Here is a 72,089-nt window from a genome sequence, read left to right as displayed (position 1 = left end):
GAGACGAGGATACACAAGTGGGAAAGAAACCAAGTGTTTGAATCTAGAAGTAGGGAAGTCTTTCCTAGATAGACTGAGCTTCCTACAGAGACCAGGATGAGCTTTCTTCATTCAAAGCCCATGCCTCTCTCATGAGGGGTCACCAGGGCCGGGGGAGTCATTCATGGGGGAGCTGCAAGTGCCTTGCTTCTAAGAGTCATTTTGACTGTGACCCTCAGGAGGGCCTGAGGGTGTAGAGCTGCTTAGGTTGTACCTGAAGTGAGGATTCTGCAAGGGATGACCACTGCCAGAGAGCCAGAGATAGAGTAGACTCTTGGCTTGAAATTGGGAGAGAAAACACTTGAATTTTTTAAAAAATTGCTTCTTACTTCATTTTCCTTCTGAGCGGGTCCCCAAGCATCCAAACAATGCCTCTCCAGGCAGCCTGGTACAGCTGTCATAAAATGCAGCTGAAATCCGTATCTATGGAAACAGGCTGGCTCCTTCTTCCTTGTGCTTCTCTCACTCCCTGCTGCTGTGGTGGCCGGCTGGGTCCAGACTCCAGGTTCTGCACTCAGATGTGCACATTGGGATACTTCAACCGTATTTTGACTGTTCTCCATTGGAGACCTCTCATTAGAGTCAGGAGAGGTCCTGTGGGGAGGGTGAGGGCAAAGCCTCAGATAGTCCAGAGAGCACAGAATGATTGCTTGTCTGCCAAGACTTCGGGGAAGGCAGGCAAGAAGCTTGGTGGGGATGGCCCCGATCTGGGCTCTGGGGCTCCATTCTCTTATCTTGCTCTTGAGCACAAGGCCCAGAACTTTACCTAGTCAACAAAATTCATTCCTGTCTCCTCTACCCACTCTAAACCTGGCTATGGGTCTTTGGTCTTTTCTTTCATTTGTATGATTCGTTATTCATTAGGCATATATATGTGATGGCATTGGTTTGACAGGTTCATTTATTTATTTACTTACTTATTTAGATTTAAAATGAATGAAAATCAATGGGTGTCAAGTTGGCAGAGTGCATCAAAATGGAAAAAAAGAGCTCTTTTCCTCTTTAGCCCTGTTGACTTACTACATGGTGAATATTTTTTTCCTCTTTGCAGGGGCAACAAAATACATTGTTGCCAGGTCCAGTTTATCTGTGTGGAAAGTGGAAGGGTAGAGGGTGTAGGGTTATGCCATTTAAGGGTTATTATGCCTCTCCATTTGTACAAAACACAAGTCATTTTAACAGCTAGAGGTTCTAAGGAAATCATTTCTACTTCATCAGCATGCCCGTCTCCTGCCTTGGTAGCTCAGGAATGCTTCCAGAACACGACAGAGATGGGCTTGTACCACCAGGGGGTGATGCAGTGTCTCTTTTGCTCCACATACAGTTGGAGGACCCTTTGGGGACCTATAGGGCAGAGGTCTGCCATGGTCAAGTCTGCAGCGCAGAGTGGAGTGAACTCGGGGCATGTACCATGATAGGTGGTCACAGTCTCAGTGGGAAGCACTGAAAGGACAGGAGACGGAAGAGTGGGGGGAAGCCCTGGGCTTTATTTTGGGGGTCTGCTTCCAGTGTCATCTCCCTCACCCTCTTTAATGATTGTAATACTAATGGAACTGGGTACCCCAAAAGATACCCTCCACTGTCTTCTCAGAACCCCCTCTCACCACTGAAATATTTTCTGTCTCTTACAACTTCTCAAATCTCAAGTCAACAATCCTGACAGTCTCAAGCTTCTCGGCTATATCCCCCTTTTCTTCCCAATACCTGTGCCCATTTCTCTTGGTCCTGGAAATTTTATATATTTCTGCTTGTACCATAGACAGTGTACAATCAGGAAAGGGTAGGAATAAATTGTATTGTTTCATGTGGCGGCAAAGCAAAGAGTAGGCTTCAAATGATGAACTCTGATCCCTGCAATTACAGGAACAAAGGACAGAAACTTTTTGGAGTCCTTTGGGTTAGGGTAATGGAGAATCTTTTGTATGAGCTGTGGTTCAAGTTGTGTGAATTTAACTCATCAACCTGTGAAGCAGAGACAGATGTGACTACAGGAGACCTCCGTTGCTAAGGACACGGCTGGTAGAGCTCCAGTGGCCTGAGAGGTGGCTGGGAGGAGGCCTCCTCTGCTGTTAGCTTCGTACCTCTAGGCTTGCCCTCCAGAATTGTCATTGCTGATCAGAATCTACTAGTATAGCCTACATCAACAGAAACACCAAGCAACTCCTCAGGAATTCATTCTCCTCTTGGCCTATGTGGAAGCTAGGAGAGTAGACTCCAGAGGAATTTCTCTCCTTGTTAGATCCAGCAAGCACATTTTCATGTCCTTTGAATGCATATAAGTCTCTGTAGTTTGAGCCTGTGATTGGCTTCCCAATTTGGGTTAGGATTTTATTTGTTTTCTGGCTCTATAATCAGGCTCTGAAATATTGGCAAATTAGCTTTTATAAGTCTTAGTTTTATTATTTGTAGATAAAGATGTCTGTTATGGGGATTTAATGAGATAATCTATGTTAAGTACTTGGTCCAGTGGCTGGTACACAAATGATTGCTGTCATTATCTTAAAATGCAGTACAGTCGAAAGGCTAAGCCAGCTAGCTAAAATCTGGACTTTACAATTTATAAACTGTAAGATTTCAGGAAAACCATTTGAACACCTCAGTTTCCTCACATATAAAATGTAGCTTATGGGTAGGGGATACAGCTTAGTGGTAGAGCATGTGCTTAGCACGGCAAGGCCCTGGGTTTAATCCTCAGTGGCACATTAAAATCAATAAATAAGTGAACAAATTTTAAAAACACAGTTAACATTATCACCTACCTCATATGTCATGTGATACGTGTTAGTACTGTACTGATAGCTAATTTATGTATCGTCCTGCAAAGAGTTTCTGGCACATGGTAAGTACTCAAGGAAGATCTGCCATCATCACTGACTGTGAGCTGTGGCCTGGATTATCCAAAAGTGATCTGCAGTTGACTCTAGAATGCTATGATACATGATTCAGTAGCAAAGTTACTTTCTTATTTGGCTTAGTTTGCACTAAGTTGAATCTGCATTTGTTGCTCGGTACAGCTAGTTAATACTAGGTTTAGGGACTCAGAACCTGGTCAAGGGAGAGCTGTTTGAGGTGCAAGATAGGTTGCAGAATCCTTAAAGCAGATTATGTTAAAGTACTTCATGCTATTTCAGCAGTGGTCCTGTAGAGTTTGTATTTTGGTACATATCAATTTACCAAGAAAGATTTTATTGTCACACTAATGTTTCAGGTGGAAAAATAGGCAAAAGAGACAATGTGCCCTGCCCTGAAAATGCAAAGGCACGATCTATACTCTACCCAAAAACCAACTGTATTTAAAATAAAACTTAATCAAAGCATCTTTGGCGTTGCCTGATGGGACAGGGCACAGACAGTGTATCGATGTGTCATTTGACAGTGCTGGAAGCCTTGGGTACAGCTGCAGTGAGTGTGTGGGAAGGCCAGGAATAGAGCGCATCTCAGGGCTTTTGCCACATGTCCCTGTTTATTTCTGGAGTCTCTAACAAGAAAATTTCAAAGGGGCAAAAAATAAAAAGTCATAGGTAGCAGTCAGGAAAGAACAAGCTACGTAAAGCTGATACATGTTTCTATAATTTTTCCAATATATATATATATTATGAATTCTAGGTTCTGGGCTACTTTGATATGCCAGTCTCTAATCATATCACTATCTTCTAGGAGAAGAATTTTGAAGAATGAAAAAGTTCAGAATGAGAGAGTTGTGCCAACAATCTGTCTAAAGAAGTGAGAAGAATTAATCTGAAGAAACAGCCTACTGTGGTTGGCAACTGTTTAAGTGAATCTGATGGCATGGGGTTGAGAAGGAAATGGCTGCTGACTTCCTAAATGGGATGATGATTTATTTCTGTGAGAGTTACGGGTACCTGTAGTCCTTTTCTGATTATGTGTGAAGCAGTAGCCTGGTGTACTCAAAAGGACATTGACTTTGACTCTGGAAAATGTCATGATATTTGCTTTGGCAGTAGATTAGCTCTCCAATTAAGCTTGTTAGTCTATTAAGAGTATTCTAGGATGGAAAAACAAGGTGCTTCCAGGATAAAGAGGAACTAGGGGAATTTGCAACCACCAATTCAACTCTACAGAGATTACTGCAGGATATTCTAAAAATGAAAAATACCAAGATTCCAGAAACAGTGGCAGAGAGGCCACAATGAATGCAGCAGAAAGCGAAATGAAGAGGACAAACTGACAACTAATGACAGAAAAAGAGCTCAACAGAAATGAGGCAAAGAAGGTTGGATGGTAGGAACAGCCATTTTGGAGAAAACAAGACATCATAATAGGTAGTGCTGATTTAATATCCTCTTGTTTTGAAGTTCCATCAAGCTTTTGTTCTTCTGTCTCCATCGGTTTTAATGTGTTGTATCTTATTGGATTTTCTTATATGTGATAATATAAACAAAAACTTTTATAGACAAGGAGATTATACAGAAACCATTGTTCATTTTCTGTTAGTTGATTATAAATACCCTGTAATACTGTCATTCTCTTGAACAGTTTTACATTGTCTTGATATGTTTGATGCTACAGTATACGAAGTTATACCCAAAGATTTTAAGGGAAGAGACACTATGGTAACTACTTTTATGTCAAGATTATCTTGTGGTGAAACACTATTTTGCTTAAATGGTTATGTTTTGACCTGTGCTGTTTTGCTGTTATGCCCTCTTTTTTTATCTCAATCTCCTTTTTATTATCTACTTTTTCATTTTTATCCTTTTAATTAAGGGAAAAATAAATAAAAAATAGGATATATTATAGTAACCCACTTTGATTTCCTATTAACTTGATTTGAAACTCTGTGTTGCTCTCACCATCTTGTTTTGACTGATTTTCCACTATTCTGTTATGCTTGATAGTACCAAGTTTGAAAATATAGGCAACAACTGTAAAGACAATAAGATTCATTGTGATGCCCATTCTGGTTGACTATTATCTTCTTTTGAAGTCCTTTAATGTCTCCAATGTTTTGGTTTTATTGGTCTTATTCTTTACTGTTTTGTTCAATTTTATTATAACTGATGGTATAGGCAATTCTTTTTAAGATAACAAGAGGCATTATGGTAACCATTGTTGATCACCTTGTATTTTGTTTTTACATTATGTATTATGTCCATCCTTTTGATTTGACTGACTCTGTCCTGGTATATCACATTTGGTTTTACTTTCTTCAAAAAAAAAAGTAATAAGAACTGTAGGAGCAATAAAACCCAAAATGTGTAATTGTCATTGTACAAAAGAAAGGAAAAGTTCTCTAAAAGATATAACTGCATATATATTTAAGTGTATAAGATAGATAACCACATTACTGAGTTTTGTTGGATCATTGAACAAAACTGTTTTCAGTCTCACTGTTTGAAAGTCCCCTCTATATGCTTTAATTTTGTAACTTCAACAACTATTTCTAAGATGACAATATATAATTAACTAGTGATTTCCTACTGTTTATTTTTTCTGAAATTTTGTATAACTTGTACTCTTTTTCAGTTTTTTTCTTTTTTCTTCTTAAATAAAATTAAAAAAAAGTATTCTAGGAGAGAGTAATGGGTAGGTGAGTGTTACATATTCTTTTCATTTAACAAATATTTATCGAGTGCCTACTCTCTGTGCCAGGTACCGGGATAGGAGCTGAAAATACAAAGCTGAACAGTTAGAGAAGGTCCTTGTTCCCTTGGAGGTGGATATTGAAGAACTAATGTAACAGTCATCATTTAGTTAATTGTACCATCATGAAGGAGGCACACAGAATGTGCATATAATGAAAAAGCTGCCTTTCTTGGGATGTTAAAAGTAGTAATAAATGAAAACTGTAAAGTGCAAACCACACATTCTTAATCCTTCTTCTAGAATTGTGGTCAGTCTCTGAGTTGACATGATTGCTTCTGTGTAAAGCCTGGGACACTGTTTCTGCCTGAACTTCTCTTTCTCTTTATATTTTTAAAAAATTATTTTGAACTTTTATTAATATTACCTTTTATTGACCAATAATTATAAATATCATGGGAAACAATGTTTTGATGTGTGTAAACAATGTAGCATAATGAAACCAAGCTAATTAACATATTCATTACCTCATATATCTGTTGCTTTTTCTAGTGATACATTTAAAACCTACTCTCTTAGTTATTTTAAAATATGTAATACCTTATCATTATAGACAACCAAGTGTACAGCTGAGATCAAAACCTATCCCTTCTGTCGGTCTGAAATTTTGTAACCTTTTTTTTTTTTTTTTTTTTTTTTTTTACAATAGCCAGGATATGGAAACAACCTAAGTGTTCATCAGCAAATGAATGGGTAAAATTGGGAAGTAAGCTGAGTTTGGGGCTGAGTGCCTCTAGTCACTCAGCTACATGGGAGACTGAAGCAGGAGGCTTACTACAACTTAGGAAGTTAAGACCAGTTTGGGCAACATAGTAAGATGTGGTCTCAAGAGGGAAGAAAGGGAGAGAGGAGAGAGAGAGAATAAGAAAAAAAGAAAGAAAAATGGGCTATATACAATGAAATATTATTTAGTATTATAAAGGGAGAAATTCTGTCAATTTGTGTCAATATGGGTCAATCTGGAAAACATTATAGTAAATGAAATAATCCAAGTACAGAAAGACAAATACTATGTGAACTCACTTATAATGCAGAGTCTAATAAATTGAGCTCACAGAAGTAGGGAATAGAACGATGATACCAGAGGCTGGACGGTGGAAGTGGGGAGGGAGGGAATCCCCATTTCCGAACTTCCTCTCTTGAAGATGGCCAGCTTCCCTCTCCAAATTCTACGTGGAGGGCGGGTGACAGTAGGTTGAGAAACGGCTCGGTCAGTTACGGGAGCAGAGAGAACAGTTCAGCTCTGTCAGTTCATCAGCTATTTGGGTCGGTGATCTGACTGTAAAGAAAGGGAACACAACCTGTTGGTAGAAATTATAAGCAGGAAGTTGTGCTTTTATCCACCCTGCATGCTATCTGGGATTGACACAATGTATTCCTCATTAAACAGCTATAGATTAAGAGTTAAACATATGTAGTTGTTAATATCAATTTCCTAATGAAAGTTGAGGAGTCTCTTTTCTATAGTTAGCACTTATTAAATGTACATTATATGGCTGGCAACTTTACATATATCCTTTCATCTAATCACCATGTAAGCCCTGTAAAGTAGCTCTTTTATTCATCTACACACACACACACGTATTATATCTATTTTCCCCATCCTGGTATTGAGAATTGAACCCAGAGCCTTGCTCATTCTAGGCAAGTGCTGTACCTATCATTGAGTTACAACCCCAGTCCTGGAGTTAAACATATTAACTTACTTATCCAAAGTCATTGTGTAAAGAAATGGCACGTTCCAAATTGTTGAGTTCAGTTCAGGGTATATTTTCTGCTCTGGTAATTTAAACTTTGAAACATTGAAACTGGGAGAATGTTTGGATAGAAAATGTTATTCTATTCATTTATCCCTAGCTAGAGGATAAAAGAAAGAAAAAGGAAGAAATGGCCCAATAAGGATTTACATCCACATCTACTTGTATCAAAAAGCCTGCATTGGTTCTGTTAGGTGGCTCCATCCTTTGGAAAGTACACAGATAGAGACAATGGGTCAGCCTAGAACTCATGACCTGGTAACATTATTTGCTTTCTTTGAATAAGGGAATAAGGAGAAGAAACATGAGTCTACCACTGTGCTGTGAACTGAGGATTAGTGAAGGCAGACATTGCATTATTTTAAGCTCAATGTCCTTTACTGGACCAGCCCTGAAATGAAAGGATAGGAAAAAAGATGTCTGCTCTGAAATGGGGGTGGAAGATATTGTACTTCACTTGTCCATTAAAGTTAAAAGTATAATTAGTCAGAGGAATACTTGGATAAAAGAAGCAGAGACAAACAATGTAAATATGAAAGAACATGAAAAGGACCAGGACCCAGAGGATGACAAAGATAAGGGACACATAGCTCATTGCCAAACTGGGGTTATTTCTATTTAGAGAAACACTAAAGTCTTTCTCTAACCCTTCTCCCTTAGTCTTGATAATGTGAAATTCTTGGGGCCATTCGTACTAACTCTGTCCCTTTTATGGCTCTCTGTATAATTAGATCCAACCTTTTAAGAAAAGGGTTCTGGCAGCTATGTCTCATGGTTTATGCATGACCCAGTTCCTTTCATGTTTCCTGCTATAAATTTATGCTTGTAAATTGCATTTTTGAAACCCTATTGTTACCATTCCTTGGGATAGGAAATTTCCTTTTAATGAGACTAGTTAGCTGATGTTTTGTGGAGTGCTTAAAGTATACTGGAAGAAGGGCCGGAGGAAGGACTGTGAAAGGGCACTGAGAATGTTAATGAAAGTAATAGTGTGTGGCAGTTTTTGGTCTCCAATTTTCCTTCATCTTATACCATCCATAATAGATTGTTTTAGGATCTATTTAGGATCAAAATCAGTAGAACAAATGGATAGATGGATGGATGGGTGGGTGGGTGGATAAATAGATCGATTGGTAGATAGGATATTTGCTATGGGAATTGGCTCACGTGATTGCAGCGACTAAGAGATCCAACTACATGCCATTTGCAAGCTGGAGAACCAGGAAAGCTGGTAATACACTTTAGTTCCAGCCTAAAGGCACGGTGCTGATGGTGTGGCTCAGCCTCAGGCTGAAGGCCCGAGGATAGGACTGAGATGGAGTAGGGGTAGAATATTGATGTAAACCCTAGTACGTGTAAATCTGAAAACTAGGGGGTCCAATGCCTGAGAGCTGGAGATGGTGATCTCTGCTTAAGAAGAGAAAATATTTACTCTTCTACTTTTTTTGAGTTGTTGTTCTACTTGGACCATGAGTGGATTGAATGATATCTACCTACAAGGGGAAAGGGCACATCTTGTTTACTTTATCGATTAGAGTGCGAATCTCTTCCCAAAGCACAATCACAGGCACATGTGAAAGTAATGTTTTATGAGTTATCCAGTTATCCTGTAGCTCAATCAACTTGACACAATTAACTGTCATAAAACTCACAGGTGATTTCTTACTGTTATGTTTTTTTATTGTAGTTCTGTATTATGTGTAACCTTACACTGCTTTGTTTTGTTTTGTGTTTTTCTCTTTTTCCTCTTAAATTAAAAAAAAAAAAACTCAACCTTGAACAGGCTTCTCCACTGAGTCCTTTCAGCTGCCTTATAAAATATTATACTTACAAGTATATGATTTGGGCTGTTGCCATTTCTTCTATTTTTGGAAATACAAAACCTTTGGCCCCGAGGGAACTTTTCCTTCTCCTGTGAGTTTTAAATTTAATGGTTTTCATAATGTCCTTAAACTAACTGGTCTTCGTTTCCACTGGCCTACTCAAATGGAATTCATGTTTAACCTGCTTATGAATTAATTAACTTAGTTTAACAATATACCTCATTTGTCTCTAACTTTAACTGAAGGACAACTAACATAAAAAAGCACAATAATGATAATGCTGATTATAATTAATGAAGGGAAATCATGCTTCATTAAAAATAGTGGTAATGCATGTATAGTATTTGTTTCATTACACTTATTTGTTGGTCCCACAAAGATATAAAATCAATTATTCTCGAAAACTTGTTCAAAATCTGAAAGTACTTACAATAAATATAATAATTCCAGTCTCTTGAAAAGACATGAAAAAGAAAAAGTTACTGATCCCCCTATTTAGTTTGCATGCTTGTGTTCTGCCCTCCTTCTATTATGAAATTCATTAAATTGGGTGCTAATTATTGATAAATTTGGTGTCACCAGTAAAGTGTACATTTCTTGAGAACATTAGTTAAAATGAATATTAATAAAATTTTGCTGATCTTTGATTAAGTAGTAAACACACATTCAATATTAAAAACTGAGAGGTCACATTAATTCAAGTAAGGAGATAACTGAAGCCAGCCAGGACAGGGGCTTCTACATAAATTCATCGTCACCTGACTGAGTTTTGGCAACTTCTGATGGCAGTTATCTGTTCTGGCTTAAATATTTGTGGGGAAGCTTCTGTTTTCTTTTGCTCACAATCTTGTTGGGATTTGTAGGGCAAGAAAAGTGATTCCAGAACATGTTCATTAGCAGTATCCATTTGTTGACCCAACTCAAATAGGTTCAGAAAAATAGTGAAGATTCTGTGATTTACTGTCCTTACTTTCAGAGCCTTTTGGTTTCCCTAGTATTCTTTATTCTGCCTTATCCTTATTTCCACATTCTCTCTCTTTTCTCAAATAATAAGAAATTTAGTCTGCTACATTTGAGAATGGGGGAAGTGGAGGATGGGATGTAATCTCCAAGCGTCTTATGAGAGTTTTATTGTATTTGGTATTCAAAAAGTGTTTGTTGAGTGGATTAATAAAAATAATTTGTCTCACTCAACATCACCAAAAAATAACTTCAGCTTCTTTTTTTTTTTGTCTTTTTTGTTTTTATCAGTACTGGGGATCGAACTCATGACTGCCTACTTGCAAGGCAGGCACTTCTGCCACTGAGCTAAATCCCCAGCTAACTTCAGCTTCTTAGATAGTAAAGCTAGATAATGCAATGTGTAAATAAACCCACAGAAGGATCAACATTTGGTACCACTAAGTCTTGGGTTGGGGGAGGATAGGCCAATGTCATAAGAGCTGTAACAAGTCTAGATTTTAAAAATCAAAAGAGCTGCAGTGATATTTACATACCAGGTTGGCCTGAAGTTCATAGTCAAATATTCTAGCATAAAGGAAGGTTTGAATTCGGGTGAAACTAAAGGAGCTGTGATTGTAACTCAGAACTGGATAATTCGTACTGAAGATCATGATCTAGTCTATAACTGAGTTCAATGGAAGATGGGTTTCCTCTTTGAAGGCTAAGTCTTTCTAGTCAAGTTTACTCTGAAGTGTAACTTGCCTTAGTTTCAAACTGAAATCCTAGGGTGTTACCAGTGTTCCTCTTCCTTGGTGACTCTGCCTCCAATTCTTGCTTCCCCAGTATTTGAGACTGCAAACATTTTTGCATAAATTTCCATACTCACAGATATCACTTAAGAATCAATAAATGTTTCTAGGAGAAGAATGTAGCTGAATGTTATGCTCACCTCTCTCTTATCAAAGATCTTTGTCCTCAAGTCCTTGCTGCTTTGGTTCTCTCAGAAGTCTCAAGTTAATATTTTCTTTTCAAATATTTTATCCAGATAGTTAAGCTATTTTTGAAGGAGACTTGGTTCGCCATAGCCAAAAGTCTCAATCATGTCAATTCCAAACAGGAATTTCTCAGATATTTCTCATGTAGTCAGTCTGCAATGAGCTTAGCTTCCAATGTTCATACTGTATAAAGAATAATAAATCAGAGTAACAACAATAAGAACTTCCAGTTCCCAAGGAAAAGCAAAAAAAAAAAAAAAAAAAAAGAGGTTGAAATCCTACAACTTCCCATTCTACACTTTCTTCTTAGGAAGTCTATAATCCATTAGGGTTAATCTTTGCTTCGTTTATCCTTGTCAATACACAACTTTACGGTCTTGCACACAGTTTGTACCTGTGTTGAACGACTGAATCTTTCCATTTCTTTCTAGTACTGGATGACATGCCATTATCCAGTGTAATAATTGCAGGTTTGTAGACCTGTGCTTTCACCACCATATGAACACAGGGGAAATCATTCTCTGAGTTTCATTTTCCTTAGGTACAAAGTGAATAGTTTGGACTAGATGTTCTTTTAGAGTTCTTTGAATTTAAATTATAAATACTTATAACTATAATCACTTTAGTCATATTTTAACAAATAATTAAAAATATATATTAGTATGTTTATAGTAAATAATGTTTAAATTTCTTGTGTGGAGTTGGTACAGGTACATAAAACACAATCACTCCTTTTTTCATCCCCTTTCCCTTCCCTCTATCTCTTGATCTCCTTCATTATGAAAGAGAACTATCTCCCTACTTTTTATGATCTATATTTTATTTTTCCCTTTATTTATAGCTTGGGTTTCTCATGTAAGAGAAACTATGCAATATTTAAGCTTAACTTTACTGTCTCAAAGTTTATTTTCCTACAAATGACTGAAGTTATCTTCCTTTACGGCATAGTAGTGCTCCATTGGGTGTAAATACCACATTTTCATTATTTTCTCATCCCCATAGGGAGCTAGGCTGCTTCCAAGATTTAGCTATTATGAATTATGTTAGATAAATAAACAAGAGTGTGTGTTTCTCACTGTAATACGATGTCTTGAACTCTTTCAGAATGATACCTAGAAGGGGACTAGCTAGATGAAAGTTCTAGTTCGTATATTTTTGAGGAATCCCCATATAGATTTCCACTGTTGTTGTAGTAATTTACATTCCCTTAGACGCTGTGGAAGGGTTCCTTCCCCCACCATGACCTTTACTAGCATTTGCTGTTATTTGAGTTCTTAATGACAACCATTCTTTCTGGAGTAAGATGGAATCTCTGTATTGCATTTGCATATCTCTGTAGTATCTAGAGATGTTAAATATTTTTTCATGTATCTATTGGGTATTTGTACATCTTCTTAGAGATATCTATTTACTTCAGTTTTCCACCTTTTATTAAGCCTTTTATTTTGGAGGAGTAAAATGTTTTTGAGTTCTTTATATATTCTAAGTATTAGTCCTCTGTCTGAGGAATAGTTGGCAAAACTTTTTCCCATTCTGCAGGCTATCTCTTCAATCTGTAGGTTGTTCCCATTGTTGTGCAAGTGCCTTTTAAAAAGTCTTAAAGCAGGAGCAATGATGGCAGATACATAACAACTGGCTGCAGAGGCTCCCTGAGATAGTTGATTTAGAATTCAAGATAATACAGAGTGGGGAGCCCCAAACAGAGAGAGATGAATTCTCTCATCCCAAGAAGAAATTAAGGCAACTTGCCGACCATCCAAGGTCCCGCCACAACTTGCTGAAGTCCCACGGCAACTTGCCGAGGTCCCACCATGACTTGCTGAGCTGTCTGAGGTCCCGCCGCTTTGACTCACTGGAGGCGCAATTACATTGAGTTCGGGGTCGGTGAGCCAAACAGAGAGCTGAGTTGGCAAATTGCTTACATTGACCTGTGGTGAGTGACAGGAGTGGAGCCATTCCATAAATAGGGGGGCTCCAACAGATGACATTCTGGGACTGGGCAGGACTGATAAGTACAAGGGGCAGCAGTAACTTCATTTAATCGTTCCCTTCCCAAACGGGATTGGTGGAGTGAGCTAGACCTGGGTCACTACCTGGCTGAGACCCAATAGGTTATCTGAAATCAAGTCTCTACAGTGGTGGCACACACTAACTACACTAACCCAGTGAAGCCTCAGAAGTTTGACTGATCTGGAGGGGAAGTGGCGCAAAGTAATACAGTGCAGGCCACAGCAGCTTGACTGATATGGAGGGGAGGGGCCAGCATATGCTGTCCCTGTCTGCATCACACTAGCACATGGCAGTGTGAAGGGTCATCTAGCCAGCATGCTTCAGAAGAATTGTAACCAATAAAGAAAGAAACCAGGGCCTCCTGGAAGAAGCAAAAAAGATGGGAAGAGGAAGCAACAACAAAATGTCCCCAGGTCCAAACCCTGAGAACATTGACCCAGGACAGGTAAATACAAAGGAGAATAAGGACAGCAAACATGCAATATCAGACACAGTGCCAGTGGACATAAAGAGATATATTTGGGACCTCATAGATGAGTTTAAAAGTGAAATATTTAGCCAAATAAAGCAAGATATAAGAAGATTAATAAAAGAGATACTAAGCACCCCTCAAGCAGACACAGACGGAAGAAGGGAGGAACTCAAACAAAGGAGAGAACCATTTGATGAAGAATATAAAAAAAAAATAGAATACATGAAGCAGATTCAAAGAGATCGTCAGGAAATTAAAAATTCTATGGAAAGATGGTAAATAAGCTTGAAAGAAACTAAGGATAGATTATCCAAACTGGAGGACAATTTTGCAACGTGGGAGTATGAAAGGGAAAACTTTTTAAAAATAACAAGGAAACAGGCAGTAACAATACAAAGGCTAGAAGACGACAAAAGGATCTATAACTTGAGAATAAAGAATGTGAATGAAGAAGCTGGGGTACAAACAAAGGAACTACAAAGGTTATTCACAGAAATAATCAAGGAAGACTTCCCACATATAGGAAAAGGAAATGATATTATGATATATGAGGCATACAGAACTCCAGCCACCTACAACCGAACCAGAACTACACCCAGGCATATAATAATGAAGATCCCAGAAATTCAATATAAGAACAGAATTTTAAAAGCTGTTAGAGACAAGAATCAGATCACCTATAAAGGAAGGCCCATCAGAATAACAGCAGACTTCACGACACAAACCATTAAGTCAAGAAGAGCCTGGAGTGAAATATTCTAAGCCCTGAAATAAAATAACCTCCATCCCAGATTGATATAGTTTGCTAAACTGCCTCTAGAAATTAATGGAGAAACAAGATGCTTCCAAGACAAAGAGGAACATGGGAAATTCACAACCACCAATCCAACTCTACAGAGAATACTGCAGGGTATTCTAGAGAGAGAGAAAGGTACTAGAATTTCAAGGACAGTGGCAGAGAGGCCTCAATGAATGGAGCAGAAAATGAGAATGAAGAAGATAAGCAGACAACTGATGGCAAAAAAAAGAGCATAACAGAAATGAAGCAGAGAAGATTTTATTCAAAACTGATATGATTGATAGTATCAGGTCTGAGAGTATAGGCAACTACACTGAAGATGACAAGACTCTAAATACACATTCTGATTTGATAACTGCCGGTTTTTGAAGTTTTATACTATATACAAAGTTGTGTTTTTATTAAGACTTTTATGTACTGATATATTCAATTATACTATGTCTGATGATATAGCCAATTCTATTGGAGATAACAAGAGACAACATAGGAATCATGGTAGAAGTCTTTATACAAGAGTTTTATATGTTTATTTTGTTTCATGGGTTTATAGGAATACATTTTGTTTTGCCTTGGTTTGTTTTGTTTCTCCCTCTAATATAGAAAGGATAGAAATACATGTTAAGACTCATGTATGTGTATAATCTATAAACAGTTTGTGAGAACTGATCTTATGACACATGATGAAATGAACAGATACTTTGAAGAAAAGAGACACTAAAACACCCAGTGCTGATCCTGGAGGGTTATAATGTGAAACCCAGCAATACTACTATTCTTTGTTCAGAGTGATATTAGACTGCTTGGGTTTGTTCAATCTCAACATAATTGAAGATATGGATAACGGCATGCTTGTTTAAGTGTATAGGATTGATAACCATATTTCTAATTTCTATTTTTAATAATTCTATTTTTGTTGGATAGTTGAACAAAACTGGTTGCAGTCTCACTGTTTGAATCCCCACTTTATATGCTCCACTTTCTTATCTTGAATAACTATTTGTAAGAGGACAATCTGTAATCACCAACTAGTGATTTCTTACTATTTATTTTTTTCTTTGAAAGTATATATTGTTTCTACCCATTTTCTGTTTTTTTAGTCTTTCTTTAAATACAATTTTAAAAAAAATGACGCCACAGTACCCAGTGCTGATCCCAGAGTGTCATGATGTGAAATCCAGCAATACTATTATTCTTTGTTCAGAATGATTTTAACCTGCTTTAGTTTGTCTAATCTAAACATAAATGAAGATATGGATAACTGCATGTATATTTAAGTGTATAAGATTGACGACCATGTTACTAAGTTTTCGTTGGACAGTTGAACAGAACTGTTTGCAGTCTCGCTGTTTGAATTCCCAACCTTACATGTTCCATTTTTGTATCTTGAACAACTATTTGTAAAACAACAATATTTAAACACCAACTAGTGATTTCTTAGTTTATTTTTTCTCTGAATGTATGTATTATTTCTATTTTCTCTTTTGTTTAGTCTTTCTTTAAATAAAATGTAAAAAAATCTTTTAGCAGATTAAGTTTTTCTCTTTTAACATTTAAGTCATTTTGATTTTAGTTTACTACCTGATGAGAGATATGGGTACAGATTCAATATTCTGCTTGTGAATAGCCAGTTTTTCCAGCACCAGTTATTAAAGAAATAGTCTTTCCTCCAGTGTATGTTTTTGGCTCCTTTATCAAAAGTGAAAAAGTTGAATGTGCATAGGGTTTCTTCCTCCATCTTTTATTCTGCCTCATCAATCCTCATGTCTGTTTTCGTGCCAGTGTATGCTATTTTTAATCACTATAGCTTTGCAATATAACTTTTAAGTCTGGGATTGTAATGCCTTGTGCTTTGTTCTTGTTGCTCAGTATGTATTTTCTATTCCAGGTATTTTTTTGGTTTCTTATGAATTTTAGGATAGTTTTCACCAGTTCTATGAAGAATGCTGTTGGTATTTGAGATTGTGTTAAATATCAATTTTGGAATTATGGCCATTTTGATTGTATTAGTTCTCCCTCTTAAGGAACAAGGGGTAGGAATATAATGGCAATTCTGTTTATAGGGAATCTAGCAAATACAAAATTACAGTAATCAGGTTGCAAAGAATGGGGGAATGGGTATTGACTGTAATGATGCTAGAAGGAAATTTTAAGGCTGACAGAAATGTTCCATTTCTTGGTTACATGGTGGTTACATGACTGTACACTTTTATGAAAACTTGCTTCATTGTAGGCTTTTAGTGGGTGAAATTTATCATATGCAAATCATACTTCAATATAAGCGATTTACAAACACATTACTCTGAGGGTAGGTGTTTATTATTCCTACTATACAGATGGAAAAATTAAGGTCAGAGAGCTATTACCATGCCTACATTCATACAGCAAGTGAGTAGTAAGGCCAGAATTTGAATTTATATATGCCATTGATGCCAAAAGTCATATTCTTCCTATGATTGTGCATGTACATATTATTTTCATTTCTTCAACTAGCATGAAAGCTCCTTATTTTTTAGTTTGAAGGGACTAAAACAAAACAATAAGACAGAACAAAACAAAACAGTGGGAATGATGCTGAATTTCAAGGATGAAACAGAAGGAAATCCCCCATAGTTGCTATGCTGCATATTGTTATACTCTAAGCAGATGCTCGGACTACCAGCCTCAGGCCTGCGAAGTTAATCAGTCAATGAAAGCATCAAATTGTTTTTGTACCTTAGTTGCTATCATCCAAGCTTGTGTTCCTTGGAATCAGCTGGTTGCCTGTCAGGGGTGGAGGGGGCAGGCTCTTTTTGTCTCCCAGCCCACAGCTGGCTGGCACTGGCTTGTGGGAAGGGCAGGCTGATTTTCTGGTTCTTTTCTTGGCCCACATGGAAGCTCTTTAAAGGCAAAGACTTTATTTTATACTTCTTTTCTAGTTCCTCAAATGGCTTGCAGAATGCTCAGCAACGAAATTAGGCTGTTTGTATAAATGAGCTTGCCTGTAAGTTGTAAGATACTGATCCCTCCTGTCCTGTGGGCATCTGGAGTTCCTATTTTAGTTGTCATTGCTGACACTGGTTTCATTTGCTGTACAAATATTTCCATTTCATGAAAAAAGATGAGGAAGCACTAAAAGACAGGAAGTGTTACTAGAATTAGAACGTGAGAGAGGGCAACACTGGTTGAGATGTTCTTGGTTATGGACCTATGAGGAAGACCATTAATCAGAGAGGACTGGAGAAATATGTGGAAGAAGAAAAGAAGGGTGAGTTATGCTGAGACTGGGCTTGGCATGAGCTTGGTGAAAATGAGCTAGGCAGCTAGGTTTGAGCTGGGTTTATGTAGATGAACTCAAGAGAGAAATGGTTACTTTTCTCGTGAGGATGTGGCTCTGTGCTAGGAGCTGGAATTCACCCTGTAGTATAAAACACCCTGGTCAGATTTTGCAAAACAATTGTGTGTGTGTGTGTGTGTGTGTGTGTGTGTGTGTGTGTGTAAGACTAACGTCCTGTTCCCAGATTTGGGGCTGGGGGTTGTGCTGAATGCTGGGAAGGGCCAGCCCCTAAGCCTGGAGCCTCTAGTAAAACATGACTTTCCTTTTCACACAGTGCTTGTTCCCAGCTTCTGGCTGTCTCCCCTGGGGAGGACATCTGTGGGGACAGTTCCTGTTTCCCTGCCATTGCAGGCTCTTGCCTTCCTGCGTGTGATATTATTGTTTCTCTGGGCACACTTCAGAGATGCCAGTGAAAAACGGAAATATCTTGTGCTTAAGAAATTTTCTTTTGAGGCAAAAAAGAAAAGGCTATTGAACTTGAAAACTTGGACCTGAAGTCCTCTTTTCCTGGTATGGGAGTGGGGGCACTGCACAGGGTCTATCAATCAGCCCGATAAGTCATACATTCAACGTGGGAAAAAGTTAACTCCTGATCATCAGCTAAGCTCTGACAGTGGTAAATTCCTTCTTTCTCCAAAACTGCTACATTTAAACAGCATTTCCTTTGGGAATCTTCAAATATGGAAATAGAGAACTTCAGTCTCTCATTCTTTTCCCTCATCTCTTTCTACATTCTCACTCCCTTTAATGTTATTTCATTCATGCACTCATTTATTCATTTGTCTCATCAAATATTTCTTGAGTACATACTTGTGGTATAATAACAAATACATCTTGATTCTTAGCATGGAGCTCCTAAAATCCTTGGGACTTTCAGAAAAAACATCTTCTATGATTTAAAATGAACCCCTCTCAATCACACCTGACAATATGCTATGGAGGTGACTTGGGGTGGAGCCCCTATAAAATCCCAGGATGGGGCTGTTTACCTAAAAGATCAAATGACTAGTGTTATAGGAAGCTTGCTCCTGATGCAGCTATGAGATGGCCTTTCACTTCCTTGGTCCTCAACTCTTTGTACTTTTGATGAAAGAAGTCGATCAAGACATATGGGTGGCTATGAAAAGTATCAGTAGTATTCATTGTAAAATAGATATATAAAGAGTTATATCTTTAAGCGACAGGGCCATGAAGGCATCTCCCTGGAGTGCAAATATGGATACCTTTTATTTTGGACAACTTTTTATGCACATGAAAGTTACTCTTAGGGAACTAGAATAATTATGGTGGGTATCAACTAACATTTTACTTAGAAGTTACTTTGGAACAGTAAAATGTCTTTCTGTCCTTTTTAGATGGTCAATATTTCCTCAAGGGCTTTAATCATGTAAAAAATTTACAAAGGATCAGTTCTTAATTCAGACTAGGCCCCACCCAAGGCAGGAGGAACTTTAAAGAACATTTCTTTTCCTGATATTCTTGAGCTGTTGGATATGATAGCCAGGAACGCTGTAAGTCTTGTTGTGGAACTAAATGACCAAGTATCAGGACTATGCACAGTATATAATCTTATAATACCATTGTGCTCTATTGGATCATTTTAGTTGAGAGCTAACACATTATTATAAATAATTATATATCGATGTATTTGTTTCTTTACTCAATTGGCCATGTGTGTTAATCTTGCCACCAGGTGTCCCTCAGGTTTGCTAATGTCTAAATTTTATCTGCCTAATGATTAGTGGTACATTCATTTCAACACCAATTTCTAGGAAGTTGCTGGTGGGGAGGGTGCCTTTCTGGGTGCTAAGACTTAAGCTCCATAAAACTCTTGAATAACAAGATCAAGGGAGTTTCTGGTTGCTAGAAATATCTGAAGTGCTGGGAGGATATGCCTAGAGATGGCATGTGGAATTTATTTCTCAACATATGGGGTCTTATGCTACTTTAAATAGATAATGTCAGAATTGAAGTCATTATAGGATACCTAGCTAATGCTTGGAGAGTTGAAGAATTACTGGATGTGGAAAAAATCTGCACATTTTTGTTAGAAGTGTTATGTGAGAATGTGGAGAAACTGTACATTTTCTCAGACTATTATGTCCACGTATTATGCCAAATACTAAAAAATGTAGAAGTGTTTAAAATAGACCTCTCATCTCCAATTTCACAGACTTATAGCCCAATGGGAAAGATCCTTCACTATGTTCATATATGGTTAGATTATACAGGTTGCTTATTCCTTATCTGAAATGCGTGGCACCAGAAGTGCTGTAGATTTACTATATTCAATATAGACATGATCAACCTGCACTAGCAAGGAAATACATAAAATAAACAAAAAGAGAAGTGGTAGTATAAAAAAGCATATCTCAAGATCCTTTGAGGCCTGAGTTTGTATCTAATTCATTTTTAATTCTCTTATAAGACATACTATAATGTATGACACAAAACAGAGGCACTATAACTTTTTTTGGGTAGATAATGATGAAATGAATGAGATACTTAAAAATTATCTCATAATTAAAAAGAGAAAACAGGCCATGACATTACACAAGCATAAATATGATTTCCAACTCTTTGGGCCTCAATTGCCTCATATGATAAGGTAAGATAATAAGACCTATTGCATGGAAGTGGGGGCAGGAAGCAGGGGAGGGGCTGGACTAGAATGGAGGGCTCATTTAGGGGACTAGGTCCAGGAGTTTAGACTAATTCTTTTTATTTTTTTAGAGCAGAATATATTTATTGAGAGAAAGAAAGCTTCTGCCTGAGAGAGAGAGAGAGAGAGAGAGAGAGAGAGAGAGAGAGAGAGAGAGAGGTCCCGAGGTTTGCCTGGACTTAATTCTTGAGAATTTTAGTCTTATTTACACATGGGGCTGTCAGATGATAATTGATGCTGAAGAATAATCAATCTGGAACAATGTGTAATGTGGGTAGAGTGGGCAGAGCGAAAATCAGGGAAATTTTAGATTACATAATCCAAGAGGCATAAAAGCCTAGATTCAGAAGACAGCAGGGATGAAACAGGGAATTAAAATGTGTTATATACACATACCAACTCCACACGGGAATGTAAACATTATGTACTGAAAATATGTACTAATAAATTTTAAAAGAGCATTAATGTGACTTTAGGAGGAAGAATTAGCAGGTCCAACTTTAGAGATATTTATCTAGGAGCACAGAGTCAGGAAGAAAAAATAAATCACTTCCTCCCAAGGAATGGAGTTAATCAGACTCTTTAGAGGCCTCTTCTCAAATCTCTACCATAGCTGAGTCTTGTTCTGATACTCTTTCATCTATTCAGATTGTGGATTTTTTGTATTTTAGTATGTTGTGTAAAGTTTGCTGTTATTAAAAGCTGCACATGATGTGTCCAGATAAAAGAAAATCAGTTACCATGGCTGTTAGTGTGAGGTTTTATGTTTTTCTAGTCAACAGTCAGGATATGTTTAGTATTTGCTGTAGCCGTAGTATCAAAGTATAAAATTTCTTCTGCTGTCCTTACTTTGGTCTGCCCTGTTGTCTTTGGGTTTACTACAGGACTCTTTTAAAGGATTCACGATGGCAAAGTAGAGATGGGTATTGAACTGTGGATTCTCTGGAACCTGGAGTTGAGCCATCTGAAAGGTAACAGTTTAGGGAACAGAAGGGAAAAAATGGTGAATCTCCAGGATTTAGGAGAGAGCTGATAGGAAAACCAGAAACTGGAAGGCTCACCCCAATTCCCAGAGAAGGTTACCTGCCTTCGCTGATGCAGAGTAATCTAGAAGAGGGACAGTGACTCCAAGAAGAAAGGAAACCAAGTCAGTAGCACTTGGCTAAAAAGTCCGAGAGAAGCCCCCAACTATAGTTAACTATAAAAACAGTATGGTGTTTTACTCTGAAAGTGACTCTTCCCACAAGGCAGACTGGAGTTGGAGAAGAAATCCAGTTCAGAAACTGCAATATCTGGATTATTTAATCAGAAATCATCTTGGGGAGAAGTTAATTGTTTGGGACTGAGCCACAGAGCAGCTGCAGAATGTCTGGCGTCATCCTGCCATAGGACTGGATGGGAGATGGGCATGGAAGACAATTGCAGAGTTGCAGTAAGCTGGACATAGACCCCATGAGAAGTTTAAGCTCAGCCAAGAAGGACATGGAGCCCTGCCATCCACAGTGAGAAGCCAGGCACAGTACGTGGGCCTTTTACAGGTGGCTGGATCTGAAAGTGCTCGCATTAAGACCAATGATCTGCTTAAACCTCCCACACTGCCTTCACAGAGGTCAACAGTCTGTTTGCTTTCCTCATCTACCAGTGTGACCAAGGACATACCTCAGCTAGCAGCAGCATGAGGTTTATAGCCAGAGTGGTCTCTGGGGTGGCAGGGAGGGTACTACAAAAATCAAAGTCCATTGAACTAGGCAGAGACTTGGGGTGGAGAAAGTGGGAGCTGCTAGGGTTACTACAGCCTCGGGTTGAATACCACTGATCACTCATGCTGAGGGGGAAAGGCAAGGTAAGATCTAGTATTCACACACAAAAACAAAATAGGTCAAAATAGGTGTGGAAACAAGATAGGTCACATCTGAGAAGACTTAATCAGAAACTCACAGTGATTATGTATCCATCCTCTATGTGTGTTGGATTCCAAACTGCACACCCTATAAAGTAAAAGACTCATTAAAAAAACATAGAAGAGCCTACTGGCTGGGGAGAAACAGAAAGGAGGCCCCCATGAGTCAGCTGGCAGGCTGGCTGGGAGAGAAAACTGCCCCTGACTGCTGTGAGCAAGGCTGATTTGGAGGAACAGAGGCTGAGAAGATAACAACTAAAGAAACAACCTAATGCTTGTATTGCTTGATCGACTTTGTAAGCCTGAAGTCAGTCATCTGAGCAACTATTTAGAAGATAACAATAGTGAGTACTGTGTATTTCCTACTATCTTATCACTTTTTTGGTTTGTTTTATTTCCTTTGAAATAAAAATAATAGTGAAAAATCCCATAGAGGAATGTTTTTAGACTTCTTTTTTTCTTTCTTCATTAGTTCTTAGGGGTTTGGATTTTCTCTTCTTTTCTTTTCTGTTTCTTTTGTAAATTTTTCTTTATTTTGCTGTCTATATTTTCCTTTTCCTTTTTTTTTTTGAGATAGGGTTTCATTATACAGTTCAAGCTGGCCTTGAACTCACTTTGTAGCTCATGTTAGCCTTGAACTCACAGTGATTCTCACACCAGTCCATTTTATGGGTCCATGCTGGGAAGGCCCAAAGGTCAGTGGTGGAAGCTAGAAAGTCTATGCCAGCAGGGTGAAGGAGCTGTGCTGATAGGTTGAGGGTTCTATGCTGTCATGTCTTTCCAACCTATCTGCCGATGCTGGTCGAGTTGCCCCTATTTTTTCTGGTTCCCTGTCACATAGAGCATTGTTTTCTCATATTTTAGTTTCAGTCCATAAACCCTCTTTCAGGTTAATTATATTTCCTATAGAGAGCATCTTGATGGACCCTACCTTCTGATCTACTCTTCCTGTGTATCAAGGCCATGTATATTAGAGATTATATCCAACTATCTCTGCCTCATTTCTGCTATGCTATTTTTCTTCCATTAGTAGTCTACTTTTCTCCTTCATTCCACTGTCTGCTCCATTCATTGAGGCCTTGCTGCCACTGTTTCTGAAATCCTAGTATTTTTTTTCTCTTTCTCTAGAATGTCCTTCAGTGTTTTTTGTAGGGTTGGATTGGTGGTCATGATCTTCCACAGCTCCTTTTTGTCATGGAAGCATCTTGTTTCTCCATTAATTTCGAGAGACAGTTTTGTAGGTACATCAATCTGGGTTGGAGGTTATTTTCTTTCAGGGCTTGGAGTACTTCACTGCAAGCTCTTCTTGATTTGATGCTTTGTGTCAAGAAGTCTGCTGTGATTTTGATGGTTTTCCCTTTATAGGTGATCTGTTTCTTTTCTCTGATGGCTTTTAATATTCTGTTCTTGTGATGAATTTCTGGGATCTTGGTTATTAAATGTCTGGGTATAGCTCTATTTTGGTTGATGGCTGGAGTTCTCTATGCCTAATACATCTGAATATCATTTCCTTTTCCTATATTTGGGAAGTTTCCTTAATTATTTCTGTGAATAGCCATTATATTTTCTTTGTATGTATCCCTGCTTCTTCATTCACATTTTTTATTCTTAAGTTATAGATTCTCTTGTCATCTTCTAGCCTTTGTATTGTTACTGCCTGTTTGCTTGTTACTTGTAAGAAATCTTTCTTTTTGAGATCAGACATTGCAAACCTGTCTTTAGGTTTTGTTAAGCTATCTCTAGTTTCTGTCAGGCAGTTTTTCCAGCTTTTGATGGAGTTTTTAATTTCCTGGTAATCTCTTTGAATCTGTTTAAGGTATTCTAGATTTTCTTCATATTCTTCATTGAACATTTCCCTCCTTTTTCTGTGTTCCTTCATTCTTCCATCTGTGTCTTCTTGAGTGGGGCTTGGGATTTCTTTTATTAATCTTCTTATAGCTTGCCTTACTTGAATTAATATCTCAGTTTTGAGCTTGTCTATGAGGTCAGGAAGATATCTCTTTATGTCTGCTGATGCCATGTCTGATATTGCATATTTGCTGCCCTCAATCTCTTTTGCATTTACCTCTCCTGGATCAATATTCACAAGGTTGGGGCTGGGGGCTTTTTCTTATTTCTTTCTGTTGTCATGTTTTTGATTTCTTCCATACAGGTGTATAGTGGATATCCCATCCCCTTTCCTTGTTGGCTATGGTTCTTCTGAAGCATGCTGGCTAGGGATTTCTGACCTCTCCAGTTTGCTGTTGGTGATTGAGGTGCAGGCAGGGGTGGTGTATGCTGGCCCTTCCCCTCCCCTCCGAGCCAGTCAACCAGCAGGGCCTTCACCATGTTAGTGTGTGCCTCTTGTATGGAATCGGTTTGGGACAACTCACTGAGTCCTGACCAGGGGTGAGACCCAGGGCAAGCAGATCCCACCAATCTGCTCTGGGCAGGGAGCAACCAACTGAAGTCACTGTGGTTCCTAGTTCAGGCTCATTCTGCCTGATCCAACATGTCCTCCAGTTGGTTGCCCCTTTCCCGTGGGAGGGTCTCATTCTGAGCACTGACTGAAGTTTAGTGCAGGTCTCCACATTGGCTCCTTTCTCCACTGGGCTTGCCGACCCCTGACTTTAGCAAGACAGCAGCTCCAGCAGTGAGCACCCCTCGACCTCGAGCTGGGTGGCTCCAGTGAGAGCAGTGTGGCCACAAATCTGAGCTGCTCCAATAGTGGTCCTGAGACAGCATATTTGACCATCTCTTTTCCCTTTGGTTTCTTCATGGGTTGAGAGGATCCATCTCCCTCTGTCTGATCCTCTCCAGGGTGTTTTTTTCTGGCATCTGAGTTGTTTCTCTCAGGGAAGCTCTGTATTTTGCTGCTTACTGATCTGCCATCTTTAGCTCCTATTTTAATTTTTTTGGTATTGGAGATTGAATTTGTGACCTCTCACTTGCCAGGCAGGTGTTTGTGCCTCTGGGCTAAACACCTGGATCATCCCTATTACTTTTAATGCATGATTGTTCTGGTTAATGTTTCAAGTGCTATGTTGAACAGGAGTAGTAATAGTGGACATTCTTGTCTTGTTCCTGATTTTAGAGGGAAAGCTTGCAGTTGTATCCCTATTTAATACAATGTTGGCTGGGGTGTGGGTATTCATCTTAATGGCTTTTATCAGACTGAGATAAGAACCTTCAGTATCTATTTTCTTCATGGTTATTAATCATGAATAAATGTTGGATTTTATTAAAGGCTCTTCTGCATCTATTAATACCATCATGTGATTTTTGTCCTTGCTTCTGTTTATGTCATATACTACTTCTATTGATTTGTGTATGGTGAGCCATTTGTGCATATCTCTGAGATGCAATCTGCTTGGTCACGATGTATCATCTTTTTGATGATTTGTTGCATTATTTTCAGCAACTTGTTGAGAATTTTTACGTATGTGATCACTCAAGAGACTGGCCTGTAGTTCTCTTTTTTGGCTGGGTCCTTGTCTGGTTTTGGAATCAGGATAAAGCTGGCTTCCAGGAATGACTTTGGGAATATTCCTTTCTTTTCAACTTCATTAAATGTTTGAGGAGTACTGGAGTTAGATCTTTCCTGAAGTTCTTGTAGAATTCAGCAGTGAATTCATTGGGGCCTAGAGTTTTCTTAGTTGGTAGGAATTCATTAATTGGGATTGTTTCTGCATAGTCCACATTCTTTTCTGGAAGCATGAAGGGATTTTTTTAAGTTTTCACAGTGAAAATCTAGTGATGATTTCAGGAGATAAAACTCATAAAACTGTTGAGGACCTCGTAATGCTCCCTCCCCATGCTTTTATCTTTTCCAGAAGTGTTTAGTCTACACTAAATGTCTGTAACTCATTTGTTACTGTTTGTTCCTACAGGCACTGGCTCTATTTGTGGTCTTTTGCTAGAGTAAACTATGGTTTTTTTCTATTTGCTTCTTTAGTTGTTAGGGTAGCAGTTTTTCCTGTGACATCTGTTCTCTACTGCACCTATGAAGAGCTGAAATTTTCATTTTTTTCCAACCTTTTTCTTGTTGTCAAGATGAGAGTGATGACTTCCAAGCTCTTTGCATGTCAAACAAGAAACCAGAAGTCCCAGGGTCCTTTTTAATTTGGCATAAATTTACTTTTGACTGGTTGATCTGGAAACCAGAAGAAAAGAATTGCCTTATTTTTTAGGTGAGGAAAGAATGTATCTTTCCTTTTTAACCATGATTACTCATTGTATATTTATTTATTTAAACAATACTTGAAGGCCTTAATGTGCATTGATTGTACTATGTTGAAATTCGGGGAAGTTATAAAGAACAATAAGATATGATTTCTGAGATTAGATTGTGAGAAATTCTTCTAGCCCCATTCTTTCCAGCTTAAGTTGTCTTCTACAGTGTAAGTTTGTTTTTTCTGCATTTGAGCTAGTGACAATGTAGCATAGAAACTATACATTTTTAGAACTAGAGATCTTGGTCCAAACATTGGCTCTGCTTCTTGTCAGGCATATATCTTGTGCAGGTTTCTTAAACTCTCTGAGGTTGATGATAGCCTATGTCAATGGACTTTTGTGAGGATTAATATATAATCACATAGCATATACGAAATAGTCAATAAATGGCAGCTATTTTAATTATTTTCTTTGATAATATCAGAAGTTTGTTGATGGAATACTAGGAAGACTAAAACAATCTCTTTTTAAAAATTTTTGATATATATAACATAAAATTTACATATTTTCATGTGTAGTTCAGTATTAAATATGTTCAATTGTGCAAACTGTTTCCATAAAATTTCATCTTATTAAACAGAAACTCTATATCCACTGAATAATTTTTCTTTTCACCTAAGTCTCTGGCAATCACCATTCTATTGTATGTTTCTATGAGATAACATCTTTTTTCATAACATGGATATGAATTTTCCCTGGAGTGAGTCATGAAGGCTTACATCATTCTTTAGGCAAGTCTTTGGTATATTTATGCAAGAAAATATATACACATTTTCCAGGGCCCAACTGAAACTGGGCAAAGTGCTTCCATCAAGATTGTATGTTCCCTGGCATCACTGTCAACAAGCCACTCATTTCCCGAGTTGTGCTTCTGTGATTTCAATATGAAAGTGTGGGACCGTGAACCTCAAACTGCAGCTTCATCTTTTTGTGCTGTGTGTTAAGGTTGTTGCTAGTTTACAATCCTGGCCTTATTAGGTGCACATTGTACCATCCAAACTTCTGAATGCAACTTCAGTCTTGAGTATCAAATTTATCTGCATGTTTTACTGGTACTTTAACTCAACAGGTCAGGCTCTTTGCACTCCAAGTCTGCCTTTCATTCCATGATCTTCATCCCTATAAATGTATTTGCATATTTCCAGCTCCATAGTCCTTATTTGTCAGAACTATATTTTGATTTTCTTCCTATCCTTTACCTCCACTTTCTATCTATAGCCAAAGGCGAGATGGGTCTAATTCATAGCTTTTCTGTTTTTGTTATCGTCTGCAATGTCACTATTGCTCACTTTTCTTTGCTTCTTCTCAGGGAATCATGGGCTCCTATCTAATCATGTTTGCCTAATTTCTTGACTTGCTGCAGGATGGTGGTCCCTGGCTTTAGAGAAGAACCCTAGAAAATAGCCTATTTGGACCATTTGGAGAAGTGTGGCTGTACAACAAGGTCCTCACTGTAGGTTCAGACTCTGAGGCCCATGGAAAATCAAGGAAGTGAAGCCCCTTAAACAGTAGTTTGATATTTGAAAAATCCACCACTATTGTATCATTGCTCACACCTTTAATATCTCACAGTTCCTTATCAGATATAACCAAGAGAGAACAGCCATAGATCAGATACATCAGTCTGGCAATGAATATTTTTTGAAACTTGTCCTAATCCTTTCCAAGTGTATTAATTACTTTCTGCTGCACAACAAATCATAAAAACTTCAAGTCTTTTTTTTTATTTAAAGGAAAAATCAGTATAAGGGTACAAGTAATACAGAATTACAAAAAAAAGGTTAGAAATCACTAGTTAATAGATTACATATTGTTATCTTAGAAATAGTTCTTCAAGTTACAGGATTAAAGCATACAAAGTGGACATTCAAACAGTGAGACTGCAAACAGTTGTGTTCAGTGGTCCAACAAAACTCAGTAATATGGTCATCTATCTTACACACCTAAACACACTTGCAGTTGTATCCTTTAGAGCACTTTTTTCCCTCTCTTTTTTTTCAGCAAAATTTACACATTTTGGGTTTTATTACTCCCATAGTTCTTATTACTTTTTTGGAAGAGAATAAAACCAAATATGACAAAACAAAGCAGTCACTCAAAACAAAGGCTAGACTTAGCACATGATGTAAAAACAGAATACAAGGTTATCAACAATGGTTACCATAATGCCTTTTGCTTCCTTAAAAAAGAATTGCCTATATGATTAGGTATAATAAAATTGAACAAAACAGTACAGAACAAGACAAATAAAACCTAAACATTGGAAACATTACAGGACTTCAAAAGAAGATAATAGTTAAACCAGAATGGGCATCATAGTGAATCTTATTGCCTTCAAAGTAGTTGCCTATATGCTCAAACTTGATACTATCAAACAGAATGGAACAGAGTCTAATCAGTCAAAACAAGATAGTGGGAGTAATACAGAGCTTCAAATCAAGTTAATAGGAAATCAAAAAAGTTACTATAATATATCCTGCTAATTTTTTGATTGTTTCCCTTAATTAAAAAATAATAAAATAAATAAATAAATATTTTTATGAATAAGGGGGAGATTGAGATAAAAGAGGACATAACAACGTAACAATACAGGTCAAAGCATGACAATTTCAGCAACATAGTGTTTCACTACAAGATAACCCGACTTAATAGTAGTTACTGTAGTGTATCTTTCCTTGAAATATTTGAATATAACTTCGTATACTATAGCATCAAACATATCAAGACAGTGTGAAACCAAGTGGATGAAAGCATTACAGGGTATTTAGAACCAGCTAAGGAAAAACGAACTATGGTTTTTATATTATCTGTTTGTCTATAAAAATTTTTGTTTATACTATCACATATAATAAAATCCAGTAAGATACAACATGATATAACTAATGGAGACAGAAGAGCAACAGTTTGGTGGGACTTCAAAACAAGATGATATTAGATCAGCACTAGCTATTATGATGTCTTGTTTTCTTCAAAATAGCTGTTCATTTCATCACAGGCAATAATATCAAGCAGCCCAGAATAAAGCCATTCAAATTAATGACTGAAAACTTTATAAGGCTTCAAAGCCACATAATGGGGAATCATGATTACCACATACTTTTATATATTTGAATCATTTCTTACACTAGGGAAACTTTTCAGTATTCATACATGTGAGTTTGATTTATTTCACTTATGAGGATGGTCTCAAGCTGTGTCCATTTATTTATAAATATCTCCAGGTGATCTTTCTTTATAGCTGAGTAGTACTCCATTGTATAAAAATACCACAACTTTTTAATCCATTCCTCAGTTGATGGACACTTGGGTTGTTTCCAAGATTTGGAGATTACAAATTGTGCTGCTATAAATATAGGTGCGCATATCTCACTGTGGTATGATGTTTTCAGTTCTTCTGGGAATATGCCCAGAAGTGGAATAGCTGGAACAAATGGGACTTCCAACCCCAGCTTTTTGAGAAATCTCCAGACTGACCTTCACAATGGTTGTACCAATCTACAATCCCACCAACAGTGCGGGAGAGTTCCTTTTTCCCCACAGCCTCTCCAGCATTTGTTGTTGTTGGTTTTCTTGATCCTGGCCATTCTTTCAGGAGTGAGATGGAATCTCAGTGTGGTTTTAATTTGCATTTCTTTAATGACTAATGATGATGAACATTGTTTCATGTATGATTTGCCATTTGTATTTCTTCATCTGAGAAGTGTGTATTCATCTCAGATGCCCATTTTTGGATTAGATATTTGAATTTTGGGGGTCTGATTTTTAAAAAATTCTTTATATGTTTTAGACAGAAGTCCTTTGTCTGAGGGAGAGTTCACTAAGATTTTTTTCCCAGTTTGTGGGGTTCCTTTTCAGTATGCTGGAGATTTCTTTTGACATGCAGAAACTTTTTCATAAGAGGTAGTCCCAGTTATTGATTCTGGGAAGTATTTCCCATGTGGTTTGAGTCCTGTTCATGAATTCTCTACCTACCCCTATGTCTTCAAGGTTTCTACCCAATTTGTCTTCCAATAGATTTAGTGTTTCTGTTTTAATATTCAGATCTTTGACCCATTTAGATTTTAATTTAGTACATGGTGATAGGCATGGATCTAGTTTCAGTTTTCGGCAAATAGAGAGCCAGTTTTTCCAACACCATTTATTAAAGAGACTGTCGTTCTTCCAGTGAACCAGTTTGGCTCCTTTATCAAAGATAAGGTGGTTGAGTGTGTTTGTATCTTCTAATCTATTCCATTGATCTTTGGCTTTGTTTTGATTCCAGTACCATGTTGATTTTACTACGGTTGCTTTGTAGTATAACTTCAAGTCAGGGATTGTGATGTCTCCTTCCTTGTCTTTGTTGCTTAGAATGGTCTTTGCTATTCTAGGTCTCTTCTTGCTCCAGATGAACTTTAAGAGTGATTTATCTAGATCTGTGGGGTATGTTGATGGTATTGTTATTTGGATTGCATTGAATCTGTATAAGAGTTTTGAGAGAATGGCCATTTTCACAATGTTTGTTCTTCCTATCCATGAGCAAGGGATGTCTTTCCATTTTGTGAGATCATCTTCAATTTCCTTTTTCTTTGTATTATAATTTTCCCTGTATAGGTCTTTCACTTCTTTCATAAGACTAATTCCTAAATATTTCGGTTTTTTGGTTGCTAGTATGAAGGGTGTGGCTTCTCTTATTTCTCTCTCTGTGATTTTGTTGTTAGTGTATAGGAATGCTATTGATTGTTGAGTATTGATTTTGTGTCCAGCTACATTACTGAATTTATTTATTATATCTAAGAGTCTTTCAATGGAGTTTAGGGGGTCTTCTATGTAGAGTATCATGCCATCTGCAAACAATGATAATTAAACTTCTTCTTTTCCTATCTTTACCCCTTTTATTTCTCTCTGTTGTCTAATTGCTCTGGCTAGTATTTCCAGTACTATATTAAAAAGGAGTGGTGATAAAGGACATCTTGTCTTGTGCCTGATTTTAAAGTAAAGGTCTTCAATTTTTGGCCACTTAGTATGATACTGGCTGTTGGTTTGTCATAGATGGCCTTTATTATATTGAGGTAAAGACCATCTCTTCCAATTTTCTGTAAAGTTCTTATCATGAATGAATGTTGGACTTATCAAAAGCTTTTTCTGCACCTATAGAAATGATCACGTGATTCTTACTTTTGGCTTTATTGATATGGTGGATTACATTTATTGATTTGCGTATGTTGAACCATTCCTGCATGCCTGGGATGAATCCCACTTGGTCATGGTGTATAATCTTCTTGATGATTTGCTGCATCCTATTTGCCAATATTTTATTGAGGATTTTTGCATCTGTGTTCATTAGGGAGATTGGTCTATATTTCTCTTTTTTAGTTGGGTACTTCTCAGGTTTTGGTACTAGAGTAATATTTGCTTCCAGGAATGACTTAAGAAGAATTATATCCCTTTCAATTTCACTGAAGAGTTTGAGGCATGTCGGTATTAGGTCTTCTTTGTATTTCTTGTAGAATTCTGCAGTGAATCCATCTGGGCCTGGGCTCTTCTTTGTAGGTAAGGACTTAATTGCATTTTCAATTTCATTAATAGAAATTGGATTATTCAGCAGTTTTACATCCTTTTGACCTAGTACTTCATATGTTTCTAGGAACCTGTCTATTTCTTCTGTGTTATCAAACCTATGAGAGTAGAGGTTTTCGAAATAGGTGTTGATGATCTTCTGTATTTCTATAGAGTCTGTAGTGATTTCACTTTTTTCATTTGTTATTTCTTATTCATTCATTGCGTGAATTTGAGCTTTTTCTTCCGCTTTTAAAATAAGGTTGGCTAGGGGCTTATCAATTAAGTTTTTCTTTTAAAGAACCAACTCTTTGGTTCATTGATTCTTTGGATTGCTTTCTTAGTCTGTATTGCATTGATTTGTGCTGAGATTTTTATAATTTCCTCTCTTCTTTTGGCTTTGGGCTTGACTTGTTCTTCTTTTTCTAGTTGTTTGAGGTGTATCATCAGGTTATTTGTTTGTATTCATTCTGTTTTCCTGATGTGGGAACTCAGTGCAATAAATTTTCCTCTGAGGGTGACTTTCATTGCATCCCACAGATTCCGGTAAGTTGTATCTGTATTTTTATTTTTTTGTAGGTATTATTTAATTTCTCCTTTAATTTCCCCTGTGATCCACTGATTACTCAAGAGTGTGTTATTCAGTTTCCATGTGTTTGTGGGATTTTTGCAGTATCTTTTATCATTAATTTCTAATTTCAAAGCACTATGATCTGATAACATGCAAGGGGTAATTTCAACTCTTTTGCATTTATTTTAATATGTTCTGTGAGCTAATATATGGTCTGTTTTAGAGAACGACCCATGTACTGCTGAGAAGAATGTGTATTCTGATGTTGTTGGATGGAACACTCTGTAAATGTCTATCAAGTCCATTTATTCACATGTGCTATTCAGTTCTGTTATTTTTTTGCAGATTTTGTGTCTGGTTGATCTGTTCCTTGGTGTCAATGGTGTGTTAAGGTCTTATGTTACAATTGTCCTACTGATAATTTGATTTTTCATTTCTGTTAATACTTGTTTTATATAACTAGGTGCTCTGGAATTTGGTGCATATATATTTAAGATAGTTATTTCTTCCTCTTGAAGCTTTCCCCTAAGGAGTATGTAGTGACCTTCTTTGTCTCTTCTGATCATTATTGGTTTAAAGTTCACATTGTCTGCAAACAGAATGGGTTCTCCTGCTTTTTTTTTTTTTGGTTCCTGTTGCATGAAGTATTGTTTTCCATCCTTTGACATTCAGTCTGTGAGTATCCTTCTGGGTTAGATGGGTTTCTTGTAGACAGCATATGGTTGGATTTTGTTTCTTGATCCATTCTGCCAGTCTTTTTTTTAAATTGGTACATTGAGACCATTTACATTAATGGTTCTAACTGTTATATGTTGGTTTACTTTTGACATATTATCTTTCTGCTGTTGCATCTTTATCTTTCTGTTTTGTTTAATTATCTGCTTTGCTTAGTGGTTTTTTCCTAAGTGTATCTAAACTGTCTTTCAATATTTTTTGCAGGATTGGCTTGGTGATCATGTAGTTCTTCAGCTGTTCTTTGTCATGGAAGTATCTTATTTCACCATCGATTTTGAAGGATAATTTTTCAGGGTACATCAGTCTAGGATGGAAATCATTTTCCTTTAGAATCTGGAATACTTCTCTCCATGCTCTTCTTGACTTTATCATTTGTGCTGAGAAGTCTTCTGTGATTCTGATAGGTTTTCCTTTATAAGTGATCTGTCTTTTCTTTCTGAGAGCTTTTAATAATCTATCTTTGTGTTGGATTTCTTGGATGGTGATTATTATATGTCTGGGTGTAGTTTCATTTTGGTTATGACTATTTGGAGTTCTATATGCTTCACTGAACCTGCTGTCGGTTTCCGATTTCATGCTTGGGAAATTTTCAGCTATTACTTCTCTAAATATCCTCTTGACTTCCTTTATGTCATCCCCTTCTTTTTCATTAATCCCTATCAATCTTATGTTGCTTTTCTTTGCGTCATCTTGCAGTTGTTGAATTATTTCCTGATTCCTTGTTATTTTTAAAAGATCTTTCCTTTCCTGTTCACTAGCTGCAATCTCGTCTTCAAGATCTGAAATTCTATCTTCACTTTCATTGAGGCGGTTTTTACAGCTTTCAGTGAAATTTTTGATTTCATGTATATCTCTGTGCATCTGCTTTATGTGTTTTGTTTGTTTCTTATATTGCTCATCTAGGGATTCTACCTTTTTTTTGGTTCCTCCAATTTTTAAACTATGTTTTCTTTAGATATGTTCAGCATTTCTGTCATTTCTTTTATCATTTCTTCTTTTATATGGGAGATTATTTCTAGTTTGAATTCCTTTAAGTCTTCCTAGAGTTGCTTGTTTATTTCAGTAGCTATTATGTCCGATATTTGAGGTGTATGGCATATATTTTCTTCTATATACATTGGTCCTAGGGTTTCTTGGGATGGGCTGGAGGTTTGAAATTGTAATTTGGTCTTTCATTTTGTCATTTTCCTATATTTCTGTGTTTCAAGTGTTATTCAAAAACTTCCTCAGGGTCTGTTGGAAATCCACTTCCATGCCTGCAGCTCCTGGGACTCTGGCACCCAGTTCCCCCAGACCACCAGGCCTCTGGGCCGGTGGACTTGCCTGCTTTTTTAGAACTCCAATATACCAAACAAGCTGGGCTCTGGGGAAAGTGGGCATCTGCCTGTTTGCTTAGAATTCCACAGTTCTCCAAGCACAGCCAGAATGTGGAGGTGGATGCAGGCATCCCAGACCAGCCTGGCTGTTCCAGTGCACCTGGAAAGCTTGAGGGTCCTAAACGAGCTGGGCTTGGGGGAAAGTGCACAGGGCACTTACCCAAGGATGCTGGGCCTCTGGAACCGGTGGCACTAGCCTGCTTGCTCAGAACTCCACAGCTCTCCAAGCACAGCAGGAATGGGGAGGCAGATGCCAGCACCTCAGACCTGCCTAGCTCTTCCAGTGCACCCAGAAGGCTTGAGGGTCCCAAACAAGCTGGGCTCGGGGGAAAGTGCGCAGGGCACTTACCCCAGGACACCAGGCCTCTGGAACTGGTAGTGTTCGCCTGCTTGCTTAGAATTCCACAATCCTCCAAACACACGGGGAGGCGGATACAGGTGCCCCAGACCTGCCTAGCTGTTCCCTGCACCCAGATGGTGCGAGGGTCCCAAACAAGCTGGGCTCTGGGGCAAGTGGGCACCTGCCTGCTTGCTTAGAACTCCACAGTTCTCCAAGCACAGCCGGAACGGGGAGGTAGATGCAGATTCCTCAGACCCGCCTAGCTCTTCCAGTGCACCCAGAAGGCTCGAGGGTCCCAAACAATCTGGGCTCAGGAGAAAGTGCGTGGGGCACTTACCCCAGGACACCAGGCCTCTGGAACCGGTAGCATTTGCTTGCTTGCTTAGAACTCCACAGTCCTCCAAACACATGGGGAGGCGGATACAGGTGCCCCAGACCCGCCTAGCAGTTCCACTGCACCCAGACGATGTGAGGGTCCCAAACAAGCTGGGCTCCAGGGAAAGTGGGTGCCAGCCTGCTTCCTTAGAACTCCACAGTTCTCCCAAAACTTCATGTCTTAGGAATAGGTGTGGCTTAATGGTGTCCTCCAGACTCCAAGGTCTCTCATAAGATTGCAATTGAAATGTCAGCTAGAACCCTGAATATATAATGCTTGACTGGTGTGGGATCTGCTTCCAAGGTGGTTATCAGGAAGATTCAGTTGCTTATGGGCTGCTGGACAGAGGGCCTCAGTGGTTGTTGTCTGAAGTTTTGTATCAGCTCTTAGCAAGTTAGCTTGTTCCATAGAGAATAACAAGGTATCTGTCTTGACCCAAGTAAATGAAATACAGGGAGAACAGGAAGAGAAAAAGAATGATGAGGTGGTGGGGGGACATCAGTTCAGTTCTCTATAACCTTTTCATTGAGGAGGGAATGATTTAAGGAAATTATGACTATTAGGAAACAGTTACAGGGGATCATTTCAGAAGCTGATACTATACCAGGCTTCTCGAATGCTACTCTGCTATTTAAATCCTACATTCTGGCCCAATTCATGTGCCTCCCTTAACTTAAAAACTTTTCATTTTTTCCACCCCTCTACCTTTACTTAGCTTTTCCTTCAATCTGAATGATCTGTCTCCTCTTTAGCTATGAATTCTTACAAGCACAACTCAAATGCCACTGTTACTCCATAACCTTTACCTACCAGATTTAGAGCTGATCTCCCAGTCTGGAGTTCTATGGAATCCCCATTACCACCCAAGGCCTTATCTCTTCATTATATTCTACTCTATGGGAAAGGAAACTTATTTGTCAACTCCCCAACTCTTTTATTTTTATTTAAAAAAAGATTAAGATAAAAGGGCACATAACAACACAGGTCATAGCAGAACAATTTAAGCAACATAGTGTTTCATCACAAGACAACCCGACATAACAGTTGCTACCATAGTGTCTCTTTCCTTGAAATATTTGAGTATACCTTGATATACTATAGTATCAAACATAAAAAGACAGTGTAAAACCATTCAAGAGAATGAAAGTATTACAGGGTATTCAGAACCAACTAACATATCAGTGACATAAGTGCCTGCCTGGCAAGCATGAGGTTGTAAGTTAGATCCCTGGTACCACACACACACACACACACACACACACACACACACATGCACACACACACACACATACAATCCAGAACTCCCCAACTCTTAACTGACTTGAGTTCCTGGAGAGTAGAGTTATCTCTTAGTCAAATTCTTCATCTTCTTTTGCTCTAGCATACAGTTCCTGAAAAATATACACAAACATTTGTTGAATTGCAAACAATTGTGAGGTCTAAGAGCCCAGGTTCTGTGCAGATGGAATGCTATCACAGGCGGTGGCAGAGAAAAGAAACCTCAAGCATCTCAAACACCCCTGAATGGTTGATTTAAACCAGAACAGCTGCTCTGCTGTGACTCCAGGGATTAGTTGGGGACTGGGAGAGTTTGTAGGACTGTGGACTGCTGGGGACCAGAAACCACTGATATTTGAGCTCTGTACAGGAATTTAGGAAGACTGGAGACAGGGTATCTTATTATTATTCCATTTAAAGAAACATTCCTCATGACCACAGTAAAGTCAATGCTAGTGTTTAATACTCAGATAATTCCTTATGAAGTGTGTATTGCTATGTACATTTTCAAGATTAAATAGTGAAAAATTCCGAGGGATAAATTACTTGAGAAAATTTAGCTAAACTGTGAGTCAGTTCAGAGATTTGATTTAGAGATTGTGGTCTGTAATACAGTGCTCTCCATTTTGCTGATATTTATCGAGCACTTAGTCTATACTAAAGTATTGAGATTTTTTAAAATATAAGGCACAGATTTTATTTTTCAAGAGGTTATAATCTGGAGTTGAATTTGGGGTGTGTAAATTGGTTGATGTGGGATAATTGAATTTAATTCACAATAGAGAGCAATCCTTTATAGATACACACACACATACACAAATGCGCACATTTATTTGCATATGAAATGTAGTTAAAAATAAAACTGATTAATTGTGCCTAGGAAGATGAGCAGAAGTTTCTTATCTATTCCTGAAAAGAAACAGAATTTCAGCTATACTTGATAATATACATGAACTATATTAAACTTAAATCAGAATATATTGGATTTGCAAGCCAAAGGATTAATAGAGTACATTTTTACCTAACAAACTGGATTCATTAAGTGACTAAATCTGTTGAAAACCCAGTAGAGTATTAATACTTTGTGAAAGTATAAGACACAAATTTCATCTTTCTTTTTTTTTTTTTTTTTTTGTCTTTTTCCTTTTTATTGGTACCAGGGATCGAACTCACGACTGCCTGCTTGCAAGGCAGGTGCTTATGCCACTGAGCTAAATCCCCAGCCCCTCAAATTTCATCTTTCAGAGGCTATAATCTGGGTGTGAAATACTCAAATATTCCTAAATCTGTTCTTTGTACTGCCATGCAGTTAATTTTGCGAAGGTAAATGCTGGACTGTTTTACATTTATTTTGATATATTTCATCTTCTTAATATGGGGACATCATTTTGGATCCTGATTCTGTTGTCTTTGTATTTTATATTTTTAGCTTCATTTGTATTGTACACTGATAAATACTTTCTTATGCATTCATCTGATTTTTTGTTAAAAATATTGCATGGTCCCGGTACTGATAAAAAGGAAAAACACCAAAAAAAAAAAAAATATTGCATGGAACAGTATGGAGGTGAGCAGGCAGAGGTGGATCAGTAATGTCTAGGGACAGTCATGTCCTATGGCACCCACTAGGGCTTGGTATGAATACCTGTGGTAAGTTCAGAAACAGATCTATCAAACCCTTGTCTCACACTCAGAGTGACAAAGAAAAACAAACACAAACACTGTTATATGCAGTACAGAGACCTCTACAACACCAAACCCCACATCTATGGGTTTTTAAGTGGTTTCACATGGGTCATTTCATTGGGCTTCACAATGGAGAGAAGTTGTGTAGATGTTGCTATTCTTGTTCCCAGACAATGCTGAGAAATCAGATGAAAGCAACTTCTCAATGCTCACATTGTAGAAAGCAGTAGTGCTGGGTCTTGAACCCTTTCTTGACTCCTGTACAAGTAATATTTTACTTGTCTAAGAAAACAGCCATTGTCATTTAAGCTAAAACATTTATTTATTTATTTGGCATGTCTTACACTTGTAAGGACTGGCTAACTCTGTCTGCTGCTTCTAGAGTATGTTCCATGAGGACAAGGACTAGGCTGGCCTGTTCACAGATGCATGCTTTGCTCTTTTCTGGTCTCTGGTACAGTGTTTGTGTCCAATGAATGGGTGACAAATGCACAACTATCATCTAGATATAATTGTTATTAATGATATCTTTTATTTTGTTTATCAGGGCTAGGGTTTTAAATTGCTCCCTTCTACTAAGCACTGAAAAAGTATAGAAACATGGCTACATATACTACAGTCTCTTAATACTGATATCAAGACTCTGTCCACACACTCTGTTTATCCTCACACACACCTTTACAATAAGTATGAGTTGGGGGTGTTATAGTCTTATCACTCATGAGAATAGATTTTTTTATCTCACTCAAAACTGCATGAGCATTTTCAGGAGCAGCTATTAATAGAGTTTATGTTTTTCTATATTCAGTCTATAGCTAAGAATGCTAAATCCTACTCAAGCTATCAGGCACCAGAGCCTTATGATGCTTTTTAAGGGTCTACAATTCTCCCAAATTAATTCATTGAAGCGGCTTCAGGACTGTGGCAAACAGCTGGTTACTTCCCAGTAGAATTAGCCATAACCAGTTTAGTCACTTGTAGACAGAAGGAAGGAGTGTCTTACAAAAGTGAGCCACACTCCCTATAAATAACAACAAGCAAATCTGTTCCTGAGGAGACCCAAGCATCTAGTTGGTTTAGGAAGATTCAGAACAAGACAGAGATCTATACTTTTATGAATGTGAGCAACTTTAGACCCAGGCATGGGTTTTAGATTTGGTGATGCTGTTACAGATGGGGCAAATAGTTTGAGGGCAATCATTTATCAGTGAAATTAAAGAAAGCAGAAATATGAGCGGGTAGAAAACCTTGAGCCACAGGGAGCCAGCTGCTGCTGTGTGACAGTATCATTCCTTTTTCTTGCCTGAGATCAGCAACCAAGTACTGGTTTTCATCCCTACTGTCCCTAAAATGGCCTGTAAGACACAGCTGGAAGCCAGCCTGCCCAAGAGGCATCTGACCATAGCCTATTTATGTAATAGTATGTTTTTTTTATTAAATAGTTTAAAAAATATGCAATTGAAAAAAAAGCACAAATATGGTACAGCTATTTATCCTTAACCATTTGAGAATAGGTTGCCAATTCTCTATTACTCCAAAAACTTTATAGTAATACATTTCTTGCAGATAAAGACATTCTTCTATATGACAACCATACAATAAATAAAAATTGGAAAATTAGCCTTAATGTATTATGATCATCAAATCCTATTTGAAGTTTTGTCAAGAGTTGTGATAATATTCTTTGTAGCAAAACTATCCAGTTCAAAATCATGTGCTACCCATGTCAAATCTCTTTGATTAATATCAGTTTAGATTAGTCCTTCATTTTCCCTTGACTGTCACATCCTTGCCACTTTTGAAGATTCCAGGTAAGTTATTCTGTAGAGTATATTTCAATTTAGGCTTGTCTGCTCTTTCCTGAGCTGAGCCAGGATATGTATTTTTGAAAAGAAAAACCATTTTCAGTGCATCATAGCTGGTGGCACATATTTTTAATTTTTCCTATTTGATGTTAACTTTGGTTGTTTTATCAGGATGATGCCTCTTTATTCTATTCCAGCTCTAGTACTCCATACCAGGCTTGGAAGATGACTCCAAACTACTAGTAGAAAGCAGACTGATAAAACTATTCAACTGTAGACATATACTGCCTTTCGTGAAAAAGGAAGATGACTCAGAGGACAGGATGTTGATCCCAAAAGATGGGAAAATTCTCTGTGTTACAGAGAATTTATCCCAATATCTTGAAACTTAATCAATAAAATCTAACATTTTCTTTGTTGAATTTTGGAACAGTTAGATCTCAGTTCCTTTTTAAAAAATCTCTCATCTCCACCATTTGAGGACTACAATATCCCTAGCTACTATCCTGTGTCCTTCCCGTCATTGTATGTTTGGTGCAGTGGGACAGCTAAACTTGTGTGTTTAGCTCTGTAGGTCCTGAGGTGGAGAGGAATTGTGCCTAAGGTGTTTTACTTAATAAACAACACACAGAAAGCTCATCTAACCTGAAATAGATGATTTAAAAGATGAGCTCTTGGACTTTGAGTTGATGAGATAAGAAGAGGGAGCTTCTTCAGTTGGCTTTAAAGGAGGAAGAGGCCAGGTTGTGAGTGAGCTACATGTCAGGGAACTGTGGGCCTCTGGGGGTTGAGAACCCTTCCTGACAGATAGTTAAAAAAAAAAAGCATAGACCTCAGTTCTACAAACATAGGGAAATAACCGTATGAGTTTAAAAGAGAATCAAGAGCTTTAAAAACAAGTGCAACCCAGGTGACACTCCCTGCAAACTTTTCAGAGCCTCAACGAAATACCCAATTAAGTGATGTGTAAACTCCAGACTCACAGGAACTTGGAGATAATAAACAGATGTTGCTTCAAAATACTAAATATGGGGTAATTTTATTGATGACAGCAATAAAAAGTCAGCATAATAGTCCAAGTTTAGAGTCCTTGTCTGATCAGGGTTGCAATCTTCTTTTCTTCCTATACTCACCACGATCTAACTAACTTTTGACTTCCTACCAACCAGCTAACCTATCAGCAAACCAACCGACCCATCCACACAAAGTAGTGGGATGCATTAAATTTACTTTTTTACTTCTTGGGCATCTTCAGGATTGAGTTTCATGGAAGGAGCCAATTTTTCATACTATCTCCGTGGTCCCCAGATTTGCATTCAAAGATTACTTTTGATCCTATGTTGTGAGTGAATAGGCAAGGCTACTGGGAGAACAGTTCAGAGGCTATTGTGGAAGTCTTGTGTGAGAAAATAATGACTTGACCAGATGATGGCAAGGAATTGGGAGAAAGTAGATGGATCTGAGGAAAGATAATAGAAGTATCCTTCAATCTCAGTGCTCAGAAACAGCCATTGTCAATATTAATATTAACCATGCTAATATTTTAATATATCTTCAATCTTCATTTTCTTTATGCATAGTCATATGATAGTATATTTTTACAATATGGGATAACATTAGTTTAATTTTATATGTTGACATTTACCCTTACCTTATGACCAGTTACTTAAAGCATTAAATATAATTTTAAATAGGATTTTAATAACCACTATCTGAGCCAATGGCAGGAAAAAGTGGCAAAGATGATCAGTGCATTTGACCATAATCATTAATGCAGACGGCCTCAATTCACCAATAAAAGGAAATACAGACAGAGTGGATCAAGAAACAAGATCCATAAAAAACTCATTAACTCAAAAGGAAATTCATAGATTGAAAGTCAAAGGAGACAAATGTTCCATGTGACAGGGAACCAGAAAAAAGCAGGGATAGCTTGCCCATCGGCTGCAGAATGAATAAAAAAGATATGACCTTTTTATACAGTGGGAAACTATTCAACTATAAAGAAGGACAGTCACAAGGCTCTCATAGGTAAATGGATGTGATCATGTTCTTGGGTGAAATGGTTTGGACTCACATAGGTGAACATCAAGTTGTCTTCTTGGTATAAAATATCAAAGGAGTTAGTGGAATCCAAAATGTACGATATATATTGTGAAAGTGAAAGAAGGGAAACATCTAAAAAGGGAAAATTGTAGCCATTGTTAATTCCCTAGTATTTTGTTTTAAAGGCAAATATTATTGTTTTGTTTTGATTGATCTTATCTTGTTTTATTTGGTTTCATTTTATTATATCTGATGGCATGATCAGCTATTTGAAGATAATGAGACATATTATGGTAGCCATTGCTGATTTCCTATTATCTTGTTGTGAAATCCTGTGTCACATTCACTATTTTGTTTTGATTGGTTTTATTTGATTTGATTTTATGAGGTCTGATGATATGGACAGCTATTTTGAAGGTAACAAGAGGCATTATGGTAACCATTGTTGATTTCCTATTATCTTGTTTTGAAATCCTGCATCACTGTCAGAGCTAGGGGGAGTACACACCTGTATATGTCAGTGATTCTCCTGCTGTGAGGGTGAGTGGGAGCAGGAGCCATCTACTCTGAGCCTGTGCTTGAGAGGAGTTGTTTGGGCAGCAGCACAGAGTGTCAATGGTCAGACAATAGGCCAGCTCACTTTGCTGCTGGCCATACATAGCTTCGGTTACTTGGTACTAATCATACCAATAGCATCTCATACTTTTCAAATTTTTTACAGTGTAACTATTTATTAGGTACTTATCTAATTTGGAGTGCCTAAAGGAACTGTTAGAAGGGAAACAGGATCAAATTGAGTATTAGGAAAACAACTGACAAATAATTTTTAAAATGAGTTTATTAAAACTACAGAAGCAGCCATTCCTATAGGACCTATGCCAATGATAGTGAACCTTTAAGCACTTTAATTGAAAACAAATAACAGGCTGAAACACTTGTGCCATGGGTTCACCATCGCTGACTTACATTTCCCACTCAGGCCATGCAAACTTCTCTGCAGTCCTCTTCTTTGAACTTGCTATTTGCTTATGAGGAGTCTTACATAAATGACATAAAACACAGATAGACAAACACCCCTCCTCCTACTCTCTTGCCATTCCTATCCCTATGAGTGCAGGGCAAGCAAAAAGAGTGGTCAAGTTAGTGGACACTTAATCTTTAGTTTCTTCTGACAATTCCACACTTTGCATTCCCCAAGCCCTTATCTTCACCCCTGCCCTTCCTCCACCAGAACAAGGCAGGGTTTCTTTCCCACACACACTCTGAAAGTTGTCAAATAATTTAAGCCAAGGTGTTTGCTGATAATAAAGGTGTTGTGGCTGATAAGAAAAGTATTAGCTGATATGTTTAACACTCGCATAGATGTTTGCATTTTAGTAGAGGTCTTTGGAAGAAAGAAGAAAAATTGTGAGACGTCTTTGGAGCACTGAATGTAGGCACAGAATTCCTGGCATCATCTCAGACCATGCTAGTCTTGCAGAAATGCTCTCCACCCATTTATAGTACCACTTTCAAATAAATGCTTAATTGCTGCTAGGTGGGTGGTCAGAGCTCCCTCAGTGGCATCTGGCTTGCACACCTGACCTGCCCTGACTCCTTGCCTGGCTTTCTCCTTAGTCTCTGTGGGAGAGGGTGGGAGGAATGGTGAAGAGGGGTTTGGGAAGAGGAATGGGGGTCATTCAAAATTGGAAGACTTGATATTAGAATTTTACTTTTTCCACACTGGTGTATGAGAAATAATTTTCCATAAATACTTATTTGAGCTACTAAAACAAGTTGGACTGTTAAATGCCACTTATTGCCCTGTTGAATGTTAATCTCCAAACCAATAAACACACAATACTGTCACTGAAGTAAATTTGACCTTGTATTTTATTACGTATCTTACTGGTATAAGGGTCTAAATATCCTTTCATGGGAGGGACTTTCTTTTATTTTGAGATTCCTAGATGTTAAGTTTATCCTTCAGTCCTTTGTTTGGTTTCCTTCTTATGTTTGATATTATATTTCCAATCCTTTTTATGTTATTATTATTTCTATGCTTAAAATTAGTATCTATGTATATTACTATTTCTCATATTTTGATAATAATGCATCTTTAAAAATATTTTTGGTATTACAAATTGTAAATGATAATGACACAGGAAAGAAAACTGATTTTGCTCACAGCTATGACCCAACTCTTTTTTTTTTTTTTGTCTTTTTCCTTTTTATCGGTACCGGGGATCGAACTCATGACTGCCTGCTTGCAAGGCAGGCGCTTATGCCGCTGAGCTAAATCCCCAGCCTATGACTCAACTCTTGAGACAATGCCTAGAACACAGTAGACCCTAATGAATATTTATTGAACAAGTGCGTACCTGAATAAAAGATACTTTAGACATTTAGAAATTATATTGTTATCTGCAGCAACATTGGTCACTATATATATATATTCCTAAATTTAAAAATTAGTGACTCATAAAATTCATGAGCTTAGCACAAAGGGTGGAGAGCCAGATAGAATTGGGTTCAATTTGCTTTATCTTGAGTAAGTTACTAAATTGCTACTAGCCTCAGTTTCATTCTCTGCAGAAGGGGATTGATACCAGTACAGTAGTTCTTTCCCAGAGTTGTGAGAGGATTTCAGGAGATGGCAGGCATTTTGGGGGTTGGGTGATTAGTGTTGCTAGGCAACAGATTTCATCTGGGGCAAGGTATGAGTGATCAGTGACTCTGCAATCCTGTTTTTGCCTGGTCAGTCTTTGGCAACAAAGCATATTCTCCCCGGATCAGTAATTTTGTTCTTAATGTCTGGATTCCACAATGCTGTCTTGACATGGAACTGCTTGATACAGACTCCTTAGGTGTAGACAGCTGAAATTAAAATGAATGTGCTCACCAGTGAGTTGGTAATTTTTTCAGAAAACTTTAAAATATAATTTTCCAATAGAAAATATATTGCTACTGTTCAAAAAATGAAAGATGGTATAAGTATTACAAATTTTATTACAGGCACAGTGACACTTTTTCCCCTCTGAGTAATTGCTATTCCTTTGTTACCTTTAAGGAAACAGAGCTCAAAGAGGTGACACAACTTGTTCAAGCAGCTTGTAAAGTGGCATGTGTCCCTCAGGTACCATGGCTGTTAATGTATCCTCAATTTCCTAACCAGCTTCCTGTCTTTTGTAGGTTTGTATATAGATTAAGGAGTTCCTGGAATGACTCTCCCTTACAAATTTTTTTAATGATCTGATTTTTACTTTACTCTGAATCATCTCCCTTCTTGGGCTGTCTTCTCATTTCCTCTGATTAGTCAAGGATACTAATTTCCTCAAGTACCAAGAGTTTTGTTCAATTTCATATCTTTCTACCTCACTCCTCTGGTTCCAGCAGGTCTTAAGTAGTCTCTGGGCTTTCAGTATGTACAGATTTCGAAACTGGGCTTTATAGTGCTTTTCTGCCTAAAATTTGCTATTTTGTTAGCATCTCTTTTCCATGTAGGACAGCTGACCACACTATGCTGATGGAAAGGCACAGTAACTCACGATCTCCCCAATTTCCCAGATCTCCTTCACCACCTCCAAAAATGTCTCGTTCCCTGTTTCCTATCATCTCCCTTTTATTTTACTCTTTTTATTTATATTAAGGATTTCTCATATAGGAGCAACCATGGGATGGTTATCTTTATGTCTCTGATCTATTTCCCTTAACATGCTCTCAGGATTGTTATGGTTGAAATACTATGTCAACTTGAGAAGTTTAGAAATTTAACTGAGACACAGCAGGGAGCGTGGATCTTTACTTTGTAAATATCTTCAGCCCTCTTCTTAGAGGGTATAGAGGTGGTGTGAGTACTACATCAGCCCTGGGAGAGGGGGTAGCCTGCTTACAATAGGAGAAGAGGTTTGTTATTCCCCTTTTTACTCTGGCTGCTTCTGCTGGCTGCTGCCTTTAAGTGTTGCCCCAGTGCCATGTTACCATGCTTGGAGCCAGCTGATTACGGACTGAACCTCTATAAGCTAAATAAACATTTCTCCCTTTAGTTTTGGGTTTCAGGTACCTTGTTTCAATGACAACAAAAGTAACTAAACCAGAATTTGGTATCAGAAGTGGGGTCATTGCTATGATTATACCTGACCATGTGGTTCAGGAACCTTTGGAAATGACTTGTTGGGCAGACTGGAATGATTTAGAGATGCTGGCTGAAAAAGTAGAACTGGAGTGCCTTACACTGTTATGTATGGGAGATTCTGGTCAAAGTTCAGGAGACTAAAAAGCTTGTAAAGACCAGGCGTAGGAGGTTTCTGCTGGCAAGGACAGTATTAGCTGTTGGACTCCAGGCAATGTGTGTTATGGCTTGGTGGAAAGTTAATCTGCATTTTTCTCATGTGCAGACACTTTGCTGAAACAGAGACTAAAGTCAGTGGATCAATTAATCTGGCAGAAGAAATTTCAAGACAGTAGAATGTTAATCTTTTTTTTTTTTTTGGTCTTTTTTCATTTTTATTGGTACCAGGGATCGAACTCACGACTGCCTGCTTGCAAGGCAGGTGCTTATGCCACTGAGCTAAATCCCCAGCCCCGGCAGTAGAATGTTGAGGCAGTGGTATGGCTACTACTGGGGGCTTTTAGCCAGGTCTATGTTTAGAATCAAGAGAAAAGGGCTAGCACAATGTTTTAAAATGTTGTGAATTTAGCCAGAAATGAAGCTCCAGTAAAGCTGTGGACTGCAAAGATAGAGAAGAGGAGAACTGTATTGCTTGACTGCTAGAGAAGAGGAGGAATGGGAGAATAGAAAAGATAGCCTGAGAGTGTCACAAGATGCAGCAGATCTCTACTCTGTGCAGCCTCAAAATTGCAAAAATGAAAGACATTGCTTTGAATAGAAAGCCACAGAACACCATGTTCCAGAATGACAGCAGTCTGGAGAATTTGTTCCATGGAATTGGATTCAGAGTTCTCAGCAATTCAGGCACTCTATCCCTACAGCCAAGAGGGAAGTCTGGCAGCAGATCTTGGTTTCATTCACATGATACCAATTTTAGGTGCATGCAGAATGGAAGGGTTGTAGGATTAGGAAGGCTTCCACCCTGATTTCAGAAGGACTGGGAAGTCAGACAATGTGCCCCTGAAAGGGGTAGTGTGTGAAGCCATGCATGTGAAGCCAAAGGTGCAGTGGAGCAGGAAGCCAGTGAAGTTTGGAAAAGCCAAAATTGTGGATTGTCTAAGGGAAGCTGCAAGAAGGGAGCAAAGTGTGCCTAAGAGAGAAGCTGTGGGAGCTACAACCACCAGAAGTTCCATAAAGGTGGAACCATATACGCCCCTTGGATCTCACAATTTGCTGCAGATTGCTCTGGATGCTGGACATGCAACTACAGAACTTAATGTTTTCCTTGCTAGATTTTGGACTTGCTTTTGTCCCAACTCTTTGTATCCTCCTGTTTGCAACTTTTGGAATGGGAATGTTTGTCGTGTGCCATTGAATGCTGGAAGTATTTAACTTTTTTTTTTCATTTGTACAGGCAATTGCAGCTAAGGTTTGCCTTACATCTTGGAGGAGACTTGGAACTTGAACTTTTCAGCAGTGTACTGAAACTTTTAGGCTTTTGGTAACTCTTGCAGATGGACCAAATGCTTTTTGCATAAAGGGATGTGTATGAGTCTTTGGAGGTACAGTGGCAAAATGTTATGATTTTAATGTAATACAATGTTTATAGACTTAATGTTGATTCTTAAGATTGTTAAACCTGTGTTATGAAGCTCAAGTTGTGAAATAAGAGCAAGCATGTCTTTGTATCTGGAGACTGATTTAAAGGAATATGTCTGCTTGTCAAGTTGACAAGGGGCAGATTGTTATGGTTGATACATTGTGTCAACTTGAGAAGTTTAGAAATTTAGCTAAAAGACTCAGCAGGAAGCCAGGATCCTTACTCTGTATATATCCTGAGCATGTACAATAGGAGGGTACAGAGGTGGTGTGAGGGTTGCTACATCTCTACTGGTGGTGGGGTGGAGGTAGCCTGCTTACAAAATAAAGGATAAGAGTCTTGTTCTCCTCTTCTTTTGCTCTGGCTGCTCCTGCTGGCTGCTGCCTTGAAGTGTTGCTCCAGTGCCATGCCACCATGCCTTGGAGCCAGCCGATTATGGACCAAGAACTCCACAAACTGTGAGCTAAATAAATCTTTTCTTCCTTCATTTTGGGTGTTGAGTATTTTGTCTCAGCAATGAGAGAAAAATAACCAAGATAAAGGTCCATTCATTTTCCTATGAATGACTCAAATTCCTATTCTTCATGGCTGAGTAATGCCTCTTGTGTATATATATCCTATATTTTCTTTATCTGTTCATCTATTGATGGGCATTGAGATTATTTCCATAATTTAGCTTTTGCAAATTAATCTGCTATAAATATGTATGCAAACATGACTTTCATTCTTTTGGGTAAACAGCTATAAGAGGTATAGCTGGGTCAAATGGAATTTCTATTTTTAGATTTTTGTGGATTCTCCATACTGATTTCCATGCTGGTTGCACTAGTTTAAATAATTGTTAAAACTATTGACTCGACTTGAAACAGTACTCAACTTTGCCCATGAAGTGTCTTTTTCAAAATACCTCAACAGACTAAGAGTGGCAAGGCAAATGTGAATAAGTGCTACAGTGAAGCATAAAGTCAAAGTTTCATTTTCCAGTGAAATAGAGCGTCCTTATGCCTACACTTCCTTCAGTGTCTTTCCATGACTTTGGCTCTCTTGTCACTCACACTAAGGAGGATTCATGGATTTCAGATTTCCCTTTTCCTCTGTTCCCCAAATCCTTTTTCTCCCTGATCATGACAGTCTTTGAACTTTTTCTTTTTGCTGAGAATCTTCCTTATTGCTGATTCTTTTCTTTCTGCTTATTCCCTCTTCACTTCATCCTCACTGGTTATCATCCAATGCTATAAGAGAGTTTGAGGATAAGAAGCAGAGAGAATCAGATTCATTTGGCTAGAGCAGTGATGGTGAACCACTTAGAGCTTTCAATGATAAAAAGAGCTGGCTGCAACATGCATGCTGTAGGTTCACCACCACTGGGCTAGAGAAAGGCTAGATTATTGGGTCAGCAGTGGCCCCTCTTGGCTTTCTCCAGCTGAACCAACTTTGTGACTTCTCTCTGACTCTTACCACCTTGCTGCCTTCTTTATTAACTCAGATCTTACAGGTATGTAATAACTGTTCTTTTTCTATTGACATGAGTTAATCAAGAACAGAGACATTTCAGTGACTGCTGTATCCAGAGTAACTTTTGGAATGCAAAGTACTTTCTTTTTCCATTTACAGAACCAACAGCTGAGAGCCAGAAATTCTCCATGGGGCCCTGATAACCACTCTTCACTCCCTCTGGCTTCTCACCTCCACATCCCTCTACCCAACAAGTGTGCCAGACAGCACACTATCTAGTGACTGTGGGCACCCCAGGGAGGTACAAGTTAATCTTCAACCTGTTTCTACAAGGAGATTGCTTTTCCTGAGCACATTTTTGGGACAGTATAAATGTTTCAGGTCTGATCACCCAGTATTCCTTGTTTTGCCTATGATCTTTTCTTCCATGAATAGATCTCTGTCTTAATGAGCAGTCTCTGTAAGCCACATTTGTTATTCTAACTACACCAGTAACTATTCCCTCCTTACCACAATTCCTCAACCACAGGTCAGCACACACTACCCATGCATTTAGAGGTCATTGCTCTGGGCACCATGACACTTTGCCTGGGCATGTTCAGGTGCACAGCCAGTGCTTCTCTGTCACAAGCCCAGCGCCCTGGGGCCCCAAATACTCTCAAACAACAAAGTACTCTTGGTGGAAGTTGAACTTTGTTTCTTGTATAGAATTTTCAGGAACTAGGAGGACACATGTTGGGACATTTAAAAGTCACATAAAACAGATAAGTAACTCTAATGTAATCTTTTTATTCTTATCTTTAATATTTTTCTATACATTAAAATAAAAGGGCAGTATTCAAGTTCACTAGAACTAATTACAATTGAGTCCAATTTCCTTGTGAATGTAACAAATGTTCAGAAGTTTTGTTTTCTGAGCTGACTTCAGAATTTGAGGTTAGTAATTCCTAGGGCACCAGCTAATGCAATAGTAATCTAAAAGTGGCTGGGCTACTATGGCCTCTTATAATATGATTGAGTCTCCCAATATATTGCATAAATGAATCTTATCCTAAAATCAAACACCATAGGATTGATTTTTTAAATTCAAAGACAGAAAAAATTAAATCTATTATGGTAGACACTGGGTAGTGGGTACCGGGAGAGGTAATATTTGGGGGAGGCTTGCTGGTAATATTTCTTGGATAGTGTTCACTTTATGAAATTTCATAGTGCTATATAAGATGCACACTGTAATCTATGTGTTTTTCTGTAGATGTGTTATGCTCAAACAAAAATTATTTTCAGTGGCTAATCAGCATTTTGGCTGCTGTGCTTTTGAAGAGGGTAAGGTGAGAACATTATGCTATGATAGTACTAAAGTATCTACTTTAATAGTTCAAGATAGCAAGTTCCCCTAATCCCAGTAAGTAACTGTAGAACAGGCAAGTCCCAGATCAAGATATCAGTAGATGTGCATATAAAATGTAAGGAATTCTAGGAATTATATACTACACACTTCTTATGCTCTTGGACCACGTACTTCTGAATCCTAAAATAAGGAAGTTGGTGAGCAACATGTCTCTCTCATTAGGAAAGTCTAAGTAGGGAAGACACTCTTCTGCTCCATGGCATTGCTTTGTGGCCCAGGCTTGGCAAATGGATGCTTTGGGCCTGGTCTTTGAATTTTTGGGGCAGCTGACAAAATTGAAGGCAGGAAAGGAACAATTCAGGTGTTAGGAATTCAGTGTTGAGTACTCAGTAGAAGGAAGGAACCTTAGCAATGGAACATGGAGCAGCTTTCTGGGTAAGGTGTGTGTGTGTGTGTGTGTGTGTGTGTGTGTATGGTGCTGAGGAGCTGAATCCAGAGCCTTGTTCACGCTAGGCAAGGACTGTACCACCAAGCAATATCCCCGTCCCTAGGCAGCATGTTTTTGTTGCAGGATTTGAGTTCTCAGCTTTCAGACTTTTGAGGCTCTTCATCAATTCTGAGTATACTTGATTATACTTGATACTCTTCCTAAGTCCATTTTCTGATTAAAATAAGCAGAGAAAGTTTTGTTATTTACATCCAAGCACCTTGACTAGTACAAAAGCTCGCCAGCAAAACATTCTAAATTCTGCTTGCAATTCTTCACTCAAATTTTTATCATATCTCTTTTAATTCCACTAACTAGAGATGAAGAAGTAAGCTATGCTCCTGTCTCAAAAAACTAACATGCTTGCAGGGCAACTAACCCTTCATACTTCAATGAGAGTTCTTTCAACTCACCTTTATCTTTATTAGAGACCAGTACATTAAGAAAATAGTACAGAGGAGGGAGGAGTTAAGGAATATTTCATTGCAGAGGACGGGGCATTTCAGGAATGGGCAAAAATGAAGTAAAGTACCAAGGTAGGGAGGCTTAGAAAGTCAGAGGGCGCCATGAGGTCAAGAGATTTATATCAGGCAAGGAAAAGAGGAAACCAGGGAATAGGGCTGAGAGATATGTGTCAGAGAGCCAATACAAACTTTTGACATTTCACTTTAGATTGGCCTTTGCTAGATGATTTTTTTAAATTGCAATATTTTTAAAATTTTTATTTAAAGAGAAACAAAACCAAAACAAAACAGTAAAAGGGCACACGTAATACAGAACTTCAAAAAATATACAGTAAGAAATCACTAGTTAATAGATTACGTATTGTCATCTTAGAAATAGTTGTTCAAATTACAAAATTAAAGCATACAAAGTAGACATTCAAACAGTGAGACTGCAAACAGTTCTGTTCAATGATCCAACAAAAACTTAGTAATATGGTTTTCTATCTTACACACTTAAATATACATGCAGTTATATCCTTTAGATCACTTTCTTTTCCTCTCTTTTTTATAATAACAATTACACATTTTGGGTTTTATTACTCCCACAGTTCTTATTACTTTTTTTTTGAAGAGAATAAAACCAAATGTGACAAAGCAAAACAGAGTCAACACAAGGATGGACATAGTACATGATGTAAAAACAGAATACCAGGTGATCAACAATGGTTACCATTATGCCTCTTGCTATCTTAAAAACAGTTGCTTATATCATCAGGTATAATAGAATCGAACAAAACAGTACTGAGCAAAACCAATAAAATCTAAACATTGGAGACCTTACAGGACTTCAAAAGAAGATAATAGGCAAACCATAAAGGGCATCATAGTGAATCTTATTGCCTTCAAAGTGGTTGCCTATACCCTCAAACTTGATACTATCAAACAAAACAGAATAGAGTAAAATCAGTCAAAACAAGATGGGGAGAGCAATACAGGGGTTCAAATCAGGTTAATAGAAAAACAAAAAAGTTACTATAATATATCCTGCTATTTTTTAATTTATCTTTTCCCTTAATTAAAAAATATTTTTTTAAAAAAAGGAAAAAAGAGGAGATTGATATAAAAGAGGACATAAAAACAGAACAACACAGTTCAGAACAGAACAATTTAAGCATCATAGTGCTTCACCACCAGATAACCTGACATAATAGTAGTTACCATAGTGTCTCTTTCCTTGAAATGTTTGAGTATAACTTCGTATACTATAGCATCAAACATAGCAAGACAGTGTGAAACCATTCAAGAGAATGAAAGTATTACAGGGTATTTAGAACAGAAAATGAACAATGGTTTCTATATTATTTCTTTGCCTATAAAATTTTTTGTTTATACTATCACATATATTAAAATACAGTAAGATACAACTTTTTTGATTGTTCATTTTGTTAGAGTAGCTAATTAGGAGTCCTGGCCTCTTAGGGTTCTTGGAGTGATTACAGGTGATTTATCATGTTATTACAACTCTCAGTTTATGTTACAAACACCATTAGGAGAAGCAGTATGGGTTCAGAATCTACTTTCCCAGACTAATCTTCATAAAACAACAGGAGTTCATTCAGAACCAGTTATGCCAGACTAAACTCATTTCCTTTGTTGATGGGGTTACTAGCCTGCTAGGCTTCAGTAGGATAGAAACCCACGAGCCCTGTATAGTTAAACAGATTTATAATTGGTTGAACAATCCCATGCAAAGACTGAAGATTAAGGGATCTGTGTCAGTTTTAAAGGAAGTCCCTAGGCATTTGCTGCAGGCCCCAGTCAACATTTTTGTTAACTACCTGGATGGGTTCACAGAGGATGTTGCTCAAATTTACCAAAAGGATTAGTGGCTGTGTGGTCGACAAGATCAGAATTTAGAAAGAATTTAGTAGACTGAAGTGATGTCATAGACATAACAAGATGGTATTTAATAGGAATAAATATGAAGATTTACACTTAGCTCTGAGATGTCAGCTATATGTGCAGAGGCTGGATGTCACTTCATATAACAACTGCAGTTGAGGAAGACAGACCCTGACGCAGAGGCATGATATTCCTGACTCAGCAGGATCTCTGTCTCTTCTTTGGAGAGGGTATGGCTCATCTTGGGCACTGCCCCTGAAGAGCAACAGGGACAAAGTGGAACAGTTCCAGAGGCAAGATCCAGGCCATGAGGAGTCTGAAGCCATTCTGTAGGAAGAAGAACAACAGATGGAGAAGCCTTGAGATCTTGGAGGTTAGCCCACTTGTTTTTAAATTATTTTCAGGCTGCTACAATGGAAGATGAATTAGATATGTGTTGATGGTCTCAGAGGGTACAACTCACAGCCGTCGGTGGAAGTTGCAGCTTCTAAAATTTAGGAAACTTTCCTAACAATTAAGGAAGCAGGAATATATAGTGTTAAGAGGTGTGGTTTGAATCTCAGACGTGCCACTTAACAACGCACAGCTGGGAAAGTTTTGTCTTTTATTTTCATGATACTAAAACACCTAGCATATGGTCTGCTTCACAAAGGGACTCAATATATAGCTGTTTTTGTAATGGTTGCTGCTGTAGTTGCTTAGAAATTGAAAACGTGGCCTCAGGTGGGAGTGGGTTTGAGCATAGTTGGAATGATGAGAAAGAGATTTTATGTCTTTTATGTGATGAATGGGGTGATTCTTAGGGCCTGTTTAATAACGGGATTTGACATCTCTGGAACAAAGTGAAGTATATGTCCCAGAGAAAAAGGAATAAGGAGGAGATTTGCCTCATATCCTTACTTTCGTTCAGATTTGTTCTCAGAACAGGTATGCTTTGTGATTCACAATGCCTGAAGAGTTAATTTTTTCTCATATTATGAACATTCAAAGCTTGACCTATGGGCCAAGTATAAAGTAATTCATAATTTTAAACTAGCTTCTTTTTATTAAAGCCAGGTTATACATTAGGCAATGAATGAATCATCTTCCATCTCTTAATAATCATATTTTAATATAGTATCAGAGTAACATTATTACTTGATAATTATATAATAAATATTACTTTTAATATACTGGAATGGGAATATTATATGATAAACATCACTGGAACATTGAGAAGGAAGCAATTAATTCTGACTGGAGGATTAGGAAAGGTTTCTTGGAGAACATGGCATTAGAGTTGGGTGCTGGACAAGTGAGATTTTAATAGATGGGAGTATGGTGGAGGCAAGGCTTTCCAGGTTAGGGAATGGCTTAAACAAAGGCAAAGAAGTAATTAACAGAGATAATGACTCATCTTTCCAGGGCTAACACTGCCATTTTTCTTGTGGCTACCTTCTTCATTGCTATCAGGGACAGCATTTTGATGTGAAATTGTAGGAAAAAATGTTGCATTTGGTGACTTGTCATTATGCCTGCACTGAAGTTCTTTCTTGTTTCATTATTAAAATTGCTGAAATGCCTACCCCATGTGTGTAGAGACCTGAACACTAAGGCAAGTGAACTGAGTGACTCAGAGATGAAGCTTCAGATGATGACAGTGATGACCAAGAAAGGAGGTCTTAGACTATGCACAAAAGCAGAATATTTCACCTGCCTGGAAGAGGCTTTTCAGGCTTTGCAAAAGGCTTTTCCTGCTAGTGTGAGTCCATTACCAGCAAAGGGATCTGAGAATGGGAGGCCATCAATAGCAGCCCTTCCACTGTTATTTTTACTTACTCATATATACACTGGGCAGGCTTGGGAAAATGAGAATGGCAGATCACTGGGGAAGCAAGACCCCCCGGCTAGTATGGTTTTCCCCTTGGATGGATGGAAAAAGATGCTAATTCTACCTGTCCCAATATGTCCAACTCTAGACAAGCATTTGGACAGAACAGTGCTTGGGGGCTGCCTTCACCCAAATTTATCACAACTTAATCAATGATTAAGGCGTGGGAGTAGTGCTGTTTCCTAAATTTATATATTGATAGCATTTAGAGGCAAGAATCAGGTTAGGGTGTTATGATTTGAATATTTGTATCACCCAAAATTCATACGTTGAAAGCTGATCACCAGTATGATGGGTATGAGGTAGGACCTTTGGGAAGTGATTATACTGTGAAGGAGCTCTCATAAAAGAGGCCTCAGAGAGCTTCCTTGTACCTTCCATGATGTGAAGACATAGAATCCATTTATGAGCCTGAAAACAGATTTTACCAGACATTACATCTCCTAGTGTCTTGACCTTAGACTTGGCAGTCTCTGAAATTATGAGAAATGAAGTTGCTATTTATAAGACACCTATCTATGGCATTTTATTACAGGAACCCAATTCAAGAGGAGTTGCAACTTGGAACAGTTCAGGATTCCAGGAGTCATCCTCATTACATCTTATCTGTCTTATTGCTTCACTTGGCATTTATTAAACTTCTGTTATTATTATTATTACTATTTTAAAGAGGGTAAAACAAAACAGAACAAAACAGATCAGAAGGAAACAATGCAAATGACACAAATTTCAAAGCAAGACAACAGGAGATCAACAGTGGCTACCATAATGTCTCTTATTTTCTTCTAAATAGTGGTTCTTCACACACATTGAATTCATGCAAAGCAAAATAGTATAAAACTCATCAAAACAAAATAATGAAGGCATTACGGGCCTTCAAAACCAGACAGTAGAAAAATCAACAATGGCTACTGTAATGTTGTTCTTGTTCTCTTCAAAATAGCTGTTCATACCTTCAAGTATGTTGTAATTAAATAATACAAAACAGACGAAAACCATATTAAAAAAGAAAAAAGTGTTAATGGATTTCACACCATGACTATACGAAGCCATCAATAGATACCACAATGTTTCTTTTTCTTCAGTGTATCTGTTCATTTCATCATGCATAATATAATTGATTCTTGTAAACTGTTTAGGAGAAACTCTAGGCATATATAAGACTCTACATGTACATCTATCCTTTTTACATTACAGGGGAAAACAAAACAAAACAAAAAAACCAAAAACCAAATTAGAAAAACAGGAAACAAAAAAGGCAAATAAATAACAATAGCAAAGAGCCCAAAATAATGGTGCTATAAGCCTTCAATACAAGGTGGTAGGAACATAACTGAGGTTGTTATTTTACATAGTGATCTTCAAAAGAGTTCCTAAGATCACTGAACACAAACATGCAAAATAGATCCAACCCTATGGACGTTAACTGTTTTATTCCAAGAGCTTTGTAGCACAAGGATTTGTAGCACAGTCATCTTAGCTGTCTTAAGTGTGTTTATACAAATTTAGATATTTTCTTTTCTCTTTTTTACTTTTTCCCCGAGATATTATTTTTTTCCCTTTGAGCAGATTCTTATCCTTTCACAGTATTTATTGAGGATTTTGTATTTTATATACTCTTACCATTTCTTACACTAGGAAGACGATACAATTTATTTCACTTATGAGTATAACCTCAATTTGCATCCATTTACTATAAATATCTCAATGTGGTCATTCTTTATACCTGGTCCATTGTATAAAAGTACCACATCTTCTTTATCCATTCTTCAGTTGATAGACATTTAGATTGTTTCCAAGATCTGGCTATTACAAATTGTGGTGCTATAAACGTGGTGCACATATAGCACTGTGATATGATGTTTTCAGTTACTCTGGGAATATGCCCAGAAGTGGAATAGCTGGGTCAAATGGGACTTCAAATCCCAGATTTATGAGGAACCTTCAGACTGATCTCCACAATGGTTGCACCAGTCTATACTCCTACCAACAATACAGAAGTGTTCTTTTTTCCCCATAGCCCTCCCATCATTTTTAAAAATTATTTATTTATTTATTTATTTATTTTCCTTACATCATTTGTTATTGGTAGTTTCCTTTATCCTGGTCATTCTTTCTGGAGTGAGATGGAATCTCAGGGTTATTTTAATTTTCATTTCTCTAATGATCGATGATAACTGTACATTTTTTCATGTATGTATTTGCCATTTGTATTTCTTCATCTGAGAATTGTGTGTTCATTTCAGATGCCCATATTTGGATTGGATCTTTGAATTTTGGGGTCTGATTTTTTTATTCTTTATATGTTTTAGACAGAAGTCCTTTGTCTGAGGGAGAGTTCACTAAGATTTTTTCCCAGTTTGTGGGTTTTCTTTTCACTATGTGGAGATTTCTTTTGACATGCAGAAACTTTTTAATAAGATGTGATCCCAGTTATTAGTTCTGGGAAGTATTTCCTCTGCAGTTTGATTTTTGCTCATGAATTCTCTGCCTACTCCAATGTCTTCAACATTTATACATCCTTTGTCTTCCAGCAGATTTAGTGCTTTTGTCTTAATATTTAGATCTTTGATCCATTTTGAATTTAGTTTAGTGCATGGTGATAGGCATGGGTCTAGTTTTCATTGTCAGCATATGGAGAGCCAGTTTTTCCAATACCACTTATTAAAGAGACTCTCTTCCAGTGAATGTGCTTGGCTCCTTTGTCAAAGATAAGGTGGCTGAGTGTGTTTGTAGTTGTGTTTGCAACTTCTAATTGGTTCCATTGACCCTCAGGTCTGTTTTTTGCCAGTACCATGCTGATTTTATTACAGTAGCTTTGTAGTATAACTTCAAGTCAGGGATTATGATGCCTCCTACTTTACCTTTGTTGCTTAGAATTGGCTTTGCTGTTTTAGGTTTTTCTGATTCTAAATGAATTTTAGGAGTGATTTCTCTAGATCTGTGAGGTATAATAGTGATATTTTGATTGGAATTGCATTAAATCTGTATAGCAATTTTGGGAGAATGGCCATTTTCACAATAGTTGTTCTTCCTATTCATGAACAAGGAATGTCTTTCCATTTTCTTTTTCTTTTTTTTTAAATTTTATTTAAGGAGAAAAAGAAAAAAAGCAGAGAAAGGATACAAGTTATACAGATTTACAGAAAAAAATAAACAGTAGGAAATCACTAGTTAATGGATTACATATTGTCATCTTAGAAATAATTGTTCAAGTTACAAAATTAAAGCTTATAAAGTGGACATTCCAACAGTGAGACTGCAAACAGTTCTGTTCAATGATCGAACAAAACTCAGTGATATCATTATCTATCTTATACACTTAAATATACATGCAGTTATATCATTTAGAGCACTTTTCCTCTCTTTTGTACAATGACAATTACGCATTTTGGGTTTTGTTGCTCCCACAGTTCTCACTACTTTTTTGGAAGAGAGTAGAACCAAATGGGACATAACAGAACAGAGTCAGTCAAATCAAAAGGGTGGACATAATAGATAATGTAAAAGCATAATACAAGATGATCAACAATGGTTACCATAATGCCTCCCGCTATCTCTAATAGAATTGCCTATATCATCAGTTATAATAAAGTTGAACAAAACAGTAAAGAACAAAACCGATAAAACCAAAACATTGGAGACATTATATGTCTTCAAAAGTAGATAATAGTCAACCAGAATGGTCGTCATAATGAATCCCACTATCTTCACAGCTGTTGCCTAAACTTTCGAACCTGGTACTATCAAGCAAAACAGAATAGAGGGACATCAGTCAAAACAAGATGGTGAGAGCAATATAGGGCTTTAAATCAAGATAATGGAAAGTCAAAGTGGGTTACTATAATATATCCTGCTATTTTTATTTATTTTTCCCTTAATTAAAAGGATAAAAATAAAAAATAATAAAGTGGAGATTGAGATAAAAGAGGGCATAACAGCAAAACAGCACAGATCAAAACATAACCATTTAAGCCAAATAGTGTTTCACCACACGATAATCCCGACATAATATAGTTACCATATTGTCTCTTTCCTTGAAATCTTTGAGTATAACTTTGTATACTGTCACATCAAATATATCAAAACAATGTAAAACCATTTAAGAGAATGACAGTATTACAGGGTATTTAGAATCAACTAACTGAAAATGAACAATGGTTTCTGTATAATCTCCTTGCTTATAAAAGTTTTTGCTTATACTATCATACATAATAAAATCCAATAAGACACAACCTGTTTAGACCAATGGAGACAGAAGAACAAAAGCTTGATGAGACTTCAAAACAAGATGATACTAAATCAGTACTACCTATTAAGACGTCATTTTCTCCAAAATAGCTGTTCCTGTCATCCAATTTTCTCTGCCTCATTTCTGTTGAGCTCTTTTTCTGTCATTAGTTGTCAGTTTGTCTTCTTCATTTTGTTTTCTGCTCCATTCATTGTGGCCTCTCTGCCACTATTTCTGGATTCTTTGTATTTTTCATTTTTAGAATATCCTGCAGTATTCTCTGTAGAGTTGAATTGGTGGTTGCATATTCCCCTAGTTCCTCTTTATCCTGGAAGCACCTTGTTTTTTCATCAATTTCCAGGGATAGTTGTGCAGGATATATCAATCTTGGCTGGAGATTATTATCTTTCAAAGCTTGAATTATTTCCCCCCATGCTCTTCATGATTTGATGGTTTGTGCCGAGAAATCTGCTGTAATTCTGATGGGTGTAAGTGATCTGTTTCTTGTAAGTGATCTGTTTCTTGTCTCTGATGGCTTTTAATATTCTGTTCTTGTATTGGATTTCTGGAATTTTAATTATTATATGCCTGGGTGTTGCTCTGTTTGGGTTGTAGGCAGCTGGGGTCCTGTATGCTTCATACTGAGTATCTTTACCTTTTGCTAAATTAGGAAAATTCTTCTGGATTATTTCTGTGAGTAGCTTTTGTGGTTCATTTGTTTGTGTCCCTACCTCTTCTATTATGTTCTTAATTCTTAAGTTATGGACCCTCTTATCATCTTCTTGTCTTTGTATTATTGCTGTTTGTTTCTTTGTTATTTTTAAGAAATTTTTCATTTCATTCTCCCATATTACAAATCTGCCCTCCAGTTCAGATAATCTGTCCTTAGTTTCTTTCAAGCTCTTATGCCAGTTTTCCATAGAGTTTTTAGTTTACTGGTAATCTCTTTGAACCTGCTTCACATATTCTATGCTTTCCTCTATTTTCTCCATAAAACAATTCTCCCCTCTTTTTCTGTTCTTCCATTCCACCATGTTTTTTCTTGGGTGGTGCTTAGCATTTCTCTAACTATTCTGCTTATGTCTAGCTTCAGGTCATTAATAACTTCATTCTTGAACTTGTCTGTGAGGCTCTGGAGATAGCGCTTTATATCTATTGGTGCTGTGTCTGCTATTGCCTCTTTCTCAGGATTGGGGGCCAAGGACCCTTTCTTGTTGCTGCCTCTTCCCATATTCTTTGTTACTTATATATGCAAGCGTATATAGGAGGCCCAGCTTCCTTCCCTGTCAGCCACAGTCTGATTGAATTGCGCTGGCTAGATGTTCCTGCCCACCGCAGCACACCAGGAAGTTGCAGACCAGGCAGCCTATGCGGGGCCTGCCCCTCTAGGTCACCTTCAGGTGCTGGGATCTGGGTTGTGCTAGCCTTTTGGGTCTCAGCCAGCAGCATCACATAGGTAGGCACTGCTCAGCAATCCCACTTGAGAGGGGGATATGTGGCTGAAGTCACTGCAGCGCCCTGTTCCTGCAAGTCTGCCCAGTCCCAGAATGTCCTCTGTTGGAGTCTCCTAATCCGTGGAAGAGTCCCAGTTTCTCTCACTCACCGCAAGTCAATGCACACCTCCTCGCCCGTCCTGCTTTCAAGTCTGTTCACCGATTCCCATTCTCAGAGCTTCTGTGTGTCTCTCTCCCTGCCGAGCTGATGCAGCGGCGGCAGGAAACCCAAATCACCTCTTCCAATGGCGCAGGCTCCAGCTTTCACACTGAAGCTTTTCTGTTCCTGTTATAGCACCAGGATTGCATTCCCAGTTGGTTTCTCTCAGCCCAGTTTGTTCTTGGGTCAGCAGGGCATATCTCCACTTGCTTATGATTCTTTACTCTGCACCATTCCTCAATTCTAAGCTGGGTCTTTCAGAGAGCCTCTGTAGCTGCTGCTATCTGTCCACCATGTTCTCCCGGAAGTCCTGTCTTTCCATTTTCTGAGATCCTCTTCAATTTCTTTTTTCAGGGTATTATAATTTTCACTGAATAGATCTTTTACTTGTTTTGTTAGATTGATTTCTAAGTATTTCATTTTTTTATTTAAAAAAAGAGATTAAGATAAAAGAGGACATAACAACACAGGTCAGAACAGAACAATTTAAGCAACATAGTGTTTCACAACAAAATAATCCAATATAACAGTAGTTACCATAGTGTCTCTATCCTTGAAATATTTGAGTGTACCTCATACACTACAGTATCAAACATACCAAGACAGTGTAAAACCATTTAAGAGAATGAAAGTATTGTAGGGTATTTAGAACCAACTAACAGAAAATGAACAATAGTTTCTATATTATCTCCTTGTCTATCAAAAATTTTTCTTTGTACTATCACATATAATAAAATCCAATAAGATACAACATGATAAAACTGATGGAGACAGAAGAACAAAAGCTTGATGGGACTTCAAAATAAGATGATATTACATTAGTACTGGCTATTATAATGTCATGTTTCCTTCAAAATAACTGTTCATACCATCACAAACAATAAAATCAAACAACCTGGAATAAAACCATTCCAGTCAATGAATGAAAATGTTATAATCTTCAAAGCAATATAATGGGGAATCATGATTACAACATATTTTTATGTATTCTTACCATTACTTACACTAAGGAGACTATTCAGTATTTATACATGTGAGTTTGATTTATTTCTCTTATGAGTATGCTCTCAAGCTGCATCCATTTATTTATAAATATCTCAATGTGATCATTTTTTATAGCTGAGTAGTACTCCATTGTATAAAAATACCACAACCTTTTATCCATTCCTCAGTTGATGAATACTTAGGCTGTTTCCAAGATCTAGCTATTACAAACTGTGCTGCTATAAACATGGGTGCACATATATCACTGTGGTGTGATGTTTTCAGTTCTTCTGGGAATATGCCTAGAAGTGGAATAGCTGAAACAAATGGGACTTCCAATCCCAGCTTTTTGAGAAATCTCCAGACTGACCTCCACAATAGTTGCACCTTTCTATACTCCCACCAACAGTGCAGGAGAGTTCCTTTTTCCCCACAGCCTCTCCAGCATTTGTTGTTGGTAGTGTTCTTGATCCTGGCTATTCTTTCAGGTGTGAGATGGAATCTCAGTGCGGTTTTAATTTGCATTTCTCTAATGACTATTGATGATGAACATTGTTTCATGTATTTAGTTGCCATTTGTATTTCTTCATCTGAGAATTAAGTATTCATCTCTGGATTTTAATTGTGTTCATTCTGTTTTCCTGATGTAGGAATTCACTGCCATAAATTTTCATCTGAGGACTGCTTTCATTGCATCCCACAGGTTCCAGTAAATTTTATTTGTGTTTTTGTTTGCTTGTCAATATTGTTTAATTTCTTCTTTAATTTCCTCTGTGACCCACTGATTGCTCAAGAGTGTATTATTTAATTTCCATGTTTGTGGAGATTTTGCAGTTTCATCTGTCATTAATTTCTTGTTTCATGGCACTATGACCCGATAACATGCATGGGATAATCTCAATTGTTTTGCATTTACTTATGCATATTCTGTGCATTAGTATATGGTCTTTTTTGTTGTGCTTACAACTTCTGATCTGTTCCAGTGACTGTCATCTCTGGTTTTTTGCCAGTACCATGCTGATTTTATCACTATAATTTTGTAGTATAATTTCAAGTCAAGGATTGAGATGTCTCCTACATTGCTTTTGTTGTTCAGGTTTGCATTTGTTATTCTAGGTTATTCTACGTCTCTTCTGTTTTCAAATGAATTTTAGAAATGTTGTGTAAAGCACCTATAATATGTGTAAGGCATGTTAATGGTAGTTTGATTTGGATTGCATGAAATCTCTGTAATAGTTCTGGTAGTATAACCATTTTCGCAATGTTTGTTCTTCCTAACCAAGAGCAAGAGCTATCTCCCCATTTTCTGACATCCTCTTTAATCTTCTTTTTAATAGTACTATAGTTTTCAGTGTATAGGTCTTTTATATCCTTTGTTAGGTTAAGTATTTCACTTTTTTGGATATTATTGTAAGAGGTATAGTTTCCTTGATTTCTATCTCAGTGAGTTTGTCTTTCATGTACAAGAAGGCTATTGATTTTTTTAGTGCTGATTTTGCATCCAGCTACACTGCTGAATTTGCTTATTAATTCTAGTAGTCTTTTGATGGAGTTTTTAGGATCTTCTATGTAGAGGATTTTGTCATGTGGAAACAGTGATAATTTAACTTCTTCCTTTCCTATCCTTATACCTTTTATTTTCTCTCTTGTCTAATTGCTTTGGCTAATGTTTCCAGAATTATGTTGAGTAGGAGTGTTGATAGTGGACATCCTTGTCTTGTTCCTAATTTTAGAGTGAAAGCTTTCCATTTTTGGTCATTTAATGCAATGCTGGCTATTGGTTTGTCATAGATGGTTGGTTTTATCAGATTGAGGTAGACATTTGCTTTGAAATCTGTATTTCTTTAAATTGTTTATTTTTGAGCTGTTTTGTTCAGTTTTGATATGTTTAATCTTACCCACTTTAAAAAACAAGTGTGTAGGACTGATAACCATATTACTAAATTTTTATAGTTCATTGAGCAGAACTGTTGGCAGAGTCACTATTTGAATGTCACTTTACATACTTTAATTTTGTAACTTGAACAACTATTTCTAAGATGACAATATGTAACTTATCAACTGGTGATTTCTTACCGTTTATTTTTCTGTAATTCTGTATTATTTCTACCCTTTTTTATCTCCATGTATTTTTTGGTTTCTTTCTCTTTAAATAAATAAAAAAATCCTGATACACTATTAACAGGATCTTCTGCCATCTTTTTTTAAGATTCTCCCTCCCCTTTAACTTCCCCAGGGTACACTGTGCATTTTTGGGTCTGACCAAAACTCTTGGTTATAAATTGGAGGGGGGCAACTTGCTATTTACCTAAGTGGTTCTAAACCTTCTCTTTCCTGGACTTGATCTCTAATTGTATTCCTTTACCTATTAAAGCCTGTCTTTCCACCCTATCCACAAATATTGGTCCAGTTGCCCCTATCAACTCTCTGGTTCTCTGTCACATAGAGCATTATTTTCTCATATTTGATTTTCAGTCCATGTACTCTTTTTCCTGTTAATTATATTTCCTATAAATAGCATCTCCATGGACCCTGCCTCCTGATCTACTCCACATGTGGTTCTTTTTTTTTTAAATTAGTGTATCAGGGCCATCTATATTAGAGATTATAACCAACTTTCTCTGCCTCATTTCTGTTATGCTCTTTTTTTGCCATCAGTTGTCTGCTTATTTTCTTAATTCTGTTTTCTGCTCCATTCATTGAGGCCTCTCTGCCACTGTTCCTGGAATCCTAGTACTTTTCTCTCTCTTTAGAATGCCCTGCAGTATTCTCTGTAGACTTGGATTGGTGGTTGCAAATTTCCCCAGTTCCTCTTTGTCTTGGAAGCATCTTGTTGCTCCATTAATTTCTAGAGACAGTTTGGCAGGGTATATCAATCTGGGATGGAGGTTATTTTATTTCAGGGCTTAGACTATTTCACTCCAGGCTCTTCTTGACCTGATGGTTTGTGTCGAGAAGTCTGCCATTATTCTGATGGAACTTCCTTTACAGGTTATCTGTTTCTTGTCTCTTACAGCTTTTAATATTCTGTTATATTGAATTCCTGGGATCTTGATTATTATATGCCTGGGTGTAGCTCTATTTTGGTTGTAGGTAGCTAGAGTTCTGTATGCCTCGTATATCAGAATATCATTTCCTTTTCCTATGTTTGGGAAGTATTCCTTAATTATTTCTGTGAATGACCTTTGTAGTTCCTGCTTCTTCATTTATATTCTTTATTCTCAAGTAGTAGATCCTCTTGTCATCTTCTAGCCTTTGTATTGTTTCTGCTTGTCTCCTTGTTATTTTAAAGTTTTCCCTTTCATAATCCCACATTGCAAACTTGTCCTCCAGTTTGGATAATCTATCCTTAGTTTCTTTCAAGCAGATTTGCTATCTTTCTGTAGAATTTTAAATTTCCTGGTAATCTCTTTGAATCTGCTTCATGTATTCTATATTTTCTTTATATTCTTCATCAAATGGTTCTCTCCTTTGTTTGAGTTCCTCCCTTCTTCTGTCTGTGTCTGCTTGAGGGGTGCTTAACATCTCTTTTATTAATCTTCTTATACCTTGCTTTACTTGGCTAAATATTTCACTTTTGAACTCATCTATTAGGTCCCAAAATTATCTCTTTATGTCCACTGGTGGCGTTTCTGATATTGCTTGTTTGCTATTCTCATTTTCCTTTGTATTTACCTGTGCTGGGTCAGTGTTCCCAAGGTTGCTACCTGGGGACATTTCATTGTTGATTCCTCTTCCCATCTTTTTTGTTTCTTCCAGGAGGCCCCAGTTTCTTTCTTTGTTGATTACAATTCTTCTGAAGCACATTGGCTAGGTGACTCTTCCCACTGTAGTGTGCTAGTGAGTTGCAAACAGGGACAGCATATACTGGCCCCTCCCCTCCAGATCAGTCAAGCTGCAGTTTCCTGCACTGTATTCTCTGGGTCAGCCAAATTTCTGAGGCTTCACTGGGTTACTGTGTGCTGTTGCCATAGGGAATTGATTTTGTATAACCCACTGGGCCTCAGCAGGTTTGTGTGACCCAGGCCTAGCTCACTCCACCAATCCCGTTCAGGAAGGGAACAACTGACTGAAGTCACTGTTGCCCCTTGTACTTGCCAATCCTGCCCAATCCCAGAATGTTGCCCACCAGAACCTCTCTTTCTGTGGAATGGCTCCACTCCCATCACTCACCACAGGTTGATGCAGGATCCCCACCAGCTCAGCTCTCCATTTGGCTGGCAGACCCCTGACCTCAGTGTACTGCACCTCCAGTGAATTGAAGTGGCTGGACCTCAGACGGCTCGGCAAGTCACCTGCTGTGGTGGAAACACTGAACCTTTAGCTGTTCCAATAATAGCACTGAGACTGTACGGTTGGTTCTTCTCACCTTAGTTTCTTCTTGGGATGAGAGAATTCATCTTCCTCTGTTCGAGGCTCCCCATACTGCATTATGTTGAATTCTAAGTTGACTATCTCAGGGAGCCTCTGTAGCCAGCTGTTATCTATCCACCATGTTTCTGCTCCTCTGGAGCCTGTTTCTTGATCCACTCTGCAAATCTATTTCTTTTAATTGGTGAACTGAGTGCATTTACATTGATGGATATAACTGATATGCCCTGACTTTACTTTGTCATGTTATTTTCCAGTTGTTGATTTACTACTTTCTTCCTTGTTTAACTGCTTCCCCTGCCTGGTGGTTTCTTTCTGTTGTTGTCTGTGTATTTTAGTCATTTTTATCTCTCTCTAGTAGTGTTTCAGTACTCTTTCTAGGGTTAGTTTGGTGGACATGAATTTCTTCACTTGTTCTTTGTCATGGAAGTATCTTATTTCTCCATTAATTTTCAAAGAAAGGTTTGCAAGGTAGATCAACCTGAGTTGAAAGTTGTTTTCTTTCAGAGCTTGAAATACTTAACTCCAAGCTCGTCTTGACTTGAGATTTGTGTTGAACAGTCTGTAATGATTCTAATGGGTTTTCACTGATAGGTGAGTTGTGTCTTTTCTCTAACATCTTTTAGTTTTCTGTTTTTATGCTGAATTTCTGGTACCCTAATTATTATGTGTCTGGGTTTAGATTTATTTTGGTGTTCTATATGTCTTACTCATCTGTATATGTGATTCCTAGCCCATGTGTGGCAAATTTTCTGCCATTACTTCTGCAAAGATTTTTTAAAATGTAATTTGCATTGTCTCCTGCATTTTGACCCCTATCAATCTTATTTTTCATTGCATCATCTTGAAGCTGTTGAATTGTTATTTCATGCTTACTTATTATTTTTAAAAGTTCTTTTCTTTCAGAGATTGCTAGCTGCAATCCTGTCTTCAAGGTCCGAAAGTCTATTCTCAGCTTCATTCAAATGGTTTTTCCAGCTTTCAGTGGAATTTTTATTTCCTGAGTATCTCTTTGAATTTATTACATGCATTCTATTCCTTTCCTAAATTGTTCATTCAAGGTTTCCATCATTTTTTCATGCTTCTGTAGTTTTTTTAAAAAAAATCTATGTCTTCTCTAGCTATAATCAGCAATTTCTTTATTAAGGCTGGCACTTCTTTCTTTACATGAGAGATTATTTCTAATTTGATTTCCTCTATAGCCTCATGGATTTGTTTCTTTATTTCTCTTGCTTTCTTTTCAAAATTTCAGGTATATGATTTCTAAAGTCCTCTATTTCAATGTGTTCTGTACTTGTTCTTGATGTACTGGACATTTGAGATTGCATTTTGCTGTTTCATTTTGTCATTTTCACCTCTTGGGTTAATATTTTGATCTTTTTAATCCCATTGGTCTCAACTGACAATTTCTGTCTTAGGTCCCTATGCTATGGCTGATGTTTGTTTAATTTCTGGGTCCCACATTGAAGGGGAGCAGACAGTTACCTGAATTCCTCCTGCAGGGCCTGTTTGGTAAGTCCTATACTCTTCTTAGTCTGACTAGCCTAGGAGTATTGATATAAGCCAACCCTTAGCTCCTGTTGTTACTGTAGCTTTAGGCTGTTATAGTCCACCAGATCTACCTGGCTATCATTTGCATCTCAGCTGGGACCTTACTGTGTCACTTGGTGGTCTACTAGGGTGTCTACTAGGCCTTTTTGAGTTCCTCTGAGTTGAAGGTGGGTCTTGTTGCACTCTCCTCAACCTACCCACTGTTGTCTATGTGGAAGAAGGACTCATCTACACATTGCTGGGCTCTGTGTGGTATGGCTGAGGCTTCCACCAGCCCACCAGGGTTCTGTAGGTGGTGGCCTAGTGGTAGCTGACAATCCTACTGCCTTCTGAGGTCTTCAGGATGAAGGAGGAGTGGTAAGTGATGATTTGCTGGCCCCTATAGTTTCTGAAGTGAAGGAGGTGTGGCAACCAATAATCCTGTTGGCTCTTTAGGTTTAGGGATTAGTTTTCTGAAGGATGATACGAACAAAAGAAAATTATTGTGCAGGTCACCCAGTCTGGACTTCAGTGTCAGATAATATTTAGTTAGTAACTATTATAACTGTAATAATTAGTTAATAATAATAACTAATAATAATTGGTTAATAGTTATTGACTAATTAACTTTGACTTTTGTTCAATGAATATTTTTCTATTTTAGATGGGAATAACTACTCTTTCAGCTTTGGCTAAAGATGTAAGAAGTGAGTCAGGAATGAGCCATAGCATTAAATCACTGAAAGCAAAATAACAATGTAGCTATTTGACTTATTTCTCAACGTTACATCTGTTTATGTTTCTAGTTTTAGAGAATTTTTTCCCCTCCATTCCCATCACTTGAACATACCAACTATTTTCCAGGCCTTTCAGCTCAGAAACACCCAGAGTTAATGTTGCAAGACCTGTGGGTCTGAGGAAATGGTAGCACACATGACCAAGGGTCAAACTGTTCCAAGATGCTTAGGAAGGAAAGGTCAATCCATGGCCAGCAAAGATAGATCACTGTTGGCAACCTGCTCTAAGAGCCCACAGTTGTCAGCTAATGTAGAAATGATGCCTATGATGATAATGTCATTTCTAACAGTTCCAATGTCAAATAATTGAGGATTTTTTGCTGAATTTGCTTTTTTCTGTTAAACTTGATTTATTTTGATGTAATTTCATTCATAAAAAGATAATTATTTAGATATATAACAATGTGGTTTACTTATTTTGTCTTTGAAAAACTTGACACATAAGTTAACATATCTAAAAACAAAATAAAACCAATAAAGCAACCATGTGTATGTTGAAGTCATGCATTCTAATCTTTGGTTTTGGAAAACCTGGCTATGGAACAGAAAGGAAATTAAAATCTTTTTGTCTTGCCTATAAAAGACAGTTCCTTGTTACCAATATACCCTAGCCCACACCAGGAGAGGATGGAAATGTGATCTAAGGGTCTTGGCATGATAGCTCCCCAAAGTAAGTTTTGGGGTTTCAGCTACTTTGAGAGAAGTTGGAAAGGGAACTAATATGCACAGAGCATCTCCTTTGTGTTTGGCTCCGGTCAACTGCTTCACACACGGCTTTATTTAATCCTCAGACTCTTTCTGAGGTGGGCATTACCCCAATTTGTAGGTAAGGATGTTGTGGCCCACTACTTATGCCGCTTGAAAAGACTGAAGAGTGGGTTCATTAAATTAAAAAAAAATTTATACGACATATTTATAAATAAACCAAATTTTCCTAGCAGAAAGTCAAGGAAGGGAAACATTGGTTTGATCAGAAAGGATAAGACCTCCTCTGCTCAGCAGCACAGAGCCCAACAAATCCACAGAAGAATGTTACTGGCGTGGTGACAGCTTTGGAGATGACCTTTTATCTCACCTCCTTCCCATACTGAAAATGGTGCTTTGGCTCTCACCCAGCATGCTTGTGTCATGCATGTGGGTTACCAGAGGTAATTTTCTGAAATTAATATGAAAAAATGTTTCTTAGAAGCTTCTGCTTTGACTCAAGAGCAACTAAAAGTTTTCAGAGTACCAGGGTCTACCGCTTACACTATTTTCAAGAAATCCCAAATGGAGAATGCAATATGCTGTTTTAGTTACAAAGGGGTAATAGCCTAAAGTAGGTAGGATTTTTAACAAGAAGAAATAAGTATCACATAATGAGCAATAAAAGTTATGTGATTATTGTTGTTGCTTCTATTCAGGCCAAACTCCAGTGAGACTGGGACATAGGCCAATCTTAATTTGAATTGCATTTTTCTCTATCCCATACATTCCACTCTTCCCTGATTTTCATTTCTTTTTTCCTTTTACATAATTTCCCAGGCATTTCCATGAAGAAGAAAGCTTGGATTAAATGCATTTACAGAAAAGTAATAGAGATGTAATATGTTGCCTCTCCCAGAGGTACTTACATTTTAAAACTTTGTCCTAGAGAGGACAATACTCAATTCGAAAAAACAAATTCCCAGTGATGGAATTGGAACCCTCACTGAAGGAAGAGTTTCAAGACAAATTTTTAGATGATACTGAAGGGACAGGAGAGGGGACAAGAGTATCTTCTCCCTATTTTCATTGCAAAAGGATAATAGCCTAGAATTAGTTATTTGAGTAGGATGGAATTAGTTTATCTATTTCCCATATTTGTGCAGGAGCCTGTTATCTTTCCTTTATAGAGGGATGACGTTGGTATCATTATTGCTTTATTAACAGAAACTATTCCTTTGAGCAAGGTGTAGTAGCATATGTCTGTAATCACAGCACTTCAGAGACCGAGGCAGGAGAATTGTTGTGAGTTCAAAGTCAACCTGGGTGGGTTACATAGTGAGTTCAAGGTCTGCCTGAACTAACTAGTCAAACCTTGTCTTGAAAAAAATAGACAATAAAATGATTCATTTGACAAGTGGCACAGTTCAAGTCAAGCTTATTTAACTGGTGGGAATCTCAATTCACCATAATGAGATGACACAAAGGAGCAAAATATACTTTTTGTCCCTAGGGAGATGATAATTCCTATGGGAGATGGAGATAATTCTCTTCTATGATGCAGTAGGCCCATAATCCAAGAGTGTTTTATGAAGAACTAGGGAGGGAAGAATCATTCATCCATTCCCTCTGCCTCTTTGTAGCAAGATTTCTAACTCTACATAGTATACTATATAGGAGAGTTGAGCTTCCACTTGTTATGTTTGCTGGGAGACAAATACATTTGTTATGAGATTTTTGGTGTGCCTTTCTCTGCAATAAACTAGTTTAGGATCATCATTAACAAACAGTTATTCCACAAGAAGTCACGGAATGCCCCAAAAGTGAACTGACCCTAACTTCTCTCTCTCTCCTTCTTTCTTTTTTTCTGTGTCTATCTGGTTTATGGATTCTCTATGTCAGTCTGGTCTTTCTTTTTGAACCACTGTGAATTGGACACTTTCATTAGACTGTTATTGGCTCTCAGGCCCTCTTTTACCCCTGAGTGCTGACTTATCTTTTCCATTTATTCCATGCTCCCAGCTTCAGCTGCTTTTGTTCCCTTGGCCAGGTCTCCAAAAGGACGGTTCAAATGAAAATCCTGGGAGTCTGTTGTCTTGGGAAGGGAAGTGAAGCACTGTGACCCTGCCTTGCATGCATGGCAGTAGTAGTTAGTACTCTTTAAATTTATTTAGATCAACAGATGGGTACCGTGTGGTTGAGTGAGCCCCCGGAAGTCCCAAAAATCTAAAACCCTTTTATATCATGCAGTTTTTCCATGAGGTATTGAGGAAGTCAAGAAATCCTCCCACATCACCCTGAAGGGAAAAGATAAAGAAAAAATATATAATCAAGATTTCTAGTTATTTAGTTCCCAGGACAT

The 72,089-nt window shown here is 37.7% G+C and overlaps 1 long non-coding RNA gene and 1 other non-coding gene across 2 annotated transcripts; both read left to right on the top strand.

Annotated features, from left to right (window-relative positions):
- Positions 1-7,382: 7,382 nt before the first annotated feature.
- Positions 7,383-7,504, top strand: LOC111754321 (small nucleolar RNA SNORA36 family). The gene has a single exon (XR_002789024.1). It is a non-coding gene; the product is annotated as a small nucleolar RNA SNORA36 family (small nucleolar RNA).
- Positions 7,505-17,367: 9,863 nt separating this feature from the next.
- On the top strand, positions 17,368-53,732 carry LOC134477745 (uncharacterized). The gene is made up of 3 exons (XR_010049948.1): positions 17,368-17,685; positions 47,781-47,928; positions 48,358-53,732. It is a non-coding gene; the product is annotated as an uncharacterized LOC134477745 (long non-coding RNA).
- Positions 53,733-72,089: the final 18,357 nt, after the last annotated feature.

This window comes from Cavia porcellus, unplaced genomic scaffold, assembly GCF_034190915.1.
Source record: "Cavia porcellus strain 051 isolate PalLab524CR breed Dunkin Hartley unplaced genomic scaffold, mCavPor4.1 scaffold_1, whole genome shotgun sequence".
In the NCBI taxonomy this organism is placed as follows: domain Eukaryota; kingdom Metazoa; phylum Chordata; class Mammalia; order Rodentia; family Caviidae; genus Cavia; species Cavia porcellus.
This window is presented reverse-complemented; position numbering and strand designations above follow the sequence as displayed.